Source organism: Nomascus leucogenys, chromosome 13 (assembly GCF_006542625.1).
Source record: "Nomascus leucogenys isolate Asia chromosome 13, Asia_NLE_v1, whole genome shotgun sequence".
Classification (NCBI taxonomy): domain Eukaryota; kingdom Metazoa; phylum Chordata; class Mammalia; order Primates; family Hylobatidae; genus Nomascus; species Nomascus leucogenys.
This window is the reverse complement of record NC_044393.1, coordinates 43,034,702-43,106,790: the sequence shown is the minus strand read 5'-3', so window position 1 is coordinate 43,106,790 and position 72,089 is coordinate 43,034,702. Positions and strand designations below refer to the sequence as shown.

Genomic DNA, 72,089 nt, shown 5'->3' with positions numbered 1-72,089 from the left:
AGGGCTTTGCCCTTGAACTTTCCACCCTGCAGAACCATGAGCTAAATAAACCAATTTTCTTTATAAATCACTCAGTTCTGGTATTCTGTTATAGCAACCCAATATGGACTAAGACATACTGCTATGGAAGCAGCAGACATAAATGTGTGATGAAAATTACCCTACGGCTGGGCATGCTGGCTCTTGTCTGTAATTGCAGCACTTTGGGAGGCCAAGGCGGGTGGATCACCTGAGGTCGGGAGTCCGAGACCAGCCTGACCAATATGGAGAAACCCCGTCTCTATTAAAAATACAAAATTAGCCAGGCGTGGTGGCGCATGCCTATAATCCCAGCTACTCAGGAGGCTGAGGCAGGAGAATTTATTGAACCCGGAAGGTGGAGGTTGCAGTGAGCCGAGATCTTGCCACTGCACTCCAGCCTAGGCAACAAGAGCGAAACTCCATCTAAAAAAAAACAAAAAACAAAAAAAACAAAAAAACCTAAAAGGGAGAAATGCAATAACCAAATAAAGGCCACTTAAGTGGGACATCACCTCATGGTTTTAGTGTAACCAAGTTTAAGCATTTACTTCACCAGAACAAAAATTTTCTGTTCTATTCTTGCTTGTGCAAATCATGCAACTTTCTTAATTTCTTTAAATATACATTTTGGAGTTTATTTATTGGAAATGAAGTTGCTTATTCACAAAATCTTTCCAATTATGTCAGAGTATCAACATTAAATGGATAAAAATGTGTGCTTCTTTGCAGCCAGCTATTATAGCTCTCAAATGTAATGACACTGAACTGTGGTCACCATCACATTTTCAAATGTGTATTTAAACATAGCTATAAGGCTAAGTGGTCTCTTGGCTAAAAAATTAGTAGGCATTATTTCTAAAACACGTAATATTTATAATCAATCTACATGTTTGGCTTATGTCAAGATGCTGACAGGGCAGAAATATTGTTGCATTTGTGATGATTTTAAATTTGTGACTGATGTTTCTAAAGTACTGGCCTCATAGCTGGTCTAGGAGAAGAACTATTGCCCAAATCTCTCTCTTGTACCTGCAGAGGTAGCTGATTTTTAAACACCAGCATGTTTTTCCACACCCTGTGTCCTCAGTCTCAGTGGGCTGGCCTGACTGATTTGACCATTCTGCTAATTCAGTTAAATGTCACAGATTCACTTCCCCCATTGACTCATCAGTAATGCACAGAGTGAAAGTCCTTGCCATAAGTACCTTCCCCATCCCTGTCCCTGCCTGAAGTGTGTCCGTGCTCACAACAATCAGAAAAGCCTGAGTGTATGGATTGTTGTAAACTCAACACTGCTCCTGAAAGACCAGCACAATTTGCTATTTTTGCTGCTGGGAGTCAGGGACATTTGCTGCAGTCTTAACAAACAGCTTCTACAGAATGCATTTATCTTTTCCTGGATGGGTTGTTAAAGGCATTCGTTTATTATCTATCTGTGTGAATATGGAGATCAGATATAGGAACCCAAGCATGGCTATGTCACTTGCCAACCTGTATCCATCACCCTGCTGTGGCCATTCTTTGGAATTTCTCCCCCTTGGAATAAGCAGGGATTGCTTTACTATGAATCTTACAACACAGACTCCATTCATGTTACCCGTAAGGGCTTTCTCTGATGTTCACTGCCAGGCATAAGGAATTAGAAGGAGTGTCAGAATGCTTAAACAATAAATAATGAAAATAAAAAAAATTATCCCAATTGTTTTCTAGCAATGAAAGGAATCATGTAAAACCACATTAGTTGCCTTAATCCCAGTTAGAAAACACTAGAGGAATTCGTTATGAAACCCAAAGACATGATACCTTCACAATTCTCCAGGCAAGTTCTTCATGTACCATGAAAAGTGGGACTGAGAGTTTTGGGAAATGCAGAAGAAATGTGTCATTTTGAAGAATTCTATGTGGAAGATCGTTTGGGATTCTAGTGGCTTAAAATGATGTGGAGTGAAATTGTTTTCAGTGAAAATATTTATCAAAGTTATATATCATGAGTATAACTAACCCTATATTTACTGTATTTGTGCTATCATATGAATATATTTTGATTTAGTATTTGATCAGTCTTTACTGATTGTTGAGAATCTACTAACTCAGTGCTTCTCAAAGTGGTAAAGGGCTAGTTTTTCAAAATTTCTTATCTCTCCTGGATTGATGCATAGTCTTACTGCATATGACTCATCTCCAGCTTGCACAACATGCTAATCACCACGTAAGTTTGGCAGCATCTAAACAAATCTGTCTTCATTTCAAGGAAGAGAAAGCTGATAATGCACATGGATGTTGCAACAATGTCAAATTGCTATGAAAATTTCTAAATGCATTTTCTGCTCAATTGCCTACCTTGTTGCAAATTAATAACAGGCAGTTAACATAACTGGTAGTGTTCTGCAGACCACATTCTGAGTAGCACTATACAATTTACTGCCTGCTATGTCCTAGAGGGGATGGGGGAAGAAATAGGCTAAATCCTAAAAATGCCATGATGCCATATTCAAATAGTGTTTTATGAAGAATTGTTCATTTGGTATTCAGCACTGGGCAGTGATTGAACTTGAGGGAGGCAAGGAGTTTTAGAACCTGTAGTATACCAGGTAAGAATTTATAAAAAGCTAACAGAACAGGTTTTCATAAAAGTGGGACTGAGAGTTTTAGGGACAAGCAGAAAAAATTGGGATATTATTAATTATCCCTTATCCTTATTTATTACCCTTATCATTAGTTATTATAATTAATTATTAGTTATCCTTAATTAATCTTAAATATTTTATGATTATTTAAATAATCATATGAATATTATGAATATTTAAATAATTTTGTAAATATTGTAAAATATTTTATGATATTTATCAATTCAGTTATTTCAGATAAAAGCACTGAGTTAGTAGATTCTGAATAATCAGTTAAGACTGATCAAATACTAAATCAAAAGAGGAACGGTGAACAGGGGTTCTTCTGTGCACTGTATTTTCAGGGTGTTTTATAATTAGCCAGCTGAATGAATGCCAAGACTGACGTAAATTATGGCTTATAAACCCAATGGTTTCTAAGGAATCACAGACAGTTATGTGGCAATAGGGTATGGTGGAGACTGCGGTGAACTAGAGAACAAATGCCCATTAAAAGGAGATAACATTTATTCTATTCCAGGTAAGTCTTCTGATTTTCCAAAAAACAAACAAAACAAAATAAGACAAACAAACGAAACCAAACAGAAATTCTAGCTTTTTACACAAAAGCTCTAAATTGCTCAATTCCTATCATCTAATTTAAGTCATTTAAAAATTCTGTGCCAGCCCCAAAGACAGAGAAACAAAGAGAACATGATTAGGCTGCTTGTGTGTAATCCCTGAAAACTCTGTTGAGGTTTCTAGAGATGAAACAGATTCTAGCAAGTTTCACGGAATGTTGGAATAGCAACTTCTTTAAAGGTAATGCAAAACATAATTTCATATTAACACGAATAGGGAAATGTATAGTGAAGTAAATAGTGAAATTTGCAGGTATCCTTAAGAGCCATTAGATTCAAATCAATGTCAATGTTTTAGCTGAGTAGGTAGCTTCAGTCTGGGCACCAAAAATCTTGGAAAATTATTCTCCTTTCCTTGCAGGAGTTTCTTAGAGGAACATTCTATGAAGCACTATGTTAGTTTTAATGAAAACATCTCCAAAGTGCCTAGCCGTCCAGTGAAATGCAGTTTTTTTTTTAAGTTAAAAACACCTAAATGGCCTTAAATAGGTGGATTATTGAAGATACTTCATGTTAGAATTAAAGTGAGAGTACCTAATTTCAAAGAATCCCCAGGGGAAATAAACAGTTGTTGAATCAATTCAGTTATTTCAGATATGAAATAGTTAGGCATATATATTCACATGTGTTACACTGTTCTGAGAGACAGTGGTACCTGGCTTACCAAGGGAACTTAATCCCACCACAAATTGGTACAGGAACTCTTAGCAGATGTGATTACATTTCTCTCTTGAACTTAATTAAAAGCAGGCAACACCCAATGCCTCTGTGACTGCCAGTCAGCTAATTTAAAGATAACAAATCTGTGACAGGCAAGCACTGGACTAAATGGCTGTGGATCCTGTAAATACACACGCTGCATATCCTTCCTAATGCACCACTTGTGGGCATGCCACCAGTCCATCCAGGCCCCCTGAGCTCAGTACAAAGACTTTGTTGCATCTGAAATAGAAATGAAAGTAAATATTGGAGGGGCCAAGAGCCATCCGGGGAATGTGAACTAAGTGTCCCTGAGTGGTGAACACCCGTGGTAGGCAGCTGGCGGATAACATCAGCCAGGAGTAAAAGAACGTGGTGGAGTTTGGCTTCCTCAGCCAGAGAGGGCCTACACCAGTGTTAACCCAAAAGGCTGCAGATGGAGCAAAGGGTGTCCACAAAGATCAGGGTGGGCTCATAATTTGTCTTAGTTTGGAATCCCCCAGAAGCAAACCCTGTGACAAGAATTTGAGTGCAAATAGTTTATTTGGGTTGTGAAGAAAGTGCCATCACAGGGGTCGGGAAGTGAGCCAGGAAGAAGAGAACGCATCGGAGGTGCCTAGGGAAGCTGCTTACAACAGCGAGCAGCTGGAGATCAACCCATTTGGGGAGCTCCGCAGGCCTCAGGGTTAACCCCTCTGTGGGGTTATCTCAATTGATGCCTGCAAAGCCTTCAGGCAAGGAATGAATGCAGATCCTGGCAGAGGCTGGAAGTCAGGCAAGGAGCCTTGGAAGGAAGGACAAGGGAACAAGTGTAGCCACCAATAGCATCAGTCACAAGATCTTCCTAAAGCTATCAGTGCCCCTAAGGCGTATGCCAATCCAAGAAACAATGTTCAGTGTGTGCACTTTTGGGAACCGAGGTATCTTCTCTCTGTATTTTCTAGTTGCCAATTTTTGGATACGCTAATTGAAATTAAATTTTCTTCCACCTCCCCCTCCATTTAAAAAAAATTTGGTGCCCCTTATTTTTGGGTGCCCTAGGTACATTCTTAGCCTGCCTCTTTTATAGTTAGGTGATCACGGTTTGAAAAGTAAAGTGGAAGTAGGCATAAAGATGACACTGCAGGTCTCAACTGGAGATTCAAAGTCAGTCATTCCCCCAGTTAGGCTCTAACACAATGTAACATGATGAGGGGAGGGATTTGCTAATCACAACCAGAGTCACCACTGAGTGAAGGCATGTTCTATGCTAGGCTCCCAAATTAACTACCACCATTAATTTCCCAATCTTGCTTTTGGGGAGTCACACCCCACATCCCTTGATCACACTGGACTATAGCAAAGACAGATGATAAAAATAATGGTTAATATTTACTGAAAGCACACGAATGCCAGGCACTGCTCTAAGCCTTTTGTGTGTTTTAACTCATCTTATTCCCTACAGTGACCTTCTGAGGAAGGACCTATTATGATCTTTATTTTGCAGACAAGGAAGCTTGGGCTTAGAGGGAAGGTGCTTACTCATGTTACACAAAGCTAACACATGTTGGAGTCTAGATTTGAACTCATGCCTTCTGTCTTTAGAGATGACCCCCCATTCCATCCTGACCCCAAGCACTGCACCATTATGCTGCAAGCCATTCACGATTCAGCTGAATCACTGGATGATGAGGAGAGAAATTGCAAATATGATTTTGTTGGCTATGAGGCACAAAGGTCTCCTGGCAACAGGAACTCGTTTATGTCACTGCAATCTCCCCATTTAATAACAGAGAGAACATCAATTTGCAGGCATATCCTCAGCAGGCAATTTGCCCAGAAAATAGGGCGCAGATTTCTGTATCTGGGGGAAGGAATGGGAAAGAATCTCTCTGCTGTGGAAGGTGAGAGTCTTAGGGAACAGACCCAGAGCAGTGAGAGGCAGAGCACCTTCCAACACTCAGGAATTTCCTTGAACTAGTGTCCCAGGATGGAAGGCCAAGAAGGGCAGGTGAGGGCCTTGATTATTATCTATTTATTTTTATATTTCACACAAAGAGTGGTTCAGTCATAGGACATCTGGATGCCTCGGCGTTTAGAGGAACTTGGGCAGCATTTAAATGAGAGGGTTGTAGGAGCCCTGACAGGAAGGGATCCTGGGCCTGTCTGTGAACTGGTCTGCTTCAAGTCTCCGCTGCACAGTGAAGACATCTGCACATTTTTGCCATCAAATTCTAGAGATTGAGTGCAGTGGTGTGATCAGGCTAGAGTGCAGTGGTGTTATCACAGCTCACTTGCAGCCTCAAACTCCTGGCTTCAAGCGAGCCTCTCACCTCAGCCTCTGGAGTAACTGGGACTACAGGCATGTGCCCCTATGCCTGGCTAATTTTTAAATTTTTTTTTGTAGAGAGAGAGTCTTTCTATGTTGCCCAGGCTGGTCTTGAACTCCTGGCCTAAAGTCATTCTCCTGCCTTGGCCTCCCAAAGTGGTAGGATTACAGGTGTGAGCCATGGCACCTGGCCTAAAGATTGGTTTTAAGAAAAGGACATATGATGGACACGGGGTCATTATGCTCAAAGGTTCACATTGTAGGTGAGAGCTTTCTTTTCTAGGCAGAAATTTCCAACCGTGGTCATGTTTACCCCCTAACCCTTGAAGTATGCCCTTCGCAAACCTCCGTCCTAGACTCCGAAGCACTGTCATTGCCAATCCTGTTTGCTTTTTATTTTTTCGTTCCCCCCACTGGCCTCTCTTCTTCAGTCTCCAGCTTCATTCTGGAGTGACATTCTGAGAAGTAGACTTAGGGGAGCCCTTTCCATGCCTTTCTCTTTAACTGACCTCAGGCAAAATGTTTGTCCTGGAATGCACAATACTTAAAGAGTTGATTTAAAGTTTGCCGAAAATAAGTTCCTCTCAGCTTTTGTGTGAGAAAGGAACTTCTATATTGGCTGGTGACCATTTCAAAGCTACCCTCAGTCTCACAATTAGTGTGCTTGGCAATGCTATTGGACATTGGAATGCAAATGTTCACATCCCACCTTGAGCTTGCAGGATTTTGATGCATTTCCTTTTTGTTGGACAAAATAGTGAGTATTCCTTAAGAATTACTTCCAGTCGCAACCCGAATAAAGGGAAATGCAGCTAAATATCCTGCTCCGAAGCGTTTGAACTTCACCAATGCATAACTCATGGGACACACCCTTATCAGTTTGTATAAATGCTCACAGTATGGTGTTTCTTTGGATGGGAGTGTTTTCAGACTAAGATAACTTACCACCTCAAGTCAATACTATACAGAGGTCATATTTGAGAAATTTGTTCTAAATTCATTATCATTAACATGCAAGGCAGCTGCAGGAAATTATACAACTTGCAAAGCATTTCAAAACATGTTCACATACTGATATCTGGGCTGTTTGATCCAGAAACAAAGGGAAATCATGATCTTTCTGGCTACAGCCTTACTAACAAAGAGTTTTGCTTTTCTTAATAATCATTTTTAGTCCAAGTTATTTTTTATTCCAATGACACTGATGCTCGCCAGTGATTTTAGATTGATAATAAGAACCATGTTCATGGGTTGGAAGTACACAGCCAGGATCAGTATAGATTTCATAACTGCATCCTTTCATGTTTGAAATGAGCTCTGAGAATATGAGCGTCCTGAAAGCCAGGATGGAATAACTAAGAAAAAAGAAATCTTCTCATCTATAGAATGGGGTGAAATATAAATGCGTGAAATGTATTGGGACTTCGTTATTCCAAACAACAAAAGTTACATGATCTTTGATGTAAAACAATGACCAGGAACTCTCGTAGAGCTCAGCATATTTGGCAATTAAGTCAAAGGACCTTTCTGGAGGAATGTGTGTTTTGTAAAGTTCAGAACTCAGTCCAATTTCATGGGTTTTGAAGTTTTTTAACCAATCTTAAACCTTGCTTGGTGCCAGTTTTGAATCTATGTGTTTCAAAAATTCTTGACGAAAGGACAGTTGGTTTCTGGGAAAAGAAACAGCAGAAGATCAGATAAGCAAGGCTGGGCCACCGGGACACTGGGCTTCTGGAGGGCCTGTTTTTCTCTCATTTTTCCTTCTCTGTTTTCTCTCCACGCTCCCCAAATGTGCACCAGATGTATAATTCCAGTGTGCAAGATTTGTTCTGATTTGGGGTTTTTGCTCATCTTATCTCTACTTTCTAATCAAAAGGCACCTAAAGTAATAGGAATCAGGTTAACTGCCCCATCTTAACGTGCTACTCAATGGACACTCAGGAGCTCTGAAAAGCCATGCCTTGGAGCGCCTGAAATGCCTTGCACTAATCACTCCTTTGTGTTAAGGGCTCTGTAAAATGAATAATATCCCAATTGAACGTGGTAAAGGAGGGTTATCTGGGTCGGTAAATGCAGAGAGGAGAACTTTCCTACCCATTAAGGAGTAAACTCCACATCCAGAAGATCTAAGGGTCTGAGGGCTTTGGAAAAAGACAAGAACATTCTGGCAGCAGAGGGAGGAGAGGGGATATAGAACATGGAAGAGCCCAGGAAGGCTGTGGCGTGAGGATGCCACCAATGGGAACCTGGGCAGGTGGGGGCAGCACAAGGACATTGAAAACCTGGAATTCAGAAACTAATCAGGGGCTGGACAGGTGGGCTATTTCTTTTTTTTTTTTTCTTTTTTTTTGAGACATAGTCTTGCTCTGTCGCCCAGGCTGGAGTGCAGTGGCGCAATCTTGGCTCACTGCAAGCTCCAACTCCTGGGTTCACGCCATTCTCGTGCTTCAGCCTCCCGAGTAGCTGGGAGTACAGGCACCCGCCACCACGCCCAGCTAATTCTTTGTATTTTTAGTAGCAACGGGGTTTCACCGTATTAGCCAGGATGGTCTCGATCTCCTGACCTCGTGATCCGCAGGTGGGCTGTTTCTAAGACTGATGTGGCTTAACAAGGAATTTTCCCAGACCATGTCTATTCTCTACGATTTTCAAACAGGATTATTACTTTGCCTTTCACCTCAGTGCCCATGTGTTCGTGGATACCTCTAGATACTTGCTTTGCTATTTCTTACATCTCTAATGTGAAGAATTAATGTCCCAGTTATAAGAACTTTCTGTCCTGTACGTAGATGTTCTCTAGTCACACCCCTGACATGTGTGAGGCCTGGGAAGAAGCCCACATCCCATGGGCACAATATTTAAAAGTTGTAAATCAAGTTGCCAAGCTGTTAAATAAAACAGATTCTATTCTTCTACATTGACAGATACTCTATCTTCATCATGGTAAAATAGAAAAATATGTGCAAACAGGTTTTTATGTGATGGAAAATCAGCAAAATATCAAATATGACTGAATTTAATTATTATTGTGCACATACCAGTGATGTTTAGAATATCAAAACACATTTATTGATATGTTTTGATATTTGATATCATATGTTTCTTTGATTTTTTTTTTTTGTGACAGTGTCTCGCTCTGTTGCCTGGCCTGGAGTGCAGTGGTATGATCTTGGCTCACTGCAACCTCCGCCTCCCTGGTTCAAGCGATTCTCCTGCCTCAGCCTCCTGAGTAGCTGGGATTACAGGTGCCTGCCACCACACCTGGCTAATTTTTGTATTTTTAGTAGAGACATGGTTTCACCATGTTAGCCAGGCTGGTCTCAAACTCCTGACCTCAAGTGATCTGCTTGCCTTGTCCTCCTAAAGTGCTGGAATTCCAGGCGTGAGCCACTGTACTTAGCCTGATATCATATGTTTTGATATTTGATTTTTAGAATATCAAAACATATGAATAATAACACATGCACAATTCATAAATTATTATTTTTCCTAAAATTTTCTTGCCTTCATTTCAGCAATATCACAAATTCTATTTAAGAGTCAAGATTTTTAGATCATTTGTGTTTTATAGAAAATGATGCTAACTTGGTAAACTTGCTCCAGTCACTGTTCTTCAACAGGCTCCTAAAATTAATTTCAATTTTGAGAGATTTTCCTGTGCTAAGGCCAAGCAAATAAATTTTCAATACAATTCTTTAAGTGAAATTTAGAAGAGAAATGGTGAAATTTGCATGTCATGTTCAAATGTTGTAATTCTGTCATACCTGGTATGCTATTATCATAGAAATTATAAAAATATTTTAACTGCATTATATAGATCATTATGACACATACAAATTATCACTTCTTTTACAATAATATCAGGATCCATGCAGGGAAGATATATAGTTCTTGGATTCTTCTTTCAAATTTCTTTCAAATTTTTCTGTGCTAGGATATTATCAAGAAAACACAAAATATCATGTCTTGTTTAATTTATTTAAATCTCTCTTCAAGCAGCACTATAGTATCCATAAAATACTCTCTGTATTTATTTTGGAATTATTTGTATTTGAATTTTCCCCTTTGTAATAGAAATGATTTGTGTTATTCTAATTTTTTTTTTCCTGGAAGATTTCTTTGTTACATAGTTCACATGCACTTTTGATTTAAAAAAACCCCACATTTTATCTAAAGTTAAAAAATTAATCCTTTATAGAGTAAAATAGCCAAACTTGGATCTGTTTCTGAAAGCTATTGCTGACATTAATAGCAACCATGATTCCTACAAAATAATGTGAATAGTGCAAATTCAAAATTAATTTGATTTTCTTCCAAAGAGTGTGATTCACTATTTATTTGAGCATCTTAACACTTCACTTAACTCTTCTGATACATTTTGTATCTTGTCTAAATTAAATCTGATTTCTTTATCAGCATTCAGCCAGCATTCTCTGTGGACCAAGAGAAGTCATAAAGTCAAAATTGATAGTGTTTCATCAAGATGTTCCATTTTGGGGCAAGTCCAGAAAATGTCATATACAATTTTGAATCATTCCAAAGACTGTCATTGCTATTGGCCCAGCTGAGGCCATGGCTCATAGTAACAAATTCAAAACATGTGCCATGCAGGGCTCAAGGAATGCTTCTGGTTTTCAGCCAAATTTATGGCCTCACATCTTTTTCTTTACCAACCATGTCAGCACCATTATCATAGGTTTGCCCTGTACAATCTTGTAAACTCTTTAAATAAAGCTGACATTTAAAATTTAATTTTATAAAAATGTAGTCAGTTCCTTTGAAGATATTTTTATAAACAGTAAGTAGCCACAATTCTAGCATCTAATACAAGGCCCATCTAATAGCATTCTTTTGGATGTACAACTTTAAGGGTCATGTAATTTTTTTAACACTTGCAAAATGTTCCTCAGCTGCCACACAACTGTTGTGAAGACTTAACTGTTGTGAAGAGTTAATTTGTGCACACCTCTGCAAGCAGTGCTTGGACCACAAAGAAAGCAAGGAAATGGATGCTCACGCTATCTCATTCTACCCGAGGAAGGGTTCCACAGATTAATCGATTGATGTTTTTTCTCTAGTCAAGTGCTTCTGCTACTCGAATTCTCTTCGCTTCTGAGCAGTGTATGTTTCTGACTTTGGCAATCATAAGATCCAAAAGACTTCATGGCATTTTGGGGCAGCCTCTTTTTGTTTCAAGTACTTAGGGCAAGAGTTGCTAGGTCTTTGATTGTACTATCTGGGTCCAATCTGATCGCCAGAATTGTTCTGCCTGGGCCAGCTGGCTAGACTGATGGCCCTTGAGTTTCCCTGCTGATTTACAAATTTAGTCCAAAATGTAACTTTCTCTGAAAGAGGTCCTCAGGTTATTCCTATAGACAATGTATTGGAATCTTGTGATAATATGTGTGTGTGTGTGTGTGTGTGTGTGTTTACTTTTCCTTGTTGTATTTACTGGGTATTGTGCTTGATACATACTAGTTACTTCATAAATACTTGTTGAATAGATAATAATAATTTGAGTAAGAATATCTACTTCCAGATATTTTTTGTAGGAGTGTTTGGCAGCTGACATCAGAATGTATTGGTTGAATGGCATAGAAAAAACATTTTGATAAAACAAGTGATAACGGAAGATAAATATATTTTATTTAGAGAATGATGATTTAATGGTAAATTATAGACCTGTATCCTCTAAGCAGTGTCTTCTATTTGATTGCAAATAGCATAGGTGAAAATTCCTGCCACTGTAATGACTGTTGATTATGATGTGCACAGCCGTGGATTCATATTTAAGCTCTCTCACCTTTCCTCTTTCATACTGCCGCATTAGACTATGTCCATGAATTTTAACTGCCATTCACGGATGTAATGATGAAGGGCAGTGAGAGACTGTTATAAGCCCGAGGGAAATTAAACACAATGACTGGGAGGGGAGAAAAGAGAAAGTGCAGAATCCTGTAATAGATGCTGGAGCAAGACTGTTGACTTGGCTAAGATAAGGATGTCCTATGGTGTCTGGGTTGGGTGCTACAGAACACCTAGAAAACAAAATGTTAAGAAAAAAAGCATTTGGATGAGAGTGACCTTTGTCACTGCTCATGAAAGCTGTGTATGTCAGACAGTCTTGCTTAAGATCTTGCCAAAAGGATGTACTAAAAGAAACTTGTGTTTCTGTTTCAAAGGTGCTTGAGTAGCAGCAGCTATAGCAAAAACAGCAGCAACAACAAAAAATTAATAGAGCTTGGATAGAACTTTGCCAAGGGTGTTGACTTTTTTCTTTTTATGTCTGCTGTCAATTTTTTTATTTTTTATTTCCACAATTTTTGGGGAACAGGTGGCATTTGGTTACATGAGTAAGCTCTTTAGCGGTGCTTTGTGAGATTTTGGAGCACCCAGCACCCGAGAAGTATACACTGAACACAATTTGTAGTCTTTTATCACTCAGCATCCCCTACCCTTTCCCAAAAGTCCATTGTATAATTCTTATGCCTTTGCATCCTCATAGCTTAGCTCCCACTTATGAGTGAGAACATACAATGTTTGGTTTTCCATTCCCGAGTTACTTCACTTATGTTAAACCATCCCTGCATCCCTAGTATGAAACCCACTTGATTATGGTGGATTATCTTTTTGATAGGCTATTGGATTTTGTTAGCTAGTATTTTAAGGATATTTGCATCTATGTTCATCGGGGATATTGGTTTGAAGTTTTCTTTTTTTGTTATGTCCTTCCCTGGTTTTGGTATTAGGGTGATACTGGCTTCGTAGAATGATTTAAGGAGGATTCCCTCTTTCTCTATCTTGTGGAATAGTGTCAATAGGATCGGTTCCAATTCTTCCTTGAATGCCTGATAGAATTCAGCTGTGCAGCAGTCTGGTTCTGGACATTTTTGTTGGTAATTTTTTTATTACTATTTCAATCTCGCTGCTAGTTATTGGTCTGTTCAGGGTTTCTAATTCTTTCTGATTTAAGCTAGGAGGGTTGTGTATTCTTAGGAATTTACCTATCTCCTCTAGGTTTTCTAGTTTACGCATGTAAAGTTGTTCATAGCAGTCTTGAATGATCTTTTGTATTTCTATGGTATCAGTTTTAATATTTCCCATTTCATTTCTGTTTGACCTTATTTGGATCTTCTCTATTCTTTTCTTGGTTAATCTCACTAATGGTCTATCAATTTTATTTACCTTTTCAAAGAACCAACTTTTTGTTTCATTTTTCTTTTGTATTTTTTTGTTTCAATTTTAGTTCTGATCTGATCCTGGTCATTTATTTTCTTCTGCTGGGTTTGATTTGTCCTCGTTTCCCGAGTCCCTTGAGGTGTGACCTTAGATTGTCTATTTGTGCTCTTTCAGACTTTTTGATGTAGGTGTTTAAGGCTATGAACTATACCTTTAGCACCACCTTTGCTGTATCCCAGAGGTTTTGATAGGTTGTGTCATTATTATTGTTCAGTTCAAAGAATTTTTAAATGTCCATCCTGATTTCATTGTTGACCCAATGATCATTCAGGAGCAGGTTATTTAATTACCATGTATTTGTATGGTTTTGAGGGTTCCTTTGGGAGTTAATTTTCAATTTTATTCCACTGTGGTCTGAGAGAGTATTTGATATAATTTCAATATTCTTAAATTTATTGAGACTTGTTTTGTGGCCTATCATATGGTCTATCTTGAAGAAAGTTCCATATACTGATGAATAGAATGTATATTCTGCAGTTGTTGGATAGAATGTTCTGTACATATCTGTGAAGACCATTTGTTCTAGGGTATAGTTTAAATCCATTGTTTCTTTGTTTACTTTTTGTCTTGATAACCTGTCTAGTGCTGTCAGTGGAGTACGGAAGTCCCCCACTGTTGTTGTGTTTCTGTCTATCTCATTTCTTAGGCCTATTAGTAATTGTTTTATAAATTTGCAAGTTCCAGTGTTAGGTGCATATAAGTTTAGGATTGTGATATTTTCCTGTTGGACAAGGCTTTTTATGAATATATAATGTCCCTCTTTTTCTTTTTTAACTGCTGTTGCTTTAAAGTTTGTTTTGTCTGATGTACTCCTGCTCGCTTTTGGTGTCCATTTGCATGAATGTCTTTTTTCAACCCTTTACCTTAAGTTTATGTGAGTCCTTATGTGTTAGGTGAGTCTCTTGAAGGCAGTAGATACTTGGTTGGTAAATTCTTATTCATTCTGCCATTCTCTCTCTTTTAAGTGAAGCATTTAGGCCATTTGCATTCAACTTTAGTATTGAGATGTGAGGTACTATTCCATTCATTGAGCTATTTGTTTCCCAAATACCTTGGGTTATTTATTTATTGTATTTTTGTTTTAAAGGTCTTGTGTGATTTACGCTTTAAAGAGGTTCTGTTTTGATGTGTTTCCAGGATTTGTTTAAAGATTTAGAGCTCCTTTTAGCAGTTCTTGTAGTGTTGGTTTGGTAGTGGTGAATTCTCTCTGCATTTGTTTGTCTGAAAAAGACTGTGTCTTTCCTTTATTTATAAAGCTTAGTTTCTCTGGATATGAAATTCTTGGCTAATAATTGTTTTGTTTAAGGAGGTTGAAGATAGGGCCCCAATCCTTTTCAGCTTGTAGGGTTTCTGCTGAGAAATCTGCTATTAACCTGATAGATTTTCTTTTATAGGTTACCTGGTGCTTTTGTCCCACAGCTCTTAAGATTCTTTTCTTTGCCTTGACTTTAGATAACTTGATGACTATATGCCTAGGCAATGATTATTTTGTGATGAATTTCCCAGTTGTTCATTGAGCTTCTTGTATTTGGATGTCTAGATATCTAGCAAGATCAGGGAAGATTTCCTTGCTTATTTCCCCAAATATGTTTTCCAAACTTTTGGATTTCTCTTCTTTCTCAGGAATGCCAATTATTTTTGTTTGGTTATTTAACATAACCCCAAACTTCTTGGAACCTTTGTTCATTTTTTTAAAATTATTTTTTGTTTGTCTTTGTTGGATAGGGTTATTTTGAAAACCTTTTCTTTGAGCTATGAAGTTCTTTCTGCTGCTTGTTCATTTCTATTGCTGAGACTTTCCAGTACATTTTACATTTTTGTTCATTTCTATTGCTGAGACTTTCCAGTACATTTTACATTTCTCTAAATGTGTCCTTTATTTCGTTAAGTTGTGATTGTTTTTTATTTACGCTATCTATTTCACTGAATATTTTCCCCCTCATATCTTGTATTATTCTTAAAAAATTTCTTAAGTTGGATTTCACCTTTCTCTGGTGACTGCCTGATTAGCTTAATAATTGATTTTTTGAATTCATTTTCTGGCAATTCAGGAATTTCTTCTTGGTTTGGATCCATTGTTGGTGAGATAGTGTGATTTTTTGGGGATGTTAAAGAACCTTGTTTTGTCAAATTACCATAATTGTTTCCTGGTTCCTTCTTACTTGGGTAGACTACGTGGGAGGGAAGATCTGGGTCTCAAGGCTGCTGTTCAGATTCTTTTGTTCCACAGAGTGCTCCCTTGATGTGGCACTCTCCCCCTTTTACTAGGGATGTGGCTTCCTGAGAGCTGACTATAGTGATTGTTATTTCTCTTCTGGATCTACACATGGCTACCAGGCTTTGGGCTGGTACTGGGGGTGTCTGCACAGAGTCCTGTAATGTGGACTGTCTTCAGGTCTCAGCCATGAATTCCAGCACCTGCTCCAGTGGAGGAGGCAGGGGAGTGAAACGGACTCTGTAAGGGTCCTTAGTTGTAGTTGTTTAATGCACTAGTTTTGTGCTGGTTGGTCTCCTGCTAGGAGATGACACTTTCAAGAGAGCGTCAGCTGTGGCAGTATAGGGAAGATCAGGCAGTGGGCAGGGCCCTAGAAGTCCCAAGAGAATATGACCCTTGTCTTCAGCTACCAGGGGCGGGTAGGGAAGGACCATCAATTTGGTGTAGGGTTAGCTGAGTCTGAGCTCAGACTCTCCATGGGTGGGGCTTGCTGTGGCTGCTGTGGGGAATGGGGTTGTGGTTCCTAGGTCAATGGAGTTATGTTACCAGGAGGATATGGCTGCCTCTTCTCTGTCATACAGGTTGTCAGGGAAGTGAGGGAAAGCTAGCAGTTACAGGCCTCACCCCCCTCCCATGCAACCAAAAAGGCCAGTGTTACTCCCACTGTGCACCTGCCAACAGCACCGAGTTTATTTCCAGGCAGTGGGTAAGCAGTGCTGAGAACTTGCCCCAGGCTACCAGCCTCCCAGCTGAGAGAGCAGGCAAGGCTTTTGTGCCTCCCTGCCTGTTGAGTCTGCTCACAAGATTCACGCCATCCCCTGAGTTCTGGTCAGGAAACTTCATGTTCAGTTGGAATTATTACCAAGTTTGTCTAGAGGTTTCTTTCTCCCTGTGGTCTTTTCCAAGTTCCCCTGGTAGCCCTCCCCAAGGACCCCTCTGAGACAAGTCAGAAATGGCTTCCCTGGGGACCCAGAAAGCCCATAGGGCTTTTCCTGCTGCTTCCTCTACCCCTGTATTTTGCTCAGTTCTCTAAATTGTCTCAGCTCCAGGTAAGGTCAAATCCTTTGCCTGTGATCTGGCCTTTCAGGTTTCCCAGTGAGGGTGTGTGTTTGGGGATGGACAATCCCCCTTTCCCACTTGCACAGTTTGGGCACTCACAGTATTTGGGCTGTCTCTCAGGTCCCGCAGAAGTAATCTGCTTTCTTCAGAGGGTTTGTAGATTTTCTTGGCTTTCCTGGTATATTCCTGCAGTAGTTCTTGGAGCAAAACTTCATGATGTGAGTCTCCACACTCTGCTCTGCAATTTAGGGAGCTGCAATTTAGTCTTGCCTCCTATCCACCACTTTTTCCTCTGCTGTCCAAGAATGTGGATTTTACCACTTTCAATGCCTCATCGATATTGTCTGACTAGTGTTTGACTGATAGCTGCATAAATTTCATCCTATCTCCACGACACCAACAGAAAAATGGTGGTGGAAACTGCAGAGTAGACAAAAACAAAAATAAAACAAAACAAAAAACTATTGTAAAGCCATTAAATCATTTATAAAGCTTGCAGTAGTTTTACTCCTGTAGATTTTTCTAATACCAAAAAGACTACATGCTTATTTCTTTGTTGGGTTGTTGCTTTGACACTTCTGGTAGCTTATTAGGTGGGGATGGAAGATAGTCAAAGGTCAAGACCACAGTGTTGACACTCATGAAGGCTGGTGAGCAATGCTCTGTGGCTGGGTCGGTCAAATAGTGCAGCAAACAGAGAAAACCAGGTTAACCCTGGGGCCATGATACCAGAGGCCCATCAGTGAAATTTTTAAATAGAATTTTTAAAGGAAAAGTACACAAATCACTAGTTTACAGCTCAATGCATTTTCACAAGTTGAATACTCTTGCATAACCAGCACCTAAATTAAGAGACAGAATCTCGTCAACTCCCAGAAGCGCCCTCACCTCTGCTGCCTTCCAGACAGAGCCCTCCAAATAGTAACCACTATCCTGACTTCTAATATGTGGAATAGCTTTGCTATTTATACAGTATATATCCTTCGTATAAGGCTCTTACGCAACAGGATGTGAGTTTCATCCACTTTGTTGTAGGTAGTTGGAGTTCATTCATGCTCACGGCCATATAGTATTCAATTTTATTACTATAGCACAATATCTTTATTCATTTTACTATTGATCAACTTTTGGGTATTTTCTAGTTTGCAGTCATTTCAAATAATCCTGAAATAAGTCCTCTTACGTTTGTTTTTTTTTGTTGGAACATACCTATTTTGTTGTGCTGAGATATAGGGTACGTGTATGTTTTGCTTTAATCAATACTGACAAATAGTTTAGTTTTTCAAAATGTTTTGGATTCATTTTTACTCCCACATTGGGCAAAGAATTTATTCACGAACAATGCAAATGAAATTTTTTTCTCAGTTGAGCTGTTGTGAAATTATTACACAAAACATTTTGAAGGTTATCAATTGTAATGTGAGAGCAAAAACCACGTGTGTGCAGGCCCATCTTTCTGGTTAGGGATTATACTATCGGATATAAATCACCTCGAGAAATAGCCGCAGATGAGAGAAATAAACATTTTAACTGTTCTTATAATGAATGATAAGTGAAGGGAACTATAACCTCAATTGTAAATATTAACATTTACAAGATGACCTGTTTATAAACTTAGCTCTGCCTTATACATGTGCTCACATCCATTTTGAAGTATCCAACCAGCCAGAGCACGGATAGATTAGTAGTTTCATGAGCTCTAGCTGACAATCCCTGAGTGAATCTGGTGAATTTATCAGCAGCCTTGCAGGACACAAAGAAGGAAAAAAGATAATAGATGACTGTGCTAAACAGACGTAATCCATACCAAGGGTGGTAGTCTCTTGGGCAGACATCTTTGTGATTACTTACCATGTCCACTTCCATCACAAAGTTCTGTCATCCAGATGTAGTTGGAAACAACCTCCTCCATGGCTAAAGAGTAGCTGTCCTTCTCTTGTGTATAATGAAATGGTGGTTGATAACAGTAACATTACATTTATTGGGTGCTTACCAGGTACCTGGCTTGTGCTAAGTGCCTTACCCATGTGTGCTTAGGAACTAGCATTATCCTCATTGTGCAGGGAAGCAAGTAGTGGGCTAATAGTGAAGTTCAGCAAATTTTCTGAAGATCCTGCAGCCATTTGAAAGAAAGATGATACCAGAAACGAGGCCAGTGTAACTCCATAGTTCAAGTTTTACGGCCACAGACTCTATGTGGATGCAGGAGGGCTTGGGGGTAGACTGAGAGGTGGGAGGGAGGAGTGCAGCCTGGAAATTATTTCAGAAAGCAAGCTAACATTAAAAGGTTAAAAACAAAATTTTGATTGAGTACATTATGAAATGGAAAAACTTTTGGGATTCTTAAAGTTTGACAAAGCTTCATAAAAAAGATATTAACAAAGAGCTTTGATACAATAATTTAATAAAAGAATTTATATCTTATAAGCAAGATATAAAAGTGAATTTGAGGCCGGGTGCAGTGGCCCATGCCTGTAACCCCACCACTTTGGGAGGCTGAGGCGGGTGGATCACTTGAGGTCAGGAGTTCAAGACCAGCCTGAACAGCACAGAGAAACACCATCTCTACCAAAAAATGCAAAATTAGCCAAGTGTGATGGCACATGCCTGTAATCCCAGCTGTTTGGGAGACTGAGGTAGGAGAATCACTTGAACCTGGGAGGCAGAGATTGTGGTGAGCCAAGATTGCACCGCTGCACTCCAGCCTGGGAGACAGAGTGAGACTCTGTCTCAAAAAACAAAACAAAACAAAAACAAAACAAAACAAAACAAAACAAATTTGAGAGAAGCACATTCATAGAACTTGCCTTGACATTGTCCTGTCATAAATAACAAATAAGGCAAGCCCAAGGGAGGCAGCAAATGGAGATGACACTGCCAAGAAGGCCTCTTATTTTCAATGCTCAGTTACAGCAATCACCTATTCAGTTTTGCAACATTATATTATTGAATATTATTGAACATTATATCTTTTTCTGCCTCAATAAAGTTAAATATTTCCAGTTTTTCTTAGCAAACTCCATATATATATATATATATATATATATGGACATACTTTTTTGCAATTACTTTTAATTGCAAAAACTGCAATTACTTTTGCACCCACCTAATACACACATATGTATATATATACATTTGTGTATATATGTATATATGTGTGTTTATATACATATACATATATATACACATATGTATATGTATATCTGTGAATATATATACAAATTCTCTCTATAAAACAAATTCTATCTAAAAAAACATATATATGAATTAAAACATACATACATATATATGTGTTATATATATATATATATATATATATGTTTGTTTTTTATAAAGGTGATGTTTTGCTATGTTGCCCAGGCGGAGTGCAGTGGCTATTCACAGGCATGATCATAACGCACTACAGCCTCAATCAAGCTCCTGGGCTCAAGCAATCCTCTCACCTCAGCCTTCTGAGTAGCTGGAGCTGGAACTACAAGGAGGCACCATGTGATTGGCTTATATTATTTAAACTATTCACTTGCAAGTTTCTAAGAGCCACATATTTTATCATATTTTAGTCAAGGATGAGGAATGAAGAAGTCTGTGTCTGTACCAGCTCTATAGTTCTATTAGATCTTTGATACTCAAAGTGCACTCTGTGGATCAGCAGCATCAGCACCCCTGGGAGCTGGTTACAAACACAGAACTTTAAGACCCATCCCAGACCTACCAGTGGATTAATTTGCAAATTTCATTGTTAAAAAAACATATATTTTTTAGAGTTTTAGTTCACAGCAAAATTGAAAGGAATATACAGAGATTTCCCACACACACTGCTCCCATGCATGCACAGCCTCCACCTTATCAACATCCCCAACCTGGGTAGTTTATTTGTTGTAGCTGATGAGCTTACATTGACACCTCATTGTCACCAATCATCCACATTTTACATTAGGATTCATTCTTGGTGTTGTACATTCTATGGGTCTGGACAAATGTATAGTGATATGTACCCATCACAATAGTAGCATGCAGTGAATTGCATTTTGAAAAGCTCTGTAAGAGCTATACCATTCCAGAGATTGGGGACCTCCCCTTTGTGCCTTTGAAGTTTTCCACACAATCATAATGGCATCAATAATTGATTAACCTGGAACAAGGTGAGGAAGCAGTCCGTAAAAGGCAGGTGGTACCCCTGCTTTCAGAAGTTTCCACTGAACTAGGTGTTGCCCGTCAAAGAGTAATCTTCATTCAGGCTAATGGCTTGCCATAATAAAATTCCATTCAGTTACTGAGGAAAGATTTCTTCTGGGCACAAATTTCCCACTTGAAAGTATTACAAGAAAGCTGTGTGTGCTTATCCTGAAATGGGGAGCACAGCTACTCAGGCCCCAGTGGTATAATAATGGGTGACTGTGGCTGAATCCTCGAGGATAAGCCCTGCCCAAGCTTCTGGGGGATTAATTTGGTCCATCTGGGTTGAGCCATATCTGGTTTGTATTACCTGAATATAACTCAGATCTTTGAAAGCAAAGGAATTAATTTAGAAGGACCGTTGCGATACTGTAGCTGAACTTTACTTATTAATTTATGTAATTATATCACTAGTTACAATATTTAGCTATGATTTTATTTGATCTCTTGTCTTCTCTTATCGAAGCAGTGATTCCCAAGCCTTAACAGGCATGAGATCTCCTGGGGGGCTTGTTAGCATCCAAATTCCTGTGCTTCATCCCCAGGGTTTCTGCTCAGTAGGTCTGGGCTGGAACCCAAGAATGTGCATTTTGAAGAAGCCCCCAGATGAGGCTGATGTTGCTGGATCAGGACCACTGCCCTAAAGAATTTGCAAACAAGGGACCAGTCATGGTAGTGAGTAACTTCTTCATCTCGTGCTCCTTTTGTACAAAATATCTGATTTTTCTCCTGCACTTGTCTGTATCTGACTCACTGGTGGTCTTCTTCTTTAGTTTAAAGCCTCTGGAAGCCCAGAGATAGGAAGCAGGGACGAGTGGAGGGCAGTTTTCTCTTGACTCTTTCTGCAGTTATTTAACTTCTGTTTCTAATTTATAAGGCTTTCTTGGCATACGTAAGCCTATGCATTCAAACTGAGGTGTGGTCCAGGAGAGGTCATGGACCGGTGTCAGTCATGTGCCACATCACAGAGTGACGTGAGACTCGGAGATGAGAAAAATGTAAAAAGGCCCTACTTTTTCTTCCTGGCTTATCCCAATAAAATACTTCTGTTCTTAAAGCCTGGTCTCATGAATATTTATTTGGTTTGGCCCCCTACTTTGTGTTTACTCCTAAAATGGTTTGGGTTTTCCAGTGAGCCTGCTGCCTAGACTGGGACTCTAGGCTAAGTCAAGACATGCCAACATGGTCAACTGAGCAGAATCCCATGCTGAAACTCTGGGAAGTGTTTGAAATTTATTCTCTCTCCAGGTGAGGGAGCTGAGGTGATGGGCCACATCTCTGAAGGTCAACCTGAAACCAGGACCACACTGTAACACTGCCACCTCTGCAACATACATATTAGTGCAAACTGGGGTAAAGGGTGGGGCTAATAGAATGTAGAGTGTAATTTAGAAACCAGCCTATGGTGAGATCTTGCAACTGCTGGCAAAGTCCGAGCCACTATCATTTGAGTAATCCATTCACAATGGAACCAGAAAAACAATGTCTATTTATTCAGAAAAAATTTGAATGGACAAGAGTGATGTCTCTTTACCAATACAAGAGAGATAAGATTACTAGGAATAGAAGAGTTACATGGTTTCTCTGACTGCCTTCACAAAGTTCAGGGTGGCTGGAGGTCTCTGAAGAAAAGCCTGGACATCAGTGATGAATCAATCTCTCAAAGCCTCCTGTAGCAAACACTGCCAAGGGCCTACTGGTAACCTGTCAGCATTGACCTTTTCAGTGCACTCAGTTGCAATCTGAAACTGCCAGCAGCTCCTTGCTTTGCCTGGAGCTTTCTCTCACTGCCAGATCCAGATGTGGCAAGCTGGAAGTGCTGGGATGTAGCAGCTCCACTCCCGTTCCCACTCACAGCAGCCTCAGTCATGACAGAAAGGTATACACACCTCAGCTCCCTCACCTGGAGAGAGAATAAATTTCAAACACTTCCCAGAGTTTCAGCATGGGATTCAGCTCAGTTGACCACTGGCTGTCCTATCTTTCCTCTTTCACTTCCTCACACCATTATCAGCATCAGAGACCCCTCTCTTCCTGATCTTTATTCCCAGCTATGCTGAGCTAAGATTGTTGCTGCTGCCACATGATTATTACTGTTTTCTGTCTTGACAGGGGAGACAACAAGGTAGGAGTGGCCATGAACCTAAGGTCGGATGACCTTTCTGGAACTCAGAGTTGTTCCAGCGGTAAGCTCTTCATCAAAGCCAATGCTTACAAAATTTACATGGCTCAGGATTGTCTGCTGCTGGTGATCTAGAACACAGCTTTTAAAGACAAAGAAGCGAAGTCATCGCAATTCTTCCTCCCAGTGACTTGCTGGATAGCTCACTTATGCTTGAAGTTTTCCATCAGGTACAAAAAACAAGTTAACATCTACCTAGTAATCATGATGCATTTTAAAGATATTGAGTGAAAAAAGTGATAAGACATTTTCAAAAATTTCAAAATCCAATTACTTTTTCAATAAATATCTTCTAAAATGAAATCTTTATCATTTCTGATATCTTTCTTAAGAGAATGTGAATCTTTTTTTTACCAAAGATCAAAACTCTCAAAACATTTTCAGAGGCTTCATAAAATCATTATTTGTGTTGGAATTTTATATACCACCCAAAGCTGGATGAAATCAAAGAGCTGATGTTTAGGCTTGGAGGTCATTTTAAAAACTGCAGTTTTTCACCATTATAATATTTATTGCAATGGGCCAGGCCCTACGCATCAGATTGATGATATTATTAAGGCATCAGAAGGCCAAGAAGATCTGAAAATAAAATGGTTTCCCAGGTAAAGCCATGGTAAGGGTAGGCAAAATTGGCATCAGGCCAACCGTTTCAAACCATGCATCAAACTTTCGAGGTCAGACAAAATTGAAAACACATTTGGAGAAGTTAATTCCCCTTAATTTTGAAACCATGTGTATTTCAAGGGAAATTTAATCTGTGTGTTTCTAATTCATTTACACTCAATTCATCAAAATGTTATTTTGAAAGACTTATTTCATTTTTTTATCCAGGAAATATTATGACTCTCTTTAACAAGATTCTCGAAGGCTTGAATAAAATGCCCTTAAGAAATTGTGTTTGGCTATCCCTAAACAGGACTAATTAACAGAGGTTAAGGGAAAGCAGTCCAGTTCTAAAACTTGGCCCCCCAAGATTCAAGGGGTTGTGCTTTTTGCTGTGTTAACACCATTGAAATGGTGGTGTCACTCTCTTCAGCGCTAGATACCTAGTGATTCCATCCACCCATCCACCACTTTTAATTCCTCAGTGAATGGTTATACTCAATGTAGATTGAGCTGACCCTTCACTTTCTTCAGGGCATGGAGATCTATCTAATCTAATCTAATCTAATCTAATCTAATCTAATCTAATCTAATCTACTCCAATCCATCATCTATCTATCTAATCTATCATCTATCTATCTATGTATCTATCTAATCTATCATCTATATCTATATATTTCTCAAGTGTTTACATGAAGACAGATATTATGGGTTGGAATTAATGGGACAGCTGAGACTATGGTTTGAGTCTTTGAATCAGAAGAGCTTGGATGCTAAATCTTGCTAGGTAAGAGAAACCCTGAGAAAGAAGGGTAAAAGGAAGTGGGCAAAGTTACATAATTTATTTAATTTGTACTGAAACAAAGTGGATAGTATTAATTGTAATTTTACATACAATTTCTGGGATAAGAAACAAAAGCAGTTTTATTAGATAAAATATTAGTCTGAAACATGGAAGGAAGAAAAACAGATTAGTTTTCAATGTTTGTATTTCTAACATGACAATAACAGGGCTCAAAATCAAAATACATATGCAACTCTTTTTTTTTTGAGACAGAGTCTTGCTCTTTTGCCCAGGCCAGAGTGCAGTGGCGTGATCTCGGCTCACTGCAAGCTCTGCCTCCCGGGTTCACGCCATTCTCCTGCCTCAGCCCCACTAGTAGCTGGGACTACAGTCGCCCGCCACCGTGTCCGGCTAATTTTTTGTATTTTTAGTAGAGACGGGATTTCACCATGTTAGCCAGGATGGTCTCGATCTCCTGACCTCATGATCCGCCCGCTTTGGCCTCCCAAAGTGCTGGGATTACAGGCGTGAGCCCATATGCAACTCTTGATGAGGTTAGTGTGTGGTGAGAAAAGTTTCTTCAGTTTCCGCAAGTAAAGGAATAAAGCCCAGGCTTGCTGGAGTTTTTGATTTATAACCAGCAGGGGAAAATAAACTTGCTGAGCTTCTCTTTTTGGGCAGCTTCCATGTGAGGGTGGGGACTGCCAAACAATAGCAGTCAATTCAATTATCATGAGGAATTACCTATTGTAGAGCTAGCCACTGCACCAGCCATCTTTTGCTAGTGATTTTATTTTATTATTTTTATAGATTTAGGAGGTACAAGGGCAGTTTTGTTACATGGATATGTTGCATAGTGGTGAAGTCTGGGATTTATTGTAAACACCACCCAGATAGTGTATATCACACTCATTAGGTAGTTTCTCATCCCTCACCATGCTCCCACATTTCTCAGTCTCCAGTGTCTATTATTTAACTCTCTATGTTCATGTGTACACATTGTTTAGGTCCCAGTTCTAAGTGAGAACATGCAGCATTTAGTTTTCGGCTTCTGAGTTAGTTAAGATAAGGCCCTTCAGTTCCATCCATGTTGCTGCAAAAAACACAATTTCATTTCTTTTTGTGGCTGAGTAGTATTCCATGGTGTATATATACCATATTTTCTTTATCCACTCATCTGTTGATGGCCCTTAGATTGATTCAATATCTTTGCTGTTGTGAATAGTATTACTAATTTTAAATAGTGGTGGGACAAAGCCCATTGGGAAGAGCTCCTTTGAGGGGTTTCCAGAGTCAACTAACAGGGCAGAGAATAGCAGGCACTTCATTTGCAACAGGAGAAGGTAGCACTGGGTCTTGCAAAGCTCGTAACAGAAACAATGACACTGCCAGCTACTTTAGGGCAGGTGGTAGGAGATGACAGCCAGATTCTTGCCATAGGCCACAAAATGACATTTGCTGTCTCTAAAACGGCCAACTTGAGTGGACTCTTCTCCCTCATTCCTCATAGTAAGTGAAAACTTCATTTCTTTTTTTTTTTCTTTTTTTTCTGGTGGTAGTGGTGGTGGTAGGACCCCTGAGGGGCGATTCTTTCTTTTTTTATTTTCTTTTTTTTTTTTTATGAGATGGAGTCTTGCTCTGTCGCCCAGGCTGGAGTGCAGTGGCGCGATCTTGGCTCAGGGCAACCTCTGCCTCCCAGGTTCAAATGATTCTCCTGCCTCAGCCTCCCAAGTAGCTGGGATTACAGGCATGCACAATCATGCCTGGCTAATTTTTGTATTTTTAGTAGAGACAGGGTTTCACCATGTTGGCCAGGCTGGTCACGAACTCCTGACCTCAAGGGATCCACCAGCCTCAGCCTCCCATGGTGCTGGGATTACAGGCCTGAACCACCGCGCCTGGCCTCTTTTTCAGAGGTTAGTGAAAGTGCTTATCTGATACTTGCCTTATTAGCTATGTATGTTAAGTATTAGGCAAACTTGCCAAGTCCACGTGGATAGCCATATTAAGTCTAAAGACTTAACACAGATCTAGGTGCAGAGAAGTACATGTGGGGCAGAGAACTAGACCTGGAAGAACCCACACAGGCACATTCCTTTGCCTCGAGGCTGCTTGGAGAATTATCAGCCTAGTCTAGGAAATCTGAAAACCTAAAAAACACAACTGTAAGACTTTCTCTGTTTGTTTTTAATGTTTTTCTGATTAGAATGGAGAAGTTATCCAAATATCACATTCCAGTAAGTTCTAATGATCTCTAGTTTATCCTTGGAGATGGCATTAATTATTGGCATATTAAGACAATGTGTGAGTTCGAAAATCATTCAGTGAGTATCTGTGGCAATTCCCATAGAAATAAATATGAGGAAAATCTGACCTTAAAATTTTAAAAACCTTAAAATTTTAGAGTTAGTTTATCCACAGAAACTTTTTTTTTTTTTTTGAGATGGGGTCTTGTTCTGTCACCCAAGCTAGAGTGCAGTGGCACGATCTTGGCTCACTGCAACCTCTGCCTCCTGGGTTCAAGCAATTCTCTGCCTCAGCCTCCCAGGTAGCTGGGATTACAGGTGGCCACAACCATGCCTGGCTAATTTTTTTTGTATTTTTAGTAGAGATGGGGTTTCACCATCTTGGCCAGCTGGTCTTGAGCTTCTGACCTCATGATCCACCCGCCTGGGCCTCCCAAAGTGCTGGGATTATAGGCGTGAGTCACCATGCCTGGCCAACATTTTTCTTTTGGTCTTATTTTCTTTAAACTATAGAAGATGCATGTTGATCTGGGCTTGAATTTCAAATGGCCCTCTTTCTATGTAAACCCAATTTTCTTACGAAAAAAAAAAAAAAAAAACCTCTAATTTCCCATGGTCAAACCAATACTTACCTTCAGATATGATGAAATGTGAAAGTTAACCATGGTAGTATCTATAAAGATCAATGCAAGGCCTGGAGCCCAGTAGGTACTTAGGTCCATCTCAACTCTATGAATATACATTTTTGGGGGCTCTGTGGTTAGGATAGTCTTATGTTTCATGTTATTATATGATGCTTTTGAGAGGTAATTTTGTGTTAATGATTTGCTACTCAATTCAGTCTCCAAAATACCTTAATTCCAAATTCAAATTTAATCGTAAACATATGGTTTGCTTTTTACTTAACATTATACAGGAATGAGTGTATGATCATAGGTTTATATTTTTGGAACATGCCCTGGTGACCATTACAATCAGAATAATTTCTGAGTCTTTGTTCAGTGCATCCACTTCTGCAGAATTGATTGGAAGTAAAAAATTGCTCTTGTAGATCTTTATTTTATATATATTTGATTACCTTATTAAAGTTGAGAATGTGATTTTCATTCTCTCCATGATCAGCTATACAAGTGTGCTTCATAAAATGCAGAGTTAGTCCTAAGTCAGGTCTTGCAGCCCCGTGGCTTCTGCAAGCACCAGTTCCCACTAAGCTCTGATGCTCTAGGTAAATGGATATTGAATGTAGGAACAGCGGTTCCATTTTGCTGTAGTGCCCAGTCTGAAAATCTGCAGCTGAATGAATGTGTCAATATGACATGTGTTAAACTCACCGACCAATTAATACTTGATGAAGGGAAGGGAGCTAACCTGGTTGGGGCCTTAGATCTGCTGTCAGAATACTGCTCTGGGTATCATTCACCTTCTCCCCATTCTCCCTGGGCTTCCTCCCTCTGCCATTCTCTTTCTTCATATCAGGACCCACCCACTCACAGGCTCTCTTCTCTCTCTCTCTCTCAGAGTATTGTGCTGGGAACTCTCCATTGGATAGAAACTTCCGACCACAGCCTCTCTCCTCAATCCCAGACCCGCATTTCCAGTGCCCATTTCCTCTTACTGCTAAGCATGTGTTGGTTTATATGATTGCCACAGTGGGTACCAGTTATGGTCATAGTCCCTTACCAGCACACATGAGAATGGTCCATGACCCACACCAGTGAGGATGCTTACATCTTTGCCAAGTCTTATGCCTGAGTCTTACCTTCAGGGATTACAATCTAACAGATCCAAGAGTGTGGCCTGGGCATCTGGCCATGTGCTCCTCAGTTGAGTAGCTGGGACTGTATGGCCCACAAAGCCTAAAATATGTACTGTTTGTCCCTTTATAAAAAACATTTGCTGACCCACGTTGTATAGCCCAAAAGCCAACCTCCCATTGCCTGTGTATACTCTGCTGTCATTCTCACACTACGTTCACTATGTTCTCCACACGTTTGCTGTTCTTTCCAGCTCTTCTTATTCATTCTTGAGCTTTGGACCATAATATTCTAAACACAGAACCTCTGTCTTTCCCCAGATGATTACTAATACTCCAGCCTTCACATTCAACTTCTTGATGACTCTTCAGTGAAGGAAGTAGTATGAGAAGCCTGCAGTTCCAACCCTACCCCCCTCCACACTGGCTGTATTCTCTAGTTCAGAATATAGAAATATATTTTTGAGCATATATGTGTCTTGGAATGTCTTTTCTAGATTAATGCACCCTTTACTTGTTATCTCATAAATCGATTTTCCCAACTTACTGTGTGCTGGATGCACTGCTTTACGCTCTAAACATAGTTTACCATCAATGTCTCAATAGCACTCATAAGTTGGTATTATTAAGCCCACTCTGTAGATTCATAACAGGGGTACAGAGAGGTTATTTGCTCAAGTTTACAAAGCTAGTAAATGTTAGGAACAGAATTTAAAGTCAGGTCAACCTTACTCCCAATTGCCTACTAAAGAACTTCATTTACATTGCATCACCAGGGAATAATAAATCATAACTTATTCTAATTATTCTAGTGGAAATTCTTTTGAAACATTATACACACTTCTCTGCCATCTCAATTAGGTCATATTGAACATCAGTTAACCTCTTCAAGACTACTCAGTATCACAAATATTAACATGCTTTATGGTAGTATAGAAAAACATGAATTTACAATACGACAATAAATTATTCCTAACACGAAATCTCGGGTTTGAAATCTTGGGTCAATCCTACTCTGATGGGATAAAAAGAAATTAGTTGTACTTTTTTGCTGCTATTTTATTCTTTACCTCCATTCCTTCACTCAGGTGGACGAGCTTGTGTGTAAGGTAGAAGTGAACCAACTGAGTACTGTATTGCCCCATGGTTGAGAAGACAGATTTTGGGGGCAACCTAAAACTAGGTTTTGGTCCTGGTCCTGCTACTAATTACTGTGTAAAGTTAGGCAACTGACTTAGCCTCTCTGAGCCTCAGCTACCCCACCTGCACCGTGGAGTTAGTAACACACTCACATAGGATAATGTATCAGGCACATTGGAAGCTTCCATTACATGGCCATTATTATTAAATTATTGAGGATGCTTTTTAACTTTCTAACCTGGAGACTTTATTTCTCCCCTAGGAGGTTGTGACTTTCAAGAGGGCAGAGACACTGTCTTTTTACAGGAATATTGTCAGAACTTTCTTGCAGTTGCTAGCTCAGTAAACGTTTGTCGATGAATGAATGAATGAATGAATGAATGCCACATGAACACAGCCACAAAGATGCTGAGTTCACCATCAAGCTACTCTATTGTTCTATGTCCTGTCTTACAGATTTTGAAGATGTGCTCCTCTTTTATAATAACTCATTGAGTGGAGTGTGTGTGTGTGTCTGTGTGTGTGTGTAGCTCATGGAACAGGCTTGTGAACCTGCCCTACTTCACCCTGAGGAAGTTCACCAAATAGATTCTCATCAGCAGTGCCTGGCCAGCCTTCCACATGTGCCTGGAGCCATTGGGGTCAGTTGGAGGGTTGAATGCTGGTTAGGTGCTGTGTGCTGGTGACCTGGGACAGGGTCAGGTGAGGAATGTCAATACTTTTAGGATGGGGCCTTTCCTCCTAGATGTTTCTAGGTGGGGGTTACCTTATGAAATGACGACACCCCGGAGTCATGACCAAAGGCTCATCACAGTCAGCTTGAAGGATGCCCTGTGTCAGCTCCTACTCCCGCCTCACTGTTGGGCTAGCACCTACTTCTTCTGAAAGACATGCCTCGGGTGTCCCCTCTGCGGTGGCACATAGTGGCTCTCAGTGAACCTTACAATAATAAATTATAAATTAATAAGTAATTGATAGATTGAATAAATGAATGTTTGGAGAGTTCGTCTTAGGTTAGATACATTTTCAATATGGGTTTATCTGTTGATCATTCAGAAATAAAAGCGATATTTTACTCTCTGTGTCTCTTACATAGACCCTTAAAGACTCACTCCAGAGTAAGATCAACAGAATCCATGTACAAGGTTTTGAGGTCCCCTAGAGTCTCCATGTTGAAGACTGCACTGCCCGACTAACACTGTGGTTAGTGTGACTGAGGAACTGAATTTGTAAGTTATTTAATTTTAAGTTTTTTTTAATTGGAATTTAAGAACCAATACTCAATTTAGTCATTGGCAAACTTCTAAGTATGTTTAGAACAAGTTCAGCACATAAATCTACTTTTTCAAATGTAAATTTTATGAAACCTAAATACCAATCAATATTTCTGATGAAACTTCATCTTAATTGAGATGTGCTTTAAGTGTAAAAGACTTACTGTATTTCTAAGACTTAGTATAAAAAAGATTATAAAAATGTGAAATACCTCACCAATATTTTGGGGGTTGATTACATGTTGAAAAGGTAATAATTTGGGTATATTAGGTTACATTTATTATAAATTCATTTCATCTTTTTTCTTTATTTAATGTGGTTTCTGGAAAATCTGACATGCCTGTGTGGCTCGTGCTATATTTCTAGGTGTTAGTGCTCCTGCACGATTTGCATGAGGCTGCCATGTTGGGATGCTGTGGCAGATATTGATGAATGGCCTTGTCCCAGCACCAGGGAATCTTTAGTTAAAATTTCACTCTGGAAGCAGGAAGTTTCCTTGGTGGACCGTATTTCTTTGCTTTTTGTCGGTGTTTGAATGAGAATCAGAAGAGTCTTAAACTTGTGTTGTAAAGCAAGATGACATTCATGATCTCAGGAGGGTTGCCACAGATTAAGCATTTACAAAGGGCTGGGCACTGTGCAAGGTATTTTAAATCTTAAATAGCATTGTATCTTCTCAGCAACTAATCCTACAAGATAGATTCCATTATTATTCCATTTTGCAGAAAGGGAAAGTGAGGCTCAGGGCAGTTAAGTGATTTGCCCAGGACTCAACACATAATTTGAATGTATGTTTGCTAACTCAAACCCTTCCTTCTCTGCTGCTCCCACTGGAAGAAGGATCCCTTTGAAAGAGGGAGATTAATCAAGTAACATTATTTGGTGCTTTTTTCTGTTGTGATTCTAGCTGTAGAAGCCCAGCTGTTTCTTTTATGTCACTTATACCTTAGCCTTAGATCAGAGGTTTGGGGTGAGACTGAGTTGGGTTCAAATTACAGAAAGTTGTTTAGCCTTTTAATTTTCAGCTGTGTCATGTTGTAAAAGGGCTCATCATAGCTACAGCTCCGAGGCAAGAGGGAGTGCATTCATGTGGTATCTCCATCTCGGTCCTGGCTCATTGCTTTGTAGACGAAGTTCTGCTGATTTACCTCTCATGAGGTCAAAAGATAATTCCCAGAATATAAGTGTATTTCTGTAATAGTCCTATTGTTAAATTTCCATCTCTTAGACTTTCAAGTTAATGGCCATGAATGAATTTAAAAGAATATCTAGTTGCTTCAATGCTTAGGTTTTGGAACTTCAGAAGCCTTAGCTTTACTTCTGCCTTTAGCATTGAAACAAGGAAAACAGCTCAGCTACTCAAAACCACACCCAGCAGCACTTCACCAACCCTCCCCCACAGCAGATGGAAGGAAGAGAAGACAGAGCTGGAGCCGAAAGGCGGCCTTGTGGTGAGGTCAGGCACCTCCAGCTTTCCTGAACTCTGTTATCAGAGCAACGTGAGAGACTCGTTTCAAGAGAAAATCTAAACTCAACTCTCCTCTCCTCTCCTCTCCTCTCCTCTCTCCTCTCCTCCCCTTCCCTCTTTTCTCTTTCCTTCCTTCCTTCCTTCCTCTTTCTCTCTTCTTTCTCTTCTTTCTCTTTCTTCTTTCTTTCTTTCTTTCTTTCTTTCTTTCTTTCTCTTCTCTTTCTTTTTCTTTCCTTTCTCTTTCTCTTTCTTTCCTCTCTCTCTCTTTCTCCCTTTTTCTCTTTCTTTCTTTCTTTCTTTCTTTCTTTCTTTCTTTCTTTCTTTTCTTTCTCCCTTTCTCTCTCTTTCTTTCTTTTTCTTTCTTTCTCCCTTTCTCTCTTCTTTCTTTCTTTCTTCTTTCTTTCTTTCTTTCTTTCCTTCTTTCTCTTTCCTTCTTCCTTCCTTCTTTCTTTTTTTTCTTTCTTTCTTCTCTCTTTCTCTCTCTCCCCCCACCTCTTTCTTTTTACCACATAAAGCCTCAGTACTCATGAGAGCTCCATGGAGACAGAAATCCATCCTTCTTCTATACACACATCTGGCATGTTTGAGACAGTTGTAGAGGTCACTTCTCCGATCCCACCTTCTACAAGAGGAAAACGAGGCACCACAAGGTTGATGACTGGCCCTGGTGCAGGCTCATGGGGAAGTGGGACCAGAACTTGGGTCTCCTGATCCTCCTGTTGGTTCTCCTTCCTCTGCACCCTTCGGCCTGCATGCATGTGCAGGAATGTGCATGTGTGTGTGCATGTGCATATGTGTGTGTGTGTGTGTGTGTTTATGTGAATTTTGAACCATTTGAAAGTGAGCTAAAGATATCATGCCCTCTGCCCCATAAATTCTTTGGTATATATTTTCAAAGAACAAAGATATCCCTTTCCATAACCATAATAGTTACCAAATCAGCACAATTTAACATGGATAAAACACTATTATTCAATCCACAGACTATATTTAAATTTTGCCATGTTGTTATCCTTTAGTGTTATGTTCTGTCTTTTCAGTCTGCTATAACTTTGGCCATTTCCTCAGTATTTTTTGTCTAACTCAACCTTGGCATTTTTGAGGTGTGCAGACCACTTCATTTTGCAGCATATTTGTCCATTTGGCTCTGGTCATTGGAGTACCTAAATAAATAATGAGAAGTCCTGGTCCCAGGTATAGTGGAGTGAGCACATTTCACTCATCTCTCTCACTGGATGTGGCTATAAAACCTGAACATAAGGCACAGGGTGGCTGTGAGGACTCTGAAAAGCAACTCAAAAAACAACCAGAATTTAAAGTGCCAAAATTAGTGGTGAATTTACCACTTTTTCCTCTGTTCATTCCACCCCTTGGCCTTGGATGCATAGTTACAGAAGTGCATGTTAGAACAGTGTGCAGTTCTGGCTTTGTTGCTGGAAGACCTAAAACAGTACTTGAGGGAACTGGAAAATCATGGGAGATTATGGAGAGAGAGGCGCCCAGGAGAGTGGTCCGCACAGTTGACATGGGTCTGATGTAATAAGCGTGGGGGATGCTGAGAGCAGAGTAGGAGACAGATCACTGCCCAGGCCTGGACCAGCTGCTAGGGACACATGCCTGTGATAGATGTAAAGAACACTGTCAAGGCTTTTTGTTTCTTTGGGTTAAAAAAAATTAATTAGTAGACTTTATTTGTTAGAGCAGTTTTAAATTTGCAGAAAATTGAGTAGATAAACCGAGTTTCCATATGACCCTGCTTCCCCCACTCATGGCTTCCATTATTTTTTTTTTTATTATTTTTTATTTTTTTGAGATGGAGTCTCGCTCTTTCGCCCAGGCCAGACTGCAGTGGCGCTATCTTGACTCACTGCAAGCTCCACCTCTTGGGTTCACGCCATTCTCCTGCCTCAGCCTCCCAAGTAGCTGGGACTACAGGCGCCCGCCACCAAGCCAGGCTAATTTTTTTTATATTTTTAGTAGAGACGGGGTTTCACCGTGTTAGCCGGGATGGTCTCAATCTCCTGACCTTGTGCTCTGCCCACCGTGGCCTCCCAAAGGTTTCCATTGTTACTATCATCTTGTATTGGTGTGGGACATTTGTTACAATTGATAAGCAACTGCTGATACATTATTACTAGCTAAGGGCCATGGTTTACATACATTAGGATTCATTTTTTGTGTTGTACATTCTACAGGTTTTGATAAATGCATGCTACATATCAAACATTACAGTTCCGTACAGAATACTTACACTGCTCTAAAAATCCCTCTTGCTGCACTACTTATCCCTCCTTGAACCACAAAGTCCTGACAATCACTGATCTTTTTACTGTCTCTATAGCTTTATCTTTTCCAGAATGTTTCATAGTTGGAATCCTATAATATATTTTTGGCTTATTTTACAGAACAACATTCATTTAAGGTTCTTTCTGTCTTTTTGTGGCTTTATAGCTCACTGATTTTAATTCCTGAATAACGTTCCATTATATGGATCTACCACTGTTTGTTTATTCATTCATCAGTTGAGAGACATCTTGCTTGATCCCAGCTTTTGGCAATAATCAATAAAGCTGATATAAACATGATTATGCAGATTTTTATGAATGTAAGTTTTCAACTCACTTTACAAAACAGGAAAGAAATTCCTGGATATTATGGTAAGAATAAGTCTAATTTTATAAGAAATTGCCAAACTGTCTTCCGAAGTAGCTGTGCAATTTTGCATTCCCACCAAGAATGAAGGAGAAAGTTCTTGCTGTTCCACATCATCACCATCCTTTGGTATTTTATTTTTTTTTGTAATTTTTGGTCATTCTAATTAGTGCATAGTGATATTTCATTGTTGTTCTCATTGTTAATTCCTTAATGTCATGATGTTAAGCTTCTTTTCATTTATTTACTTGCCATATGTATCTTCCTTCGTGAGCTGCCTATTCAGATCTTTTACCCATTTTTCAATTGGTTGTTCATTTCCTTTCTTTTTTTTTTTGAGTTTTAAGATTTCCTTATATATTTTGAATACAATTCTTTTATTGGATAAGTGTTTTGTTGCAAGTATTTTCTATAAGTCTATGGCCTGTTTTTAAATTTTTAAATAGCAGAGCAGAAGTTTTAAATTTTAATGAAATTTAACATCAGTTTTTCATGGATTATGCTTTTGGTGTTGTAGCTAAAACCTCATCAACAAACCCAAGGTCAGCTATATTTTCTCCTATGTTACCTTCTAAAAGTTTTATGGTTTGGATTTCATATTTAGGTCTGTGGTCCATTTTGAATCAATTTTGTGAAAGTTGTAAACTTTGTGTCTAGATTTTGTTGTATGTGAAATTACAGTTGTTACAGCTCCATTTGTTGAAAAACTATCATTTCTCCATTGAATTGCACTGCAAAAGCTTTGAAAAGTGAATTGACATTGGAACCACAGCTCTCAAGAGGTGAATTGGAACTTGTTGCCTAATTTAATCAGGTCAATTTGCCACTAAAACAAAAATATTAACATTCTGTACAGAATTAAGGCAAGATCCTGAGTTTTGTAACACAAGAAATAAAATGTCTAAGATTCACTTCAAAATTACTCATCATATGGAGAATGAGGAAAATCTGTGCTTGCAGGGGAGACAGTCAACAGATGACGACACACAGATGCTGGAATTGCCTGACAAAGGTTTTAAAGCAGCTACTATAAAAATGCCCCAAGAAGCAATTGTGAACACTGTTGAAATAAGGGGAAAAATAGAAAGTTGCAGCAAACAAATAGAAGCTATAAGAAGACCTAAACTCAATAAAAGGGCTTAATAGCAGTAAGGAGAAGAAAGACAAAAGTCAGTAAAATTGAAGATAGACAAAAAAATGTTATCTAATCTGTACAACACAGAAAATTTGAGAGAAGAAAAAAAAGAGAGAGAGCCTCATGGGCTGTGGGACAATAATGAAAAGTCTAATATTCATGTCATCAGAGTCAAAAAAGACAGGAGAAAGAGTCTGGTATAGAAAAGTATTTGAAGAAACAATGAGTGAAAACTTTTCACATTGGTAAAGAGAAAAATGTAAAGATTGAAGAAGCTAAGCAAACCCAACACATAATAAACAAAAATAAATCAATGCCCAGATACATTGTAATTAAAGTTCTAAATATAAAAGACAAAGAAAAACCTGGAAAACATCCAGGGGAAAATGATTAACTACTGGGATATTTGAGAAACCATGAGGACCAGAAGGAAGTGACACAAGTTTTCAAATGCTGAAAGAAAAGTATTATCAAACCAGGATTTTATATTCAACAAAAAATTCCTTCAGGAATGAAGGATTAACAAAGATATAGTCAAATGAGGGAAAACTAAGAAAGTTTATTGCCATCACATCTGTGCTAAAAGAATTGCTTTAAAAAATTCTTCAGTCAGTAGGGAAATGATAAGAAATGGAACTTGGAACTTCAAAAATAAAAGATGAACAGAAATAGCTACGTAAATAGAGTAGACTATTTTTCTCCTTTGAGTTCTTTTTTCCTTTTTTCTATTTGTGTAAATTTAGGGGGTACAAGCACAGTTTTGTTACATGGATATTTTGCATAGTGGTAAAGCCTGAGCTTTTAATGTAACCACCACCCAAACAATGTCATTTGTACCCCTGAAGTAATTTCTCATCTCTCACCCTCTTCCTACTCTTCCTCCCTTCCAAGTATTCAGTGTTTATTATTCCACACTGTATGTCTATGTGTAATGTGTACACCTTTTTAAGGCCCCATTTATAAGTGAGAACATGTGGTAGTATATAAATATATTCCATGGAGTGCTACTCAGCCATAAAAAAAGAGTGAAATCATGTCTTTTGCAGCAACATGGGTGGAACTAGAGACCATTATCTTAAATCAAAAACAGAAAGCCAAATACTACTTACTCAGAAACAGAAAGCCAAATACTACCACATGTTCTCACTTATAAGGAGAGTAGAGGAAGACAGATTACCCCAATAATCTAGGGTATGGGTGCAAAAGGAAGGATGGAGTCTTCAACTCCAAAATGCAACATCACCCTGTTTTATCTAAGTTATCTAGTTTACCAGCCTGGAGTTATTTGTAGTATGCGATAGTATAGTATAGTATACATTTTCCCCCTTTTAGTATGTACGTGGTTTGTAATGATTTCCCCTCTTTCATTCTTGGGGTAATCTGTCTTCCTCTACTCTCCTGACACATACTTTGGGCAGATCCCACCTCTAGGTGCAGAATGTGGATGGCAATTCCTATAGGCCAATCTGAGCATTGCTTTCACTTGGCTGTCCTGATTGCTTTGAATGGAGAGAGTAAGGAGCATCAGGCAGACACAAAGCATTTTGCTGAGACTGCTGGCACTACATAAACTCTGCACTCCCAGGGAGCAGTAGAAATCTTGAGAATGGCTCTATTAGAGTGTAAGGCAGACGTGAAAGATGGAGAAACCAACTTCTAATGACAGTTTGAGCATCTGGATCTAGTCCCAGACTTTTTAGTTATGTGAGTCAATACTGTCATTATTTTTTCTCTTTACTTTTTAATTAAATCACTGAATTAGATTTTCAGTTAATAGCAACCACCAGTCTTAAATGATATGATAACCTGTGCTTTGTTAGGTTTTGTTGAATGTATAAGTCTCTCAGTGTTGGTATTAGAATCCATTATTTTCCACCTGTAGTGGTTAGAGTGTACTAATGATGTGTATTCCATAGTCTTACTTCTGCAACTATTTTTATAGATAAAAGGCTTTAAACCTTTTAAAAGAGTAGTATCCATTTTCCATTTTGTTTAAAAACAGAACAAAGATATAAAAACAGATAATGGTATGAGTACTGCAGTTGAAATGCAATTAGGGATTCTTTAGCCTACTTGGTCTTTACACCTCTTCCCCTGTTCCCCATCCCTATGTGGCATCACAAGAAATCTTACAGCCTGTATAATAATAATAAAAAAAATAAAAAATAAAAAATAAAAAAAAAGAAATCTTACAACCTGAAAAATATGGAACATAAGACATTGTTCTGTTATTTATTGTACAAACAGGGTCACTTTCGAGAATAAAAGAAGACATTCTTAATAAATTTATTCTGGGAAAAAAGGCTTAAACTGGTGATACCAGGAAAATTGGGACACATGGTCATCCTGGTTCTATACCACAAGAGTTGAAATGAGAGGAAAGTATGGTTAAGTCAGAAGAAATGGATTCCAGCCCCATTTCTATCATCCACCAGCTGTGTATTCTTAAAAAGTTATTCAACCTCTCTGAGCTTCAGTTTTCTTCATTAGTGTGTCAGAGAGAATAGTAATTACTACCTCACTGGGGGTTGTTGTAGGGTCATAGTTGTGAAAGATCATAGTTATGAAAGTGCTTTGTCAACCGTAAGACACAATGTTACTAGTGGCTTTTATTGTATGAACTAACCGGTCTAATTATGATGACTCTAACAATGTGGTTGTACTTAACTTTACACAATAGATGAATTCTCAGAAAAAAAGTTGAGTATGAATGGTTTTGTAAATTGCCTCTTACTTAAAAAGCTCACATTAAACAAAATTGTCTGAGAAATTCTTCTATAAAGTTCAGAATTATTTTGTAGAATAAAAAGTTACCCCATGCTTATATCTTATGTGTCAGAATTTGCTTTTAAGCAAAACATATCCCTAATGTCTGCAAGGATTTGTCTCTCCAGCTAAATGTGGAGAATGAGGCATTTCATAAATGTTAGGTTACCTGGCCAGGATGCAAGCCGGGGCTAGGGTTGGAGCAGGAGGCCCTTTTCGGGGCCCAATATGGCCATGAAAAAAAATAAAAGACAACATAAATTCTTGCAAAGCAGGACCCTGTTGGTTTAATTTATTTCACATTTGCCCTGGAAGCTCGAGGCTCCAGTGGGCTAATGAGTACGAGATGCTGTTACAGACGAGAGGCAACCTATGCATGCTGCTTGTATGACTGGCACCCAAATAGCCTTGCTCGGTTGGTGCACTGTCAGGTTTCCAATTCTTTCGATGTGTCTGTAGCCTTGGTCTGGCCAGGCCTGCCTTGTCCTCCTGGATGGACATTTAGGAAACGCATCCTATCCCCATCAGCACAGTCATGCACTGGTCTTCTTTTCCTGTATGTGTGTGCCGCCATCTGGGACAACTTAGCCATTGTCTGTTAGGGCCTTTGATGCTTGATTATAGGGAAAGAGGAAAACATCGGCTACAATAGAGCAATCCGTTCTGTTTGGGACATCAGTACAATCTTTTTTTCCTCTTTTTCTTTTTTTCAACGCACATATTTTTGATCATCTTCATATAAGGATGTACATTGGTAAGGGAATGTATTCTAGAATTCTTTCTCTTGAAAGGAATGAAGCTCTCCATTTACCCTATGTTCATAAAATAGTTTTGCAAATATGATCTTGCTGATAAAACACTTATTCCAGTTCTCTTGTCCTCTTTTTGCTTACAGACTGCCAAAAGAATCTAAGATTTCAAAGCATAAATGCTGATAACATAGTTTTTTCATTGCTTTTGCTCTGTATTTCCGCAGAGCTTATTGTTTATTGTTTTCAGTGGTAAAACTTTCATCTTCAACAATAGTTAGATTAATTTAAAAACATCTTTACAATGGTATATTGTAATAGATATTAGCAAATTTCTTGCAGAGATGTTGTATTCAAATAGAGCCAAATCTATACTGTACTGTTAAGTGTATGTGTTAAGTAGGGGGTGACTAAGTTCCAAGGTCATATATACTTTGTAATTTTATTTTGGTAGAAAAATAATAAATAAAGTGATGTACACCAAATAATTACAAGTCATGGTCTCTGTGGGATAGAACCACAAAATGTTTTTCTTTCTTTCCCTTCTTCTTTTTTTGCTCTCTCTCTCTCCTCTCCTTCTGTTTGCTTATTTGCATTTTTGAATCATTTTATAATAAAATTGCATGACATTTGTAATAAATCCCACTCTATAAAATAAGTTTGAAAACATAAAGGAAAGTTTGACAGTCTATGAACTTAATCTCCACCCAGAAATGGAGTGCTGTGGTAAGGCCCAGTCAAGATAACGATGGCAACGGGAAGCTGGAGTGACAGACGGCACACGATGGCAAACAGCCCAGACACATTAGTGCTTTCTGTGGAAAATAATTTTGTATATATATATATATCTTTTATAATTTAGGAATTTCCACATTATTAAATCAGGATAGCCAGTATAGCAGAGATACAGGTGTCCAATGTCCCTTTCATCCTTCTTCCTTTAGTAATAGTTTATCTGAGTGTATACTGAGTGTGGTCCCTTGTCCAAAGGAACCTTTAAAGTGGTGGTGGCCACATGCTAAACTTATAGTCAGAGGTATGTGAATGGCGATGGTGGATATCACCTCTCGGTCATGCTCATATCTTTCCTTCTGTCCCTTGTGCTCTGCACATGGCAGTGGGTGCTGAAGCAGCCACACGAGACCAGGAGGTGCAATCTAATCATTGAAGACAGCAAAGTGAGAACAAAGGAAGTTGAGTCCTTGATGCTGTTGAGCTACCACATCGGTTCAGAATTGCTAAGCCTGTGTATTTAAGCAAGCGAGAAAGAAATCTTATCTTGTTTAAGTCACCATTGGTAGGGTTTTTTTTTTGTTATAACCATTGAATCTACATCCTAATAATAGTGTATTATATTACTATAATTTTATAATATATAATAATATAATTTTATAACATAATATGTAGATAGACATAGATAAGTATATGGATGGATGGATCTATAGACAGATTGATGAATGAAGGGAAAGGTGGATGGATAGATGAATGAATGGATGAATGGGTAAGTGGATGGATGGGTAGATGGATGACAGACGAATGAATGGTGGATGGATGGATGGATGGATGGATGGATGGATGGATAGATGAATGGATGATTAGATAGATGGATGAATGGACAGATGGATGGTGATATGGTTTGGCTGTGTCCCCACACAAATCTTAACTTGATTTGTTTCTCCCGGAATTCCCACATGTTGTAGGAGGGACCCAGGGGGAGGTAATTCAATCATGGGGCCAGTCTTTTCCTAGCTGTTCTTGTGATAGTGAGTATGTCTCACGAGATCTTATGGATTTATCAGGGGTTTCCGCTTTTGTTTCTTCCTCATTTTTCTCTTGCTGCTGCCACATAAGAGGTGCCTTTTGCCTCCTGCTATGATTCTGAGGCCTCCCCAGCCCTGTGGAACTGTAAGTCCAATTAAAGCTCTTTTTGTTCCCAGTTTCGGGTATGTCTTTATCAGCAGTGTGAAAATGAACTAATACAGATGGATAGAAGGGTGGAGGGATAGATGGATAGAATGGGTGGACTCAATCTTGTTGCCCTTCCTTTTCTTCACCCCGTTTCTCTACCCTCTGCAGGAAGAGCCCACCTTACTTCTCAGTCTAAGAAAGTGGCAAGCACTGCTGGGCTCTTTCCACACCTGTAGTTCCTCAGTTTTCTGAAACATAGGTTGTGTGTTTCTAATCTGGCAAATACTTGAAAGAAAAAAAATCCTTTTTAAAGTCATTGTAAACAGATATTACTTTTATTTCAGCAATTTGCCTTGGGAAAATTTGGGAATTGAAATGTAAATAACTGGTTATATACAAATTAACTGGTTTTGGGGCCAAACCTGTATATCTGGTAGCCTGCATGGATTCCATGAGGGTTACTTCCTGTGCCAGTCCAAGTGCACAGCACAGGGCAGAGCATTATGAACACATAAAAACAAGGGAAAAGTCAGAGAGAGGGAAACTGAACAGTGAAGATGCAGAGGAGTAAGAGAGTCCTGGGAGCAAGTAACCAGAGAGGGAATTGAGGCAGCAGTCAGCCTAGAGGGCATGATAGGCCAAGGCATAGAGATAGGAAGTGTTGAACACTGGACGCTGTGACAGTGAGGGCAGCTGGCCTGGCTAAAGGAAGAGTTTATGTGGGAAGTGGAAGGAAAAGTCCCTAGAAGGCTGAAGGCAGGTATTGAGCCACCATGGATAGACAGAGGATGCCACCTGAATATTATTTCTTCTATATATCAGAACTGTAGCTCTGTTAAATAGATTCCAAAACTCTTGTTTTCATGTAGATAACTTTTTGGAATTGTGATAGAACATGAGGCTATAAAATTCCAAGCGCAGTGTTCTAAAATCCTCAAGACCATATACAGACTAAGCTTTGTGTACATGGTGTCAAAACAGGCAGGTCAAATCACTTTATTGCTTGCATAGCAGACCCCTTCCCAGACAGGAAGCAAAAATCATAAGCTGTTTTTCTATTCCTTTTACTGCATAGCATGGTGGCTGGAGTTCTAGCTCTCATTTAAGTTCCTCCTACTTGAGTGGTGGAATCCAAGTAATTGATCCAGTATCATCTGTCACCACCCTTCTTGTCCTTGTGGTCTGCCAGGTTGCTGAGGGAGTGTCACATCATCCCAAAGACTGTGGTCTCAGACCTGCTGTGCTTGCACCCACCCGATTGCCAAAGGGGCTTTCTCTCCCTCACTGCAGAATGTGCTTCCTTTTTCCTCCTTCCTTCTGACCGACAAAGGAATCCCCTTTCTGATCATTAAATAGCTCTGTTAAATTATACCCTTTAGGGCATTTTGGTTTTGCTGGGTGAGGGAGCAGGGGTAGTCTTTTTCTCTCTTTCCAAATAATGAGAAGGGCAGTTCCTCAATGTCCTGGATGAAGCTTCTACTGACATTTGGACCCTAGGTCTCTTCTCTCTAGACTGAGCAACAAATATGACCTATGTTTTGTAGGGTTTTACCATGCAGATAATGTACTAACCTTACTTACACAAAACCACGTTTTTATTTGTGTCATTTTTGATTGGTTGGCTCAGTAGGCATCAGATCACTTGTTGTGGGGTGTTGGGGTGGGGCTTGTTGATGCGCAGATAGTGGGGTTCCATCCCCAGGGTTTCTGGTCTGGGGTGGAGACTGAAAATTTGCATTTCTAACAAGTTCCTGGGTGAACTGCAGAATTACACTTTAAGAACAACTATTCTGGAGCACCCTTGCCTTAATAATGCTGCAGAGACTTTCTGGGCTGGTCCCGGTATCTTGTGGCTCTGCTTCCGCTGTGTCGATTTTTGAATAGCATGTGGAGGAAAGATGCCCTCTCCAGGGTGTGGTGAGGAGTGAGGACAATGTGGGCATGTCTGAGCTGTAGTGGGCATGGGTGATTCAGCAAGGACTGACTGGACAACAGTGTCCCTTCCTGAGAGCATCCCAGCAGGCTAGGCAGCAGAGCTGTTAAATAAAAATCCGTAGGAAACATTGACATTGGATCCCTCCTGAGTGTTTGTTCTACAAATATGGAATGTTTGTCTCATCCAGAAACCTCAAAATTACTTTGCCATTAACACCTGTGCTAGTGGCAGGGCTTGCATCATTAAGATTGCCGGAGGAAAACGCTGCCTCGCCTTGGCCGAAGGAAGCATTAAAAATTAATGAGGTGTCAGTACTCATAGTTTGATAAACTACAAAACACCTCTTTATGCCTCCACTTTTTCAGTTGCCTAAGCCTCTGATACATCTATATAAGACACTTTAAAAGACCAAATGTCAACTGTAGAGCTATGTCAACAGAAAAATGAAAAAGAAAAAAAAATTGCATTTTTTTTGCAGAGGATTGTGAAAATACTATGACATATTTTGTATTTTTTATTTGAAGGGTCATGTGGTTCAGACCACACATGGGTATTTGCACTTGCTGCTTGTACCAAGTGAATCAGATGGGATGGTAAGAGTAATTTCTTGGAATGTTTTAGCAACAGTGAGGGTTACAGGCAGATGACCTGGGAGCTAGTCTCTGCTGTTTACTCCTCTGGCTCTGAGATGCCTTCAGGAAAGTTCTGTGTTGTGACATTGACAGCTTGCCTCTAGAATGCTGTGACATGCCACCTGGAAGTTTTGTAGGACTGGAAATATTCACAACGTGTGCAAGTTCAGCAGTAGACTCTATGTGGTCGTTCTCTCTGTCATAAGGGAGTATATGCAAAAAACTCTCAGATATCTGTTCTGCTCTTGGTCTGGGCTGGGACAATTTTGATGAGCTGGCAGCCTAATGTTTTCTTGATTCTCATTTATAGCTGAAATCTCTTTATGGGTGCTCTTCAGGGGTATCTTTTCAGTGTTCTTGGTCAGTTGGTAAGTGTTAACAATAATATCTCTTTGGAATATGTAACTATTATGCATTATATATGGCTGCTATGAAGATGGATACTAATTATTGTTCTCAGGTCTTTTCAAATTACTCCTCAAGGCAATCCAATGAAGTCAGTGCCATTTTTGTCACCATTTTACAGATGAGGAAACTGAGGCACTGTCTGTAACTTGCCCAAGGTCACACAGCTGGTAAGTGGCGTACCCAAGGCTAGAACCCATGCTCTTAACTACTACATGAAACTACTGATTGCTTTTCTGATGAGCTTCAACTGGTAGAAGCCACTCGTGTCTACTCACAAGCTTGTTATTGAACCCATTGGGGTCAAAAGCACATGTGTGTTTCTGAACGGAGAGGTGAAGTGAGTGGGCTCATCTTAAAAGCTTGTTTTCATTGCTTTAGAATCAAGTACAAATGCTTTAGTAAAGCCTTCTAGGACTTTTCTCAACATTTCTGAGGTTCTCTCCCAAGCCTCCCTCCTTAACCACATAAGCCTGCCCAAAGCATGCTGCGGGCATGATGCTTTACACCATTGCTCATGGGTCTCTTCATCTAGAGCTGGTTCCTGTATCGCACTCTATTTGCACACCTTTGCTGGGGTGAGTTATGTTCTAGAGTGTCCCAATTTGAATGTCAGATTTGGTTACAGATACTTTGAGATAATGGTCCCTGAACCCTGGGCAACTGGGCATGTTCTGGGGCTGCTGGAGCCCTTGTTCTGGTCACTTCCAGCCGTATAAACATACATTTTTCTTTGCTGAGGAGCTGATCTACTTGAATGCCACATATGGGCTTTGTTGAAGAAGGCTGGCAAACAGAAGAGAGAGATGGGGCATTTCTTCCTCCACTCCCTCCCCGCCTTGGGGTCACAATTCCAGCAGCAGTTGTACCCTTCCCTTCTGGTGGGCACTTCCCCTGCAGCCCTCTTCCTTAGCTCCTAGTATCTCCTAGGGCAGTAATAGCTCCAAACTGCTGTTAGTCTTTGGGGGCCTCCCAACCCTTTTTGGTTTACTCTGCCTACATTCTGCCTGCTGCCCCTTGGACAGCGTTTCTACATTTGAACCATATGGGTGAATTCCATATCCTTCTGGGACCCTGACCCATGAAACTCCTTCCTCCCAAACTATGTCTGAGCTTTGTCCTCCAACTCACAAATGGCCACTAGAGATTTTCCTACTCAGCTCACACAGCCCAGGTCCCCACTTATTGGATGGAGCACAAAATACCCTTTAAATCATTTGAATCACAATGCAGACTTAAGAGCCCATCAAATTCTTGGGAAGGGGCAATGTTGGATTCTTTCTCCTCCACTTGCCCACCATACTCCCTTTGTGGCAGGTCACAGGCATGTGTACTGTATAGTGCAGATTCTCCCTTTATCCAGAACACAACCCAGGGGCCTTGGTCTTGTTTTACTTCCCTTAATGTCCATGTGGTTATTGATGCCGTTGTCTTCCCTGGTAATCTATCAGCTCCACTACAGGAGAATGGGTATCTCTAGGACTAGTTCAAAATCAGTACTTCTTAAGTGAATGAAGGAAGGAAGGAAGGAAGGTAGGAAGGAAGGAACAAATGAATGAAATGCAGCTGGCACAAGTTGGGGTCCATCATTTAGTCACAGAACAAACAAGCATAAGTGGTTCCCACCCTGATGCTTAAAAACTTTAAAATGGAGCAATCCTCCTTTTATGGGCCCTGAAGCAATTCAGAGGCCTGGTTCTCTTTTTGATATACTTCCCTCATTGCCAGGTGACAGTCCGGAGGACAACGAGGCATTGAGTGCCTTGCCCCAGCTGGGCAAGCTGCTGAGCAGAGAAGTCAGCATTCCCGACATCCCGCCCGGCTCTCTCTTGACTAAACCGCATGGGCTGTTTTTCTTTGCTCTTGCTTGGACCACTGGGCTCTTCTTGACTCAGACACCACTGATCCCTTTCCCAGGATACACACCCACCTGCTCCCTGGAGCCAAGTTTTGTGAGGCGTGTGGCTTTTTTTTGGAATGCTCGGTCACCTTGGAGCTCCTGCCTCATCCCAGGACAGGAGGATTTGTGTAGATAAATTATCACCATGGCAGACCAGTGTGTGTCCCCAAGCCTTCAGTGCAGTTCGAACACAATGGATTTTCTGCAACTCACTTTTGTTATGGTGACTTCTGTTATGCACAGTGAACGGAAAGTAGAAATTTGCAGAATATAAGCCTTCTTCACAGGAAACGTATTTTGGAGCTCACCACACCATACAGGCTGCTGATTTAATACAACCAGGAAATGTGCAAATCTCCGAGGAATGGCAAATGCCATCCACCTTCACTTTTTTCACCTTCCTTCTCCTCCTCCTCCTCACCTTCATTTTTCAATAACCCAGTTATTTGCTGGTGCATATAAAAGTAAACAGAAAATGAATAAGCTATGGACTTTGAAGGGTAGTTTTTGAGTTAGAAATCTGAAGGGGGAGAAAAGGCCACAGAAACAGGGTAAACAGTTAAGGCAAACATTTTAGACCAAAATAGCCAGTAGACAGCAGCTGAGAATGGACCTCACTGCTAGTAAAGAGGCCTAAGTGGATTAAATTGATCAAAACAGTGCTTGAGAGATAGCAAGGAATTTTATTTTTCATTATTTCTCTTCAAAAAGGCATGATGGAAGATTAGACTTCTGTAAGAACAAACATTTGAAACTTTTCTATCTATTGCTACTGTTTGTGTGCTTTGCATTTGATGTTGGTTATGAAACGTATTTTTCTCAGTATAGATATATATATATATTTTTATACATATATGTGTATACATATATATATTTTTTCCTTTTCTTGTTGAACCATGGTAGTAAAAATGATTAGTGGAGTTGAAATCTGCAGCAATGCACAGAACACTTTTTCCAGTGTTTAGGATAGCTGAAATATGCAATAATTGATTTTAACATGTACTGTAATTGGTTCCATATGCATTGCTGTCAACTATGATGCATCATAATTAAACTGACATGTTCAAAACCTGGCCACTGAAATGAGCACTCCCTGAATTTTCCAACTGTGCACAGCTTGCTGCTTCTCCACTCCCTAGCTCCTCAATCAGGAACCGCATTGCCAGGTTTTATTTTGCTGCCGGTCTCCTCTATGTTTTATCTATTTTTCCCCCTCAGATTTTAAATGACCTCGTGGAGTGGATTCAGGGTCTTTCCCCACCTTCACTTTCAGATGGTCACATTATTTCAGCAGTGATGGATCTATATGCAATTTCCTAAGTCATCATAAATCAGATCTAAACTCATGAGAATGGTCAAGAATTTGATATAAAATAAGACACAGGAGCAGATCCATAAAAGTTCCATATTTTAGTCCCTCCACCCCCAGTTGAACCATGCTTGAACTCTAATTAGAAAATTCACCTGGAGGAAGAAAGCATAGTATATGACACATGTTCACCTCTAGTTCCCTCTCATATAAATGACAATATTCACGTATTGGACTACCTTTCTGCTTATTTCTGTGGTCATCAGAATGTTTATGAGTGTCCAGGATGGTCTTACCTTGATAGCTTGATTATCTTTCTTTTTTCTTTTGTAAAAGCAATCTGATATCATTGTAAGGGCATTGAACTAGGATCTGGGGCAGCTCTGTTTCTATTAATAGTGTTAGTAAAGTTCTCTGGGTGTTAGCTTTCTCCTTGGTAAGATGGAAGGGATAATACTCTTTCTACTGTCATCTCAAGGTTTAGCCCAATAGAATGAGATACAAGCAAGATTGGATAATGCGGCCTTTGGTTCCTGAATCTCTGTTCTGAATTAGCATGAGTCATGTCTGTGTTTGGACTTTGAGTTACCATAATCTGCTGTTTTAATTTCACAAATAACTGTATCCCCCTCAAATCCTGCAGTGTCACACCTTCTCTAATCTGTTAACCATATAAATGGATCCTGTGATGGCAAAATATTTAATAACAAAAGTTAGCTTATCATCATCCATAGTTGATCAGATGAATCACTACTGTGAGGCTCCATAAGGCCAATGCTGGGAGAAGGGACATAGCAGCCATCTCTCCACTATTTCCACTGGGAACGCCAATCTTCCACTCATTTTTGTCATGGGTCACTGGTGGAGATCCCTAATTTCAGTGACCTTTTCCTTGCTTAGAGCATAGTCCTGTGATGCAGACCTGGTTAATCATGGTGTCTCTTCTGTCTGTCTGTGGAATATAGTCCATGCTGTAGCAGAATGACCAAGCTGGACCCACAAGGGTTTCCTCATGCACTTTGAAAGCCAAAAGCTGTGAGGCAAGGTTCCCCCATCTCCTTGGAAATAAGCCATGAAGACATAAGCCTGGAGACACTGGACCACAGGAAGAAAGCCATGCTCTCCATTGTGTAAAGGAAGGAGAGATTGAGCCCCACACACGGGAGGAGTGGAATTGAAAACGCTGATTAATGACTTTGGAAACTGTCAGGTGATTTGTAGAAGAAAGAACTTACTCCACTTCCTACTGGGATCTTATTTCCTGATTAAATTCCTTAAGAGGCAAACTTTCTGGAGCTAAGAAAGTGATTGGGAAGGGAAAGTGGTGCTTTATCTTCCTCCTTCCTCTCATGTTTTATTTTCTGAAAGGGAAGAGTCACTATTTCATAGCCAAGGATAAGCAGGGATCTTGCTGCTACTTTAATAGGCATTCCAACTGGAGTCCTGAGCCTATTTTTCCTTCTTGTTTTGCATCTTTATTCTTATTGGATCACCTCTCCTTTGGCTATCAGAATATTTCTCTCCACCCCACTCCCTGGTCAACATGATCTTCGAGTCAGAAGACTTGCCCATTACTTTTGAGCAACCTTTAGATGGTATGTAGTGCATCTGCCGTGGTTCTCAAACCGAGGGTGCATCTGAACCCCCTAGAGAGCCAGTGAAAACACAGATTGCTGGGCCTGACCACCAGATGCCCTAATCCAATAGGTCTGGATGGGGTGGAAAGTCTGCATTTCTGAGTCCTGAGGTTATACTGAGGCTACTGGTCTGTGGAGCGCACTTTGAGAACTACTGCTGAGATGAATGCCAGATTAGATTAAATGTTGTGAGACTCAAGTCTTGGCCTTTGAACAATCCCCAAAGCCTCTATGGGCTTCACTTTACCTATTTATAAAATGGATGATTTGATCTAGGTGATCTTAAAATTTTCTTTAAGATTCCTCCAAGTCAATGAGCTGATCATGAAGTTCTATTTGGAAGGACTGCACTGTCATGACAGCTTTTCTTTTTCCCTTTGAGACAATTATAGCTTAAAAAGACAATATCTAATTTCTGCAGAAATTGTGGAAGTGGTCAGAGATCAGCAATAGAATAGTGTAAATATTATATGCTATTAATTCTAAGGTCCTGATGTAATACTCTGCAATGAAGCTTTTCATCTGGAGGTTGTATATTGTTTTATAATTATTTGCTAATTAGTCAGGCACTAGTTCTAGAATTTAGGAAACACCAGCTCAGTAGATTCTCAACCGTGATGAAGAGTAGACAGTATTAGAAAAACAGAGTAGTGGGAGAGTAGAAGTTTGGGGGAAGGAAAAGAGACTCTCTAAGCACAAAGTGTGCTTCTCCACCCCTCCTGCTGCTCCATTCTGTGCTTCCCCAGCAGATCTTCTGGGCGAGGAGCCAAGAGAAGGTTTGAAGGTTTGTCTGCAGGTAGTTAAACATCGTTAGTGGAGAGATGGATTTTGGCGACACCTAGGAGGTCCCACCTAATTTTGAAAAGAGAGGGAGAAAAAGGAATATCTTAAGACATCTTCTGGAGTGGAAAGGACCAAAAAATCATTGAGTCTGGCTTTCCTCTATCACCCCAAGTTCCTGCACAAACCACCTACATCCCAACAGCAACATAAAATGACCATTTTATGAGTGAGAACAGGAAACTGTGGCTATAACAAGGCTTCTTTCCCCTTTTCTTTTGAGGAGGAATAAGTGATGGATGTAAAGACAAATATGAAACAGTAATTTAGAAAATAATTTGTTTTCATGTAAGAGCCACTTTTTGAGAACCTGGTGGTATTTAAGAATACTGATCAATGAGTATCATAGACTACTGATGAGTTGATTAGATACATAAGTATTGGGTATCTAACATATCCTAGCAGTATGTGAGGCACAAATTAACCAAACAAAATTATTTCTATGTTTTAGGAGATAACAGTTGAGATAGGAAGAGGACAAGTAAAGAGATAATTTTACCAGTTCCAACAGGAGTGAACACAGGCTACCACAAGAGAGCCTTGCAGGTGTGAATATCAGCAAAAACTCCGTGTGGAAAGTAGTGGCCTCGAGCATGAGTGGAGGTTGGCTCAGACAGGAAAAATGTGCTCTTTTCAGACTTAGCATCAGACACAAAGGCTCAAAGAGGTGAGCTCATGAAACTTTGATTGTTGAGTATGACTGGTGGCTAGAATTTAAGCTGCAAGGGAAAGCATGGGTACCTATTGACTTTATTTTGATCCACTAGTTCAGTACTAGTCCCAGTTCCCAAAGAGTTTGGTTTTTATTGGTGAGATGGGGGTAGTTGATCATGGAATTAACTGATGTCTATAGTAAGTAACCGGGTGGGTTCAGAGCCCTTCCTCTCATGGACTGCTTAACTTCCCTCCTCTACACTGTTGCTGTCCTTTTATGATGCTTTTCCTCGCTTCCTAGGCATGGTTTCTCCATTACATCCATCCTCAACCCCTTCTCTTCCTGGCTTTACTTTGAAGCTTGCTCTAGGTATAAATTCATTTTCCAAATAGATACATTACATATGACTAATGTCTATAGGGAAATATGACATTTTAAAGGAGAAGGAGAGGGCAGGATGTGCTGCAGTTTGGAGAACTGTTTTTCCAAGCGTCTGCCTTTCTAATGTGCTCCCAGGTGGTGCTGATGCTGCTGATGCCTGGCTACATTTCGGAGAACCTGGAGCCTTGTTTCAAATGATGGTTGATGAAATTATATTAAACCCAAAATTTAGGTTCTCCAATGCTCTCCTTTCTTTTTCTTTTTTTGAGACAGAGTCTTGCTCTGTCACCCAGGCTGGAGTGCAGAGGCATGATCTCAGCTCACTGCAACCTCCGCCTCCCAGGTTCAAGTGATTCCCTTGGCTCAGCCTCCCAAGTAGCGGGGATTACAGCTGCACACCAACATGCCTGGCTAATTTTTGTATTTTTAGTGGAGACAGGGTTTCACCATGTTGGCCAGGCTGGTCTCGAACTCCCAATCTCAAGTGATCCTCTCGCCTCAGCCTCCCAAAGTGCTGGGATTACAGTTGTGAGCCACTGTGCCTGGCCCCATGCTCTCCTTTCTAAAGGGGAAGAACATTTTTGTAGCAGAAGAATCATTCTTGAAGGAATCAAGAGCCTTTCTGCTAGACTTCCTATTCTTATAGTTGTTTCTAAACTTAATTCTTTCTGGAAAACAGAATAACTGCAAGAAAAAATCTACATCCTGAAGGGATTGAACCCATCTTGAAAATGGCAAAATCTCCATCCTGGTGATCACTGGCACCATCACTCCCAGCATAGCCATCACTCTATGGGATCCTGGGCACTGCTTGGCACTAGGAAGGTGAATGGCTTTAAATTATGATTCCTGTCCTCAAGAGACAAGTCACATTGTTGAAAACCTGACATCAATGTACAAAGATTCATAATCATAAAAGGTAACTCTTGGTAAATCATTATAATCTTATTAATTGCTTCTAATGGTAAGTCACATCAGTGCTGTATTTTTTCAGGTTTCAGAATTTAGTAGGCATTGAATATGTCACTGTTTGGGTATTACTAATGGGAGAAGTGAAGTTTCCTTTTTAACTGTGTTTAGTATTTTGCTTTTGGCTCCAGAAATGTCATAGAAACAACCTGACTTGGGCATATTTCTAGAGACTATCAAGTTACATATAAAATTTAGTATGTTATTTAGACTAATATTTTATAAATCATGTTCTGGAATTAAACTGAGTAAGGCCAGGAAGAAAGAGGGTTGAGGATGGATATAATGCAGGAACCATGCCTAGGAAGCAAGGAAAAGCATCATAAAAGGACAGCAACAATGTAGAGGAGATAAGTTAAGCAGTCAGTGAGAGGAAGACCTCTGAATCCACCCAGTTACTTAGCTGCAGATGGACATCAGTTAATTCGATGATCCACCACCCCATCTCACCAATAAAAACCAAACTCTGGGAACTGGGACCAGTACTGAACTAGTGGGTCAAAATAAAGTCAAAAAGAAGCCCACTTCAAGAAATACTCCTCTAAATAACTTCAGAGAAAAGGAAATTTTGAGAAACAAGCAATCACACAGACACACCATGTGCTGTTATCTTTTCAGCACCAGCTCTGTGTTATGGCACAGTTAGGGAGAGGATGAGGAGGGCTCTTCGCTGAGCACATTTCCAACAGTCTTTTCATGGTATGCAGCAGTTGTTTACAACAATGTTTCTAACTTTAATGTGCACACAAATCATGCAGACTCAGTGGGACCAGGTGGGGCATAAGCCTTGCAGAGGTGATGGGCTCCCAGGCATGCCAATGGCCTGTGGTCCTTGGATTGCTCTCTTAAGTAGCAATGGTTTAGAATATGGTGAAAATATGTTAGAAGGGGCATTGTGAAAGCATAGGGGTTCATCTGTTCAAGAAACAACAATGACCAAAAAATGGTGATTAAATGCAACCACACCTAAATGAGGTAGCCAGGAGGTAGAACCAGCTTCTCCATGAACAGGCCACATACCATCTCCCAGGGCTGCCTCCAATGTTCAGCCTGGCTGTGCTCAGGCCCTCGGGGCTCGCTGGACTCTCCTGGCAGTGTGGGGTCAGGACTCGAGTAGGTTGGATGCTGATAGCAGAGTGTGATTCTCCAGCGTGATGACCCAGAATCACTCCCAGGAGCACCTATGCATGAAGCACAGACTGGAATCCCAGCTCTCCCAGGAGGAGGGAGTTGTCCCTGGTCTCCACATCCCCCAAATGCTGATTCTGTGTCTGCATGTGGATGGGTAACAAACAAACAACAAAGGAACATCTCAATTAACCTGCCACACAGAGCAGAATCCCATAAAAAATTCCAACTCTCTTTTTGGATGAAGCTTCTTTTTTATTTGAGACAGAGTCTTGCTCTGTCGCCCAGGCTGGAGTGCAGTGGTGAGATCTGGGCTCACTGCAACCTCCGCCTCCTGGGTTCAAGCGATTCTCCTGCCTCAGCCTCCCAAGTAGCTGGGACTACAGGCGCCCACCACCACACCTGGCTAATTTTTGTATTTTTAGTAGAGACGGGGTTTCATGATGTTGGCCAGGCTGAATTGCGGACCTCAGGTGATCGGCCCGTCTTGGCCCCCCAGAGTGCTGGGATTACAGGTGTGAGCCACCATGCCCAGCCCGGATGCCACTTCTTATGATGCTTAGAATCTGGTCCCCTTTCAGAAAACTGAAGGCTTGAATATCTAAAGTTGCTACATCGTTCTGTCTCCCAAAGAGGAAAGCAAAGGGAAGGTCTAGGCCAGCACTTTCCAAAATTCAATATGCATAGGAACCACCTGCGGAGTTGTTAATATGCAGATTGAGATTTGGTAGTTCTGGGTGGGGTGGGGCCCAAGAGTCTGCCAGGTGCTCCTAGCTGGTGCTGATGCTGCTGGTGCCTGGCTACATTGTGAGTAGCAAGGGCAAGCAAACTAAGTGACCCTCTGCGGTGATCTGCAGAGTCGAGGATGAGGCATCTTTCAGGCCTGAGTCAGACTATCTGAGCTGTAGGCGCCCAGGAGCTGCACAGCTGTGTAAGATTAGAAATCTCAGCGCTGAGCAGGATGGGGCCGGGGCCAGTTAATGGCATCATTTCATTGTAGTAACTACAGAAGGACAGAGCCAATTGCTGTTTAGTCAGCTTTCCTGTGTTTGTTGATTTTGGTATTACTGATTTATTAAAGGAAGAGGAACTGTGTTGGCTATCAGAAAAGTGTTAGAAAGAGGGAAGTAGAGTAAATCCAAACCTCTCTACACTCTCCAAACCTGTCCCCCACGCCCCCCACCCCCCTTGTTGCCAAGTTATGAGATCTTGGGCTGACTTCCAAGTTCCCAAAGTTCAAGTGTGGAAAAAGCCAACGAATCTCCTGGAAAATCTCCTGGTGTGTATTTTTCTTTAACAATCTGGGCTGATTTTAAACTTAGCCCGCAGTAAACTGTGCTCGACAGGCATTATCATTATGGACACTTGCTGCTGTATTTTCCAAGGATCTCCCCTCCCCCGCTGGTATTGCTACCAGATACAGAATGGAATTTGTCAGGACAAGCCATGTATTACTACTAAACCATTAATTCAGTTAGTGCATTAGGAGTAGGAAGACTGACTCTTCGCCTTATATTTTGGCTGTCAGGCCTGATTTGAGCTTATTTCTCATTGAGTATTCCATATCAAAGGCTGCGATAATAGAATTACAGGACATTAGGACTTTCAATCTGGAAGAGACCCTGGAGATCATTTAGTGCTGCCTGCTTGCTTTACAGATGAGGAAACTATATTTTTCTGTCTTAAGAGCTTGAGCAAATACTCGGCTTTTGATATGCGCATGCAGTTGCTGTTCCCATGTATGCTAGTTATGTGTGTGCTTGAAGGGAGTCAATAATGGATCTTTCCTATTTAGTTTTCCTTGATCTTGGCTTTAGCTTCATCGAAGTCTGTCATACACACCCTCTGGACAGCATACATTTTGCAATAATATGCAAATGTCTTGGTTCCTGATAATAGTGGAAAAGAAATATGATGTTTTTACTTAAAAAATACTTTATACAATTTAATAGCAACTGCATCTCTGGCATCTATAACAGATGTTATCCAGTGCAGGAAACTTTTTCTAAGTAATCTAGCTGAATTTTAGCTGCTGAAATTTTCTGTATCATTTGGTGATCATATTTCATTTCAGACTTTTGAACACGACACATTGTCCACCTGGATCTCATTTTGCCACATTTTATTGATGGCCTGACTCAGATCTTTCAAGTTCTCACTAACTGACCTTGAAGGAGTAGCTTGTTGTTTAAATTTTATGACACAGAGATGTAAACTGCCTGAAAATTATGCAACTCAGTGGTGATGAACAAAGAGAACTTTTTATTCCTATTTATTACCTACAGTTAAGGAATTAGCAAGAGCTGTTACTCTGCACCCATTCCTGGGACAAAATCCCGAATTAACTTTATATCAAGCACATGTGTAACAAGTGAGAACTACATTTTTTGTTTGCAAATCTAAGATCAGTGTAGTGCTATTGCACTTATGTCTTCCTGTGGCTGCCCTGATTCCATAAATAATGACAGGTTTCTCCCTCCTGGCCTTGTTATTCTGAGTCGGATGGCCCATCACCTGAGGATCTGAATGACACTGGATGGAAACTACAGAGAGAAGACAAATAAAAAATACTACCCATCACCCTAGTCTGGCCATGAGAAAAACATCTAACAAATTCAAACTGAAGGACGTTTATTCTACGAAATCCCTGGCCAGTGCTCCTCAAGGCTGTCCAGATTATGAAAAACAAGAGGAGTGTCAAATGGCCAGGGTCTCCCAGAGGCTCAGGATATAAGATGACTAAATGTGATGGGGGACCCTGCATGGGATCCTAGGACAGAGCGAAGACGCTTGAGGCAGTCTTAATGAAGTGTGGACTTTAGTTAATAATGATATGTCCATATTAGTTCATTGATTGAGTCACTTGTGCCACACTGGCATAAGCTGTGAACAATAGATGAAATTGGGTGCAGGGTATAGGTGAATTCTGTGCTGTCTTTGCAACTTTTCTATAAATCTAAAATTATTCTAAATTTAAACGTTTACTAAAAATAATGCTTATGCCCACTCAGCCTCTGCTGACACCAAGCAAGCATTTGTGATAGGTCAAGTTTCAGCTCCATTATTTCATTAAATCTTCAGAACAACTTTATGAGGTATTTATTGTTATTCCCATTTTATCACTTTGAAAACAGAGAAACTGAAGTTCAGGGAGAATAATCTTTTCTACGTTGATTGAGTTCCCTTGGCTTAAAAATGGCAGAGTTATGATTTTAACCCTCATTTAAAAATGTGTGCTTTATCTGACTCTAAAGCACACACTTATTTCAGTTCCCCATTTGGTTTTCAGAATCCTGTTCTCAAGAGATGGGGCAGAGGTTGGGGAAATGGGATGGGAATGGCGGGAATGGCCTGTGTGTAGCTCAGCAGGACTGTGTCTAGTTTCCTGAGCCATTGAAGTTTCCCAGGGAGGATCACGCAGCCTCTATTTTCCCTAAAGGCTAAGGTCCAGGCTAGCTTTAGGTGAGTTTTCCCATTTCCTTGGATTTCATTGAACAAATATTAAAAAAGAAATTCTGCCTACAGTGGCCATGGGTGCAGTGTCTGCCATGCAGAGGAGAAGCCGCTGGTTGTAGCAGCAACACTCTAGCTTACCTGGAGCAAAGTAAATATGGTCATGCTGCATCCTTTTCCAGAATCCCTACCACTGTCTGCGCACCTGGGTCATTGGTGAGCCTAAGGATGTCTAGAGTCCTGGTTTCTTAAGATTCTGACTCAGTAGATGAGAGGAGAGCCCAGAAATCTGCATTCAAAATTGATTATTGATGATTTGGCTATGAATCTCTGTTCTAATTCTGAATCTCAGAGAATCAATCTCTTGTTCTCACCTGAAGAAAATGTAAAACCAACCTCAACATGGGTGTCTCTTGAGTAGGTAGCATTAATAGACTGTCTAGGCCAGGAGTCCACAAACTGTACCTCTGGTTAAATGGCCCACAGCCCCACCTGCCTGTTTTGTAAATAAAATTTGATTGAACAGAGACATGCTATTTGTTTATTTGTTGTCTATGGTTGCTTTTTGCTACTATGGCACAGTTGAGACTCTATGGCCCTGAAAGTCTAAAATAATAATCTGACCCTTTACAGAAAAAAGTTTTCCAACCCATAGTGTAAAAGACAGAAAGGATCTGAAATAACAGTTAGTCACAGTTAAAGGGAAAGGGAGTCTAGTTGCCCTCAAGCTTCAGTGTACCCAAGAATCTCCTGTGATACTTATTTAAAAAGGCCACCCCTTGAGATTCTGATTTAGTAGCCTGGGCTGAGGCTAAGAAATATGCATTTTTAGCAAGGTTTTGAGACACATGGTCCTAGTCATCAAGAATACGGACCCTGACAATAGCTTGACCTGGGTCCGTAATCCTCTCTAGAGGTCTGTGTATGTTTAGTTATTACTGCGTATTATATTTGGACAAAGATTTAAAAAATAAAACTAAATATCACTTTTATGAACTAAATCATGCCCCCCCTCCCCCACAAATTCATATATTGGAGCGCTAACCCCCATATGACTGCATTCACAGAGAGAGTCTTTAAAGAGGTAATTAAAGTTAAAATGAAGTCATAAGTGTAGGGCCCTAATCTGATTGGACTGGTGTTCTTATAAGTAGAGAAAGAGACACTAGAGATCTCTCTTTCTTCTCTGCAGGTGCACAAAGGAAAGGCCATGTGAGGACACAGCAAGAAGGCGGCCATCTGCAACCTGACCAGCAAGATCTCACCAGAAACCAACCCTGCTTGTACCGTGATCTTGGACTTCTAGCCTCTAGAACTGTGAAACAATAAACTGTTGTTTAAGCCCCTTGGCCTGTGGTATTTTGTTACAGCAGCCTGAACGGACTAATACAATCACTAAATTATCAAAAGGTGGAATTAAAAGTGTTATATCTGTTTCACTCAAGATATGAGTAGGAAACAGAGAAGAGTTGGACAAAAAAAAAAAAACAAAAAACAGATAAACAGAAATTTAGTAAATGTTTGCTGAGTAATGAATTTAGACATTTTGCTTTTTGATATGCTTTCAAGAACTTCAATGAGGTATAATTGACATTCAATAAACCACAATTATTAAAATGTACAATTTGATGTGCTTTGCTGTATGAAACCATCATCAAAACTCAAGATCATAAACACAACTATCACCTTACAAATCTCCTTGGATACCTATAATCCCTCTGTCTGCCCCTTCCTAATCTACCCCCTGCCATCCTACAACAGGAAACCTCTGATCTGTTTTCTGGCACTATAGATCTGTGGGTTAATGATAATTTTCTAGAATTTTATATAAATAGAATCATATGGGATGTTATCTTTTTTTGATTTTTTTCCACTCACCATCCTTATTCTGAGATTCACCCATGTTGTTGCTTATATCAGTGTTTCATTCCTTTTGATTGCTGAGTGATATTCTGTTGTGTATACTGTCATTCGTTTATTCATTTATATGTTGATGGACTTTTGGCTTGTTTCCAGTTTTAGACTATTACAAAATAAAGTGTAAATCTTTGTATGGATAGTTTCATTTTTATTGGATCAACTAGGAGGTGTATATTTAACTGTTAAAGAAACTGCCAATTTTTTTCCAGAGTGGTTGTACCATTTCACATCCTGCCAGCAGTGCATGAGAGTCCTAGTTCCTTCAAATCCTAGCCAACACCTGATGGTCATTTTAATCTGAGCCATTGAAATAGGAGTGTAGTGGTATATCATTGTGGTTTTAACCTGCATTTCCCTAGTGACTAACAATGTTGACAATCTTTTCATGTGCTTATTTATCGTTCATATATCTTCTCTGGTGAAGTGTCTGTTTTGCCTATTAAAATATTTTTTAAAGTTATTGAGTTTTGGGGGCTCTGTATTCAGAATATAAGCCCTTTATTAGACTTATGCCTTGCAAATATACCCTTCCAGGCTGTAACTTGTCTTTTCATTCTTTTATGAATGAAACAATGTTGGTCCAAAAACAAAGGTTTTTAATTTGAGGAAATACAATTTACCAATTTGTTCTTAATGGACCATGACTTTGCTGTCATAGCAAAGAAGTTTTTGCCTAACTCAAGGCCACAAAGGTTTTGTCCTGTTTCCTTCTACAAGTTTTATAGTCTTAGATTTTATATTTCATTCTACAATCCATTTGAGTTAATTTTTGTATATGGTGCAAGGTGTGGATTGAAGTTTATTTTTTGTATATGAATATCTAATTGTTCCAGCATCAGTTGTTGAAAAGACTACCCTTCCCCCATTGAATTACTTATGCACCTTTGTAGAAAATCAGTTATTTACATACATGTGGGCCTATTTCTATATTCTCTATTTTTTCCCATTGATTTATTTGTTTGTGTTTTGTACCAATCACACCTGTCTTGGTTACAGTAGCTTTATAATAAGTCTTAAAAAATTAGTGACTTTTGGTCTTCCAACTATTTTCTTCCTTCCAAAAAACGTTATTTTGGCTATTCTAGGTCCCTTGAATTTCCATATTAATTTTAGAATCAGTTTGTCAATTTCCAAAATAAAAATGCTGAGATTTTGATGTCTTACTGACAATAATGACACTTCTTCCAAGGGCAAGTGACTCAATCCAGTTACCATTTCATGACAAAGGAAGGTATGCAAACATATACACAAACAAAATCAGCAGAACATGATCACACTAATTTTGCTATCATTATCAGGAAACAATGAAACAAAATTAATTTCCCATCTTAATACTCTAGCTTTATTTCAGCTGTCTGCAGACATGTATGCATTAGCTTCCCTTTGGACACTCTTTTTTAAAAAAAATGAGATGAAATGGACATAATTTAAAAGTAACCATTAATGTGAACAATTCAGTGGCATTTTATACATTCATAATGTTGTGCAACAACTACCCTTACTAATTTTAAAACATTTTCCTCACCCTAAAAGGGACACCTGTACCCATTAAGCAATTGCTCCCTATTTCTCCCACCTCTGGCACCACCAATTTTATGTTCTGTATCCTGGATTTACCTGTTCTGGCCACTTCACATAAATATAATTATACAATACATAACCTTTTGTGTCTGGCTTTTTTTACTTAGCATAATATTTTCAAGACTCATCCACGTTGTATTAGGCATCGGTACTTCAACTGAATAATATTCCATTGTATGTATATACCACAAGTGGTTTATACATTCATATACTGATGAATATTTGGGCTGTTTCCACTTTTTGGCTATTGTTAACAGTGCTGTTATAAATGTACATGTGCATGTATTTGTTTGAGTACTTGTTTTCATTTCTAGAAGTAGAATTGATTAATCATATGGTAATTCTACATTTAACTCTTTGAGAAACTGCCCAAGTCACTGTCAGAATGGCTGAACCATTTTACATGCTCACCAGCAATGCACAAGGCTTCCATTTTCTCTACATCCATGCTAAAATTCATGATTTTCTTTTCTTTTCTTGAATTATAGCCATTCTAGTGAGTGTGAAGCAGTAACTCATTGTGGTTTTGATTTCTCTTGTGACTTATGCTGTTGACCATCTTCTCATGTGCTTATTGCCCATTTGTGTATCTACTTTGTCTTGTCAATCCTTTGTCCATTTTAAAATTGGATCGTTTGTATTTTGGTTATCAAAATGTAAGTTTTTATACAGTCTAAATACTAGACCATTACCAGATATATAATTTGAAGGTATTTCTCCCATTCTGTAGGCTATCTTTTCACTTTCTTATTAATTTCCTTTGACCCAAAAAAGTTTTAAATTTTGATATAGTTTAATTTATTTATTTATTTTACTTTTGTTGCTTTGGCTTTCAGCATTTTATCTAAGAATCTATTCCCAAATCAAAGTCATGGAAATTTACTCCTATGTTTTTCTCTATCTATTTAGATTTTTGATCTATTTTTGAGTGAATTTTTGCCTATGGTGTGAGGTAGGGATCCAACTTTATTTTTTTGTAGGTAGTTGTCCAGTTGTTTCATCATTATTTGTTGAAGAGACTATTATTTCCCCACTTATTAGTCATGGCACTCTTGTCAAAAATCAATTGGCCATAGATATATGGGTTACTTTGGACTTTCTATTTTATTCTATTGGTCTATATGTCTATCCTCATACTAGTGTCACTGTTCTGATTTCTGTTGTTTTGCAATAACTTTAGACATTAGGAAGTGTGAGTCTTCCAACTTTGTTCTCCTTTTCTAAGATTGTTTTCACTATTTAGGACACTTTACAATTCCATACATATTTAAAGGTAAGCTTTTTCATTTCTCTAGTAAAGACCATTTAAATTTTGATATCAATTTTTGTGTTGGATATATAGATCGATTTATGAAGTTTAAAAATATCTGTTCAAAAAATAACAAGTTTCTAATTCATGAACATGGGGTGCTTTCCATTTCTTTTTATTATTATAATTTAAGTCCTAGGGTACATGTGCACAATGTGCATGTCTGTTACATATGTATACATGTGTCATGTGGCTGTGCTGCCCCCATTAACACGTCATTTACATTAGATATTCCTGCTAATGCTATCCCTCCCCCATACCCGCCACCCCATGACAGGCCCTGGTGTGTGATGTTCCCTACCCTGTGTCCAAGTGTTCTCATTGTTCAATTCCCACCTATGAGTGAGAACATGCAGTGTTTGGTTTTCTATCCTTGCGATAGTTTGCTCAGAATGATGGTTTGCAGCTTCATCCATGTCCCTACAAAGGACATGAACTCATCCTTTTTTATGGCTGCATAGTATTCCATGGCATATATGTGCCACATTTGCTTAAACCAGTCTATCTTTGATAGATATTTGGGTTGGTTCCAAGTCTTTGCTATTGTGAATAGTGCTGCAATAAACATATGTGTGCATGTGTATTTATAGCAGCATGATTTATAATCCTTTGAGATCTCTGGGTCAAATGGTATTTCTAGTTCTAGATCCTTGAGGAATTGCCACTCTGTTTTCCACAATGGTTAAACTAGTTTACACTCCCACCAACAGTGTAAAAGTGTTCCTATTTCTCCACATCCTCTCCAGCACCTGTTGTTTCCTGACTTTTTAATGATTGCCATTCTAACTGATGTGAGATGTTATCTCATTGTGGTTTTGATTTGCGTTTCTCTGACGACCAGTGATGATGAGGATTTTTTCATGTGTCTATTGGCTGCATAAATGTCTTCTTTTGAGAAGTGTCTGTTCATATCCTTTGCCTACTTTTTGATGGGGTTGTTTGATTTTTTCTTGCAAATTTGTTTGAGTTCTTTTTAGATTCTGGATAAACTGAAACTGGATCCCTTCCTTACACCTTACACAAAAATTAATTCAAGATGGATTAAAGACTTAAATGTTAGACCTAAAACCATAAAATCCCTAGAAGAAAACCTAGGCCATACCATTCAGGACATAGGCATGTGCAAGGACTTCATGACTAAAACACCAAAAGGAATGGCAACAAAAGCCAAAATAGACAAATGGCATCTAATTTAACTAAAGAGCTTCTGCACAGCAAAAGAAACTACCATCACAGTGAACAGGCAAACTACAGAATGGGAGAAAATTTTTGCAATCCATTTCTTTAGATCTCTAATTTCTAGTTTTGGGGACAGTTTTTTAAATGTTCGGTAAAATTCATCTGTAAAGGCATCTGATCCTTGGCTTTTCATTGTTGGAAGTTTCTGTTGTTGTTATTTGTTTATTTTAAATTACTGATTCAATCTCTTTACTTATCAGTCTGTTGAGGTTTTTTTTTTAAATCAGTTTTGGTAATTTGTGTTTATAAGAATTTCTCCATTTCAGACTGGTTATCTAATTTGTTGATATATAACTGTTCTCAGTATTATTTTACAGTTTATTTCTGTTAGATTAGTGGCAATGTCCCCCTTTTCACTTCTGATTTTATTTATTTGCTCTTGTTTTCTTTTTTGCCAGTCTAGCTAAGTTTTGTCAATGTCATCGATATATTTTTTTTTATTATTGTACTTTAAGTTTTAGGGTACATGTGAACAATGTGCAGGTTTGTTACATGTGTCATGTGCCATGTTGGTGTGCTGCACCCATTAACTCTTCATTTAGCATTAGGTGTATCTCCTAATGCTATCCCTCCTCCCTCCCCCTCCCCCCACAACAGTCCCAGGAGTGTGATGTTCCCCTCCCTGTGTCCATGTGTTCTCATTGTTCAATTCCCACCTATGAGTGAGAACATGTGGTGTTTGGATTTTTGTCCTTGCGATAGTTTACTGACAATGATGATTTCCAGTTTCATCCATGTCCCTACAAAGGACATGAACTCATCATTTTTTATGGCTGCATAGTATTCCATGGTGTATATGTGCCACATTTTCTTAATCCAGTCTATCGTTGTTGGACATTTGGCTTGGTTCCAAGTCTTTGCTATTGTGAATAGTGCCACAATAAACATACATGTGCATGTGTCTTTATAGCAGCGTGATTTATAGTCCTTTGAGTACATACCCAGTAATGGGATGGCTGGGTCAAATGGTATTTCTAGTTCTAGATCCCTGAGGAATTGCCACACTGACTTCCACAATGGTTGAACTAGTTTACAGTCCCACCAATAGTGTAAAAGTGTTTCTATTTCTCCACATCCTCTCCAGCACCTGTTGTTTCCTGATTTTTTAATGATTGCCATTCTAACTGGTGTGAGATGGTATCTCATTGTGGTTTTGATTTGCATTTCTCTGATGGCCAGTGATGATGAGCATTTTTTCATGTGTTTTTTGGCTGCATAAATGTCTTCTTTTGAGAAGTGTCTGTTCATGTCCTTCGCCCACTTTTTGATGGGGTTGTTTGTTTTTTTCTTGTAAATTTGTTTGAGTTCATTGTAGATTCTGGCTATTAGCCCTTTGTCAGATGAGTAGGTTGCAAAAATTTTCTCCCATTCTGTAGGTTGCCTGTTCACTCTGATGGTAGTTTCTTTTGCTGTGCAGAAGCTCTTTAGTTTAATGAGATCCCATTTGTCAATTTTGGCTTTTGCTGCCATTGCTTTTGGTGTTTTAGACATGAAGTCCTTGCACATGCCTATGTCCTGAATGGTAATGCCTAGGTTTTCTTCTAGGGTTTTTATGGTTTTAGGTCTAACATTTAAGTCTTTAATCCATCTTGAATTAATTTTTGTGTAAGGTGTAAGGAAGGGATCCAGTTTCAGCTTTCTACATATGGCTAGCCAGTTTTCCCAGCACCATTTATTAAATAGGGAATCCTTTCCCCATTTCTTGTTTTTGTCAGGTTTGTCAAAGATCAGATAGTTGTAGATATGCGGCATTATTTCCAAGGGCTCTGTTCTGTTCCATTGATCTATATCTCTGTTTTGGTACCAGTATCATGCTGTTTTGGTTACTGTAGCCTTGTAGTATAGTTTGAAGTCAGGTAGCATGATGCCTCCAGCTTTGTTCTTTTGGCTTAGGATTGACTTGGTGATGCGGGCTCTTTTTTGGTTCCATATGAACTTTAAAGTAGTTTTTTCCAATTCTGTGAAGAAAGTCGTTGGTAGCTTGATGGGGATGGCATTGAATCTATAAATTACCTTGGGCAGTATGGCCATTTTCATGATATTGATTCTTCCAACCCATGAGCATGGAATGTTCTTCCATTTGTTTGTATCCTCTTTTATTTCATTGAGCAGTGGTTTGTAGTTCTCCTTGAAGAGGTCCTTCACGTCCCTTGTAAGTTGGATTCCTAGGTATTTTATTCTCTTTGAAGCAATTGTGAATAGGAGCTCGCTCATGATTTGGCTCTCTTTGTCTGTTATTGGTGTATAAGAATGCTTGTGATTTTTGTACATTGATTTTGTATCCTGAGACTTTGCTGAAGTTGCTTATCAGCTTAAGGAGATTTTGGGCTGAGACAATGGGGTTTTCTAGATATACAATCATGTCATCTGCAAACAGGGACAATTTGACTTCCTCTTTTCCTAATTGAATACCCTTTATTTCCTTCTCCTGCCTAATTGCCCTGGCCAGAACTTCCAATACTATGTTGAATAGGAGTGGTGACAGAGGGCATCCCTGTCTTGTGCCAGTTTTCTAAGGGAATGCTTCCAGTTTTTGCCCATTCAGTATGATACTTTTAATTCTTTCTATTGTTTTCCTATTCCCTATTTCATTTGCTGCAACTCTACTCTGATTATTTCCTTCTTTCTAGTATCTTTCAGTTTAATTTTCTCTTCTTGTTCTAGTTTCTTAAGGTGTAAGTTTAGGTACTCATTTAGATCTTTCTTCTTTTTTTAATGTGGGCATTTACTGCAATAAATTTCCCTCTTAAATACTGTGTGGGATATATTCTATTAGTTTTGTTATATTTTGTTTTGATTCATCTTCAAGTATTTTTATGGCCCTTGTTATTTCTTCTTTGACTCACTGGTTGTTTAAGAGTGTGTTGTTTAGTATCCACATGTTTGCGAATTTTCCAGTTTTCCTTCTGCTGTTGATTTTAACTTCATTCCATTATGGTCAAAAAAGATATTTTGTAGGCCGAGTGTGGTGGCTCATGGCTGTAATCCCAGCACTTTGGGAGGCAGAGGCAGGCAGATCACGAGGTCAGGGTTTTGAGACCAACCTGTCCAACATGGTGAAAACCCGTCTCTACTAAAGATACAAAAAAAAAAAAAAAAATTAGTCTGGTGTGGTGGCTTGAACCTGTAATCTCAGCTACTCAGGAGGCTGAGGCAGGAGAATTGCTTGAACCTGGAAGGTGGAGGTTGCCATGAGCCACGATCATGCCATTGCACTCCAGCCTGGGTGACAGGGTGAGACTTTGTCTCAAAAGAAAAAAAAAGATATTTTGTATAATGTCAACTCTTTTAAAATTATTGAGACTTGTTTTGTGACCTAACCTATAATTTGTCCTAAAGAATACCATGTACAAATATGAATAATACATATTTTGTTGTTAGAATATGTATTGGGTGGAGTATTCTGTATGTGTTAGGTCTAGTTGTTCAAGTCTTCTATTTTCTTATTGGTTTTCTGTTTATATTTTATCCATGATTTAAAGTGGGGTATTGAAGTCTCTATTACTGCAGAATTATCTATTTCTCCTTCAATTTTGTCAGTGTTTGCTTCATATACTTGAGGTTTTCTGTGAAAGGACTGTATATACAACATGATCTCCAAATGCAGAATGAGCCAAGAAATCAAAAAATGAGTCAGACAAATCCAGTTTGTCAGTAAATGGTGATTTATTAGAGGACTTACAGACAGAAATGTGGTCTCGGGTGGCTGCAAGCCAGGAAAAACTCTGCAGTGCAACCCTCTAGGCCCAGGGCTTATATATCTTGGGTCGGGGGTAAGTACATATCTCTGGAAGAAATGTGTAGGTGACTCAAAGAATACTATTGGCATCACAACCTATAATGCATCCAACATCAAGGGTTGTTTTGGAGGAAAGGTGAAACTTATAATAAATAGGTGTTTCTACATAGGGAGTCATATATCAATGAGACATCTTGGAGGAATTCCCAGACTCGAAGTTAGTCAGGAGTCACATGGCAGATTAGAATCTAAAATAGAATCACTCTTGTCCCCACATAGAGGCTCTGTTGCTTTGTGCATACATGTTTATAATTGTAACTTCTTGATGAATTGACTCTTTTATTGCTATATAATGTCCTTTTATCTTCTAACAATTTTTCACTTAGTGTCAAATTTGTTCGTTATTATTATAGCCACTCTAGCTCTCTTTTTTCTGCTTTTTTTTTAAAAAAATTATTTCAATAGTTTTTGGGAAACAGGTGGTTTTTTGTTACATGGTTAAGTTCTTTAGTGGTTATTTCTGAGATTTTGGTGCACCTATCACACAAGCAGTGTGCACTGTACCGAATATGTAGTCTTTTTTCCCTTACACCCATCTGAACCCTTCCCCCCAAGTCCTTAAAGTCCATTATATCATTCTTACGCCTTTGCATCTTCATAGCTTAACTCCCACATATAAGTGAGAAGATAAGATACTTGGTTTACCATCCATGAGTTACTTCACGTGGAATAATGGTCTCCAACTCTATCCAGGTTTCTGCAAATGCCATTAATTTGTTCCTTTTTATGGCTAAGTAGTATTTCATTATATATATATATATATATATATATATATATATATATATATATAATATTTTCTTTATCCACTCATTGGTTGTGGGCATTTAGGATGGTTCCATATTTTTGCAATTGTGAATTTTGCTGCTATAAACATGTGTGTGCAGGTGTCTTTTTCATATAACAACTTCTTTTCCTTTGGGTAGATTTACAAAAACTATCTTTTTCCTGTTCTTTTACTTTCAACCTGTATGTGTCTTTGAATCTAGATAGAGTGTCTTGAAGATAACATATTGTTCCTTTTTTTCCAATTTTTCCAATCTCTGCCTTTTGCTTGGACAGTTTAATACAGGCATAAATAAAGTAATTACTAATAAAAAGAACTTCTATCATTTTGCTATTTGTTTTCTGTATGTCTTATACCTTTTTTGTTCCTCGATTCCTCCATTGCTGCCCTCTTTTTGCATTTGGCTGAGTTTTTATAGTGTGTCATTTAGATTTTCTTCTTGTTTTCTTTCTGTGTGGTTACCATGGGTTTATAAATTTACATTCTGGAGTTATAACAGTCTAGTTTAAACTGATCAACTTAGCTTCAATAGCATACCAAAACTTGCTCCTGTACAACTCTATCCCCCTTATGTTGTTACATCTTTTTGCATTGTGTGCCTATTAACACATGTTTATAATAATTATTTTTATGCATTTTGCAAAATCATGTAGGAAATAAAAAAAGGAGTTATAAAGCAGAAAACTATAATATTGGCTTCTATATTTATTTGTGTAGTTACCTTTACTAAAGTTTTTTATTTTTTATAGCTTCGAGTTACTGACAACTGTCTTTTGATTTTATCCTCAAAGATTCTTCTTAGTAAAGAAAAATTCTCTCAGCCTCTGTTTACGTGGAAATGTCTTAGTTTTTCCTTAACTTTTGAGAGATACTTTTGCTAGATATATAATTTTGGGGTGACAGTTTCCTTCCCCCCTCCCTCCATCCCTCCCTCCCTCCATCTTTTTATGCTTTCCTTTTGTTGCTTTAAAAATATGATTACACTGCCTGCTGGCTCCTATGGTTTTTGATGAGAAATGTGCTGTTAATTTGATTGACAGCTCCTTTTATGTGACGAGTTGATTCTTTCTGCTTTCAAGATTATCCTTTGTCCTTGGCTTTTGATAATTTGATTATAATGTGTCAGCATGAATATCTTTGTGTTTAATATTCTAGGGAATTGTTGAGTTTCTAATGTGTAGATAAATGTTTTCTGTCAAATCTGGGAAGTTTACAGTACTATAACCACAGATATTTTTGTTGTCTCAGGTCAATTATGCTGAATTACCAATTCCTGGTGAGATCTCTCTCTTTCTTTCTCTATCTGTCTCTGTAGCAAGTAAGTGTGTTCTTATATTCCCACTCTGAACTTCATTTAAATTATCTGCTCAGCTTTCCTACTGGTGACAGGCAAATCCCTTTCAAACTGAGGAATATAAAGACCAGCTGCTTTCTTCTGTGGTTTTGTTGTACTTTATACCCTTTTAGTGGGCTATGTTTGCCACTCAATCTCTTGTTATACCAATAATGCCTTAAACGCTAAGGTCTTCTGTGCATTCATTCCTGCTTCCTATTACATATATATAATATAGATACACATATATTATATATATAATATATAATATACATATATGTATATATTATATATAATACATAATATGCATATATGTATATATTATATATAATACATAATATGCATATATGTATATATTATATATAATACACAATATACATATATGTATATATTATATATAATACACAATATACATATATGTATATATTATATATAATACATAATATACATACATGTATATATTATATACAATATATTCATATACATGTATCTATAATATATAAAATATATACATGTATACACATATAATACATATATGTATACAATAATATAATATACACATATATTATATTATAAATGCATACATTATATTATATATGTATAATATATGTATATGTAATATGTATATATTATACATGCATATATATTACATGCATATATTATACATGTATACATATTACATGTATATATTATACATGTATGCATATTATATGTATATATTATACATGTATATATTACACATGTACATATAATATATGTATATGTAATACATGTATATATTATTACACATGAATATATTAGATAGGTATATATAATATATGCATATATATCATATAGGTATATATAATATATGCATTTATATCATATAGGTATATATAATATATGCATTTATATCATATAGGTATATATAATATATGCATATATATCATATAGGTATATATAATATATGCATATATATCATATAGGTATATATAATATATGCATATATATCATATAGGTATATATAATATATGCATATATATCATATAGGTATATATAATATATGCATATATATCATATAGGTATATATAATATATGCATATATATCATATAGTTATATATAATATATCATTATATATATAGGTATATATAATATATGCATATATATCATATAGGTATATATAATATATGCATATATATCATATAGGTATATATAATATATGTGTATATATTATATAGGCATATATATGTGTATATATTATATAGGTGTATATAATATAAGTGTATATGTTATATATGTAATAGGAAGCAGGAATGAATGCACAGAAGACTTTAGAGTTTAAGGCATTATTTGTATAATGAGAAATGTTATATATACGTATATTAATATGTATGTATACATATATTATATATAGTATGATGTATGTATAATATATAATATATGTATATACATGTATGTATACATACATGTATATATAGTATATATTATACATGCATATTATATATGTATATATGTGTATAAATACATTATAGATATATAATGTACATATATAATATATACATTATAGATATATAATGTACATATATTATATATGTATATATTATATATGTGTATTATATGTATGTATTATATATGAATATATTATATATGTATATATTAATATACATGTACATATTTCTCATTATACAATAATGCCTTAAACTCTAGGGTCTTCTGTGCATTCATTCCTGCTTCCTATTACATATATATTATATAGATACATATATAATATACATATATAATATATAATATGTGTGTATATAATATATACATATGTTATATATGTATTATATATGTATATATACATATGTTATATATGTATTATATATGTATATATACATATGTTATATATGTATTATATATGTATATATACATATGTTATATATGTATTATATATGTATATATACATATGTTATATATGTATTATTTATTTATATGTTATATTTTTATATTTTATTATGTTATATATGTATTATATATGTATATATACATATGTTATATATGTATTATATGTATATATTACCTATATATACATATGTTATATATGTATTATATGTATATATTACCTATATATATACATATATTTATATATTATATATATATATCTTTGGCAAACTTTCATTGCTCAGTTTTGTTAAATCCTGAAAACTTTCACTTTACTCCATTTCTAAGTTTCATATTCTGGTAGAATTAAAGGAAGAGTTTTCTTTCTTTCATCTCCTTTTAATCTCTCTCATATTCATTTTCTTTTAATGGAAAATTTTTTTGTTTATTATTTTATCCTTCCGATAGACTTTGCTGAGCATCTCTCCTCAAATCTGTATCCAGATTATTTCAATTGTCTTGAGTTGGCTGTGCTATATCATTAGTTTATGTCTTTTTATCTTCCCAGTTAAATACTTTACTAATTCTGGAATCAGAATAGATATCTTTGTATGTGTTTTAGTTAGCTATTGCTGTATAATTCCAGTATCCATTTATGTTTCCATTATGTACTGCTGAGTAAGAAACTATCCAAAAATACTGTGGCTTAATGCAGTATCTCAGTATCTGAGCATTAACAGTATCTCATGATACTGAAATCTGAGCTAGGCTCAGTGGGCTGGCTTTGCTGCTTAACATGGCAGTGGCTGAGGCTAGAACATCTGAGATAGCTTATTCACTTACTGTCACCTGATTTCTGTGGGGTGGCTCGAACATCTGGGAGCTAGCCAAGCATTTTTCTTTCTCTGCATGGCTTCTCTTGGGCTTCCTTACAGTATGGTGGTCCTAGGACAATGGCTGGTTTCCAAGGGGGAAAAAAAGTAGAAGCTGCCAGTTTTCTATAAAGAAGCTCAAACTGGCATGGTGTCACATTTGCCATATTCTATTTATTAAAACAAGTCACAAGAATATTCAATGAGGAAAGGAAATAAGTTCTACTTTCTGATGGGTGAAGTGTTGTGTTTGGACTGTGAAAGGAAGATAGTAGGCATCTTTGTAGACTATCTGCCACAGGGGCCTATCTACCTTTTTGTAAAAGCGTGAGTAAGGATTCTTTGCCTATGGCTTTACATGCTCTCTTAGCACCTTATATACTATAAAAGTATATCGGAATTGTTAGATAAATACCAGTGAGTCAGCTTGGAGTCATATTGTGAGATTTCCCAGAGCACTTATGATTTTTTAATTACAAAACAATTTATTTAAATAAACTGTTTTAGTTGAAAAACAACGTGTATGCAATTTTATGTGA

The 72,089-nt window shown here is 38.6% G+C and overlaps 1 long non-coding RNA gene across 1 annotated transcript; it reads left to right on the top strand.

Moving 5' to 3' along the window:
• The first annotated feature begins 37,712 nt into the window (after positions 1-37,712).
• Positions 37,713-58,214, top strand: LOC105740764. Its single transcript, XR_001116844.1, has 4 exons — positions 37,713-37,906; positions 52,000-52,249; positions 56,943-57,021; positions 58,063-58,214. It is a non-coding gene; the product is annotated as an uncharacterized LOC105740764 (long non-coding RNA).
• The last annotated feature ends 13,875 nt before the right edge of the window (positions 58,215-72,089 follow it).